Below are 72,089 nucleotides of genomic sequence, written 5' to 3'. Positions count from 1 at the left end.
TCAAGTCGGCCCAGGAAGCACACTAGTGCCCTTGTCCCTGAATTCTTTCTCCTCCCCTGTCTCACTCTTGCCATGTCAGTAACGGCGCTCATAGCCCCAGTTTCTTGCGGCGCCTAGACGAAATAAAAACAGAAATAAATTGAATACGCAACTTCCGCACCATGTTTGATACAAATATGTGTTTATACAGGGTGTTTCAAAAAACGTGTCATTCGGACTTTATAAAAAAACGGGGCGACGGAAAAATACGGGGTAAACGGCATTTGTGTGGCTACTGAATTTGCTATCTTGCAAAAATATTTTAATTTGATTTTAATTAAAATAAATTGAATTTATTTAATTGAACTCCAAAATTTCCCAAGTCAACCTCACGTTTTTTTTACAGAATTAGAGAGCCCGTAGCGACCTTAGTCAGAACCACCAAGAAATTCGCTCGATATTGCAAAGAGAACTGCCCAAAAAAAGTCCCGAAGTTGAGGCTTCAGAATTTCGGGTATTCAACAGCGGCGCACCAGATCAGTCGCAAAGATGCGCTGAGGGCAGGACATGCTCCTGCCCCCATGAAGCTAGAACAGTTTATCGCCGGACCGGCATGCAGCACATGGCGCGCCGATAAAAGGGCGGGTGACATTCCACCATACGTTGATAAGCGGCATAAAAATGATTCTGCCTCTTTTTTCCCCGCCCTCTTTTTTTCGGCCTTCTATCTTTCATGGAAGCAGGAGTATGTCCTTCTCTCCACGAATCTTTCCGTCTGATTTGATGCGCCGTTGAATAACCGAAACTTTGGAGCCTCAATTTCGGGACTTTTTTGGGGGGCAGTTCCATTTGCAATATCAAGCGGATTTCTTGGTGGATCTGGCTAAGTTCGCTACGGGCTCTCTAATTCTGTAAAAAAAAAAATGTTAGGTTGACTTGGGAAATTTTGGAGTTCATTTAAAGAAATTCAATATATTGTAATTAAAATGAAATGAAAATATTTTTGCAAGATGGCAAATTCAGTTGCCACACAAGTGCCGTTTGCCCCGTATTTTCCGTCGCCCCGTTTTTTTTATAAAGTCCGAATGACACGTTTTTTGAAACACCCTGTATGCAAGATGGTGCTTTCCGGCTGTGTGCCGCAATTGAAAACCTTAATCGACGAAGCCCAAATTATACGTGTTGTTAGTAGTATAAAATAGAGGCTAACAACCAAGAGTTTTCTCTAATCCAAGGGAAGCCTGTTCTAATTCTAATCCTATTCTAAGCCAAAATCCAGTTCTAATCCAACACAATGCAGTTTTAATGCAACACAATGCAGTTCTAATTCAACACAATCTAGTTCTATTCCAACACAAGCCAATTCTAAGCCAATTCATTGGCCGCCATTAGCTTTGCAAACTTCACGTTGATTGGCACATGCTAAGCCTACTGATCGTTGACTGATTGACCTGAGCTCCGCCCCTTTATGCTAATCACTTGGTTCCACCCACTTCACGCTGATTGGTGCATGCGGATCACTGAGCACAGCGCCGTCCCTTTATGCTAATGAGGCTTGTGCAGTGACATCACGTTTAGTCATGTGACTAAATGTAGTCATGTGACTAAATGTGACACCGAATACATATTGCCGCACCAGAGTTACAGTAATAGGGCATGTCGTGAGTTGTTGAGGGATGCGGTATATTGGAAGAACACATGCTGTTACCTCATTCGACCCGCAGTAGGACGCATGTGACGCATCGACATGTTTTCCCAAGTCACGTGGCTCAAAGGCGCTCAAAGGCTGCGCGAGACGTCATGTGCACGAGCCTCATTGACCGGCTCCGCTGATTGGTCCATACTGAGCTTACTGATCACTCTCCACACTTTCCTGACTTTTGAAGCCCACTCATTGGCTGTCCCCAATCTAAGCCTACTGATTGGCCCATTCTAAGCCTACTGAAAATAGCCTTCGTTAGTGACCACCAGATGGCGCACTCAGAAGTGACCCCGCTGTAGCTTTATCTCAGACAGACAAAAAAGATACATTTCAACGTTTATTGAGTACATGTTTGAGAAAAAGCATTCCAGACTTGGCCAGATTAATTCCTTTTATGCTGGGCGTGGTTCCACGGAAGTGATGGATCATGTAGATGTCTCAGGAAATTTCATTCTCCGTGAGTTGGCACTTTCGTGTACACTGGGTATCTTCGTAGCTGTCGCGCACGTCCAGCGAGTGAAGTGACGTGCGCAGAGACCCAGTAGCATTCCTGTCCAGGTTAGTGGCGATCTGCATAGGTACCATGTGCCACTCTCTGATGGCCAAGAAGTCGCCCGGGCATTCGTGCGCATACGTGTGCTTATCCTTCTCCAGCTTGATGCTCACCGGACAGTTGCCGGCGTCCAGCGCCAGCGCGCATGAGACGAGCGAGACGAGAACGAGGTACCACATCGTTCCAGTGCCGCTGTCCAACTAACGCTACTCCTTCTCATCCTCTGCATTATTTATTTTATTTATTTATTTATTTAATAATACTGTTGGCCCACGTCAGGCCCTGTTGGCCTATGTCATTATCTGAGGGGGGAAAGAACGCCAGGTGAAATCCCACTATCTACGTCATCCCCTCGAGCTTACCATATTCGCAGCTTCCGTACGGGAAGGAATCCACGTAATTGTAGAGACATCGTTTGTCGTCGTACGCCGTCAGACTTCTTTTCACATTTCTGGTGGTGTACATACACTCTTTCTTTCCCACTATTCACCTATTCGTGCAATACACTGTGTGCTTGAGTAGGGTGTCGTGGTACGTATCATGGAGGAGGTGATTGCCCACAATGTTCTTTTTGACGCCTTCCGGTCTTGCTATCTGTTTTCCCCCGGCTAATTTGATGAAATACATTTTGGCTTTCAAACATATTACTTCCTCTATGGGGATGCTACCCGTTTCACTTTTGAACGTGCCAAGCCTACCGCGATTCCTCTCGCTGTACAGTGGATGATCCCGATCGAAGGAATTAAAGTCTAAATGAGCGTCGGCGATTGCTCGTAACTGATCTTCGTAATCCTTGCAGAATAGGCCAAGGATCAGAGAATCTGTGTCAAAGTAGCAGGTAATCACCGAACAAGTGAGCTTACTCAGCAGGGTTTCATAGTAGAACGAGTACATGGTTAGCTTACTCAGTTCTAAAATCGTGAAGCCAATCTGCAGGGGGAAATCGCATCACACTTTTTCTTTTGCGCATTTCGTGCATGACACAACTGGGGGACAAAATTTCCGTTCTCACGCATTCCACCCGACTCCCGAGGTGAATCCCCATCTCCTCATCGAAGGCTACTCGAATGTCCCGCATATTAAATTAATTTAGCAGCATTCTTCCACAGACTGCGTTATTTGAGATTTTATATAAATTTTTCTCGAACGTCATGCCCGAGGCGACGCGTCTGGCAACTTTGTCCTCGATGTAGGGATGGCTGAATGGTGCCTCACGAAATTTTAGAATTCGGTGAATTTTCGTCACCCTCATGCACAATCTACAGTAGAGCGCGAGCAGCGCCCTAATGTACTCGACCTTGCCCTTGCACGTGAGCAGCAGCTTTTTGCTGTTTACATCAGCCCTTCGAGGAGCCCCCGCTGGAGAGCCATTCCTTCGGGACTACCGCTTCTCGAGAGCCAGGGGGAAGTACCGCGTCAGCGCGTGGATAGATTTTGGATACTCCAACTCGCACACGTACACGTACCCCACGTCCGAATCCATGGGGTGATACGTAAAATCTATACGAAATACGTTTGTCGTTCTAAGCTATTCCAATAAATCAAAGATGAGTATCTTTCACCCAAAACATTCTCCTAGCCAGTCACCATGCCGAATGGTACTATCTTCACTGCTGAGGGTAAGCCGTTGTTATGACATTTTGTGTTTTTTCTAGTGAGGCGACACTGGACAATCTGCAACTATATATTAGTTCTATAAATAAGTTAGAAACGTTCATCCGAAATGGTAATAAAGTTAGTTTGGTAGTCAGGTACTCGTTATTTGCCACAAAAAGTGGGAAGTTCAAAATGAAACCGAAACTTCTGTATGTACCCGCTCCTACCTCCTGTACCATTCTACCATTCATGATGTTCCCGGTAGTCTCGTGTGGGTCACCGGATATTTTCCCCGTGCACGAGCTTTGTAAGTCCTACCACGTGGCCGACCAGTCAGCTGCTTCTTCAATTTCGTTCTAAAATATTCACCATCGGTACAGGCAAAACTTACAGAGGAGGAATACCAATGAAGTGAAGCTCACTGTTGCTGGACTGATGTTCCGTGGAGGAGCGCCTAATCACTTATAGGGAAATATGAGGGATGTGACATCCGAACCCGAGAATCCTCGAGTCCCAGGCAGGGATTCGAGATTCGTGAGTCCGAATCTCATTGCCCAAAACAGCGAATCGAATCTTTCGAATCTACCAACCACGTTCGTTTGTTTCTTTTTAAACTCGGCGCCCCGCCAAGCCTGCCTGGCCGGCGGTCCCCGGGGCGCGCCAAAACCACCACATACAGCTCCGATATTAGAAGTTTAAATGTAACGCAGCTTTGCTTTAATAAACAATCAAAGGACAGCCGCGTTATATTTAAACTTCTAATATCTTAGTTTTATGAAGGGGATTCAGACTCCTGCGTTGATGTATTCCCTGTAGTCGATGAACAACATGTCAAGTAAGTTACGCTTAGGAAGAACTATATGGAGGTATATCTTGGCCCTAAATTTGTTTTCACTAAAACAAATATATCAAATTCTGCTCCAAAACACTTTTCAGTAGGAGAGTTTTTTTCCATGACTTTTTAGACTCTTTTCGAGGTAAGTATTCGAGAGATTCGAGATTCGTATGATTCGTGAATTCGCAGAATCCTTCTTGGATTCGGATTTCGGTTCGAGAAAATACATTGGTCCCATCTCTAGAAAATATTCCTTTCGAATTATCTGTGCCACTTTAGGGTGAGAAATGTTTTCCCATTGAAATATCGTACGGTACGGACTGATGTCGCAATGTTGCCTCAAGACGTTATCGGTGCGGAGTCTCCCTTTAATGATTGCCAGGTGTGAGGCTAGTCTCGTCATTTCCGAATTATTTACCCCATCATATGCTGGGGAGGGGTCCTCTGTCCTGGACCAATTTCAAGGAGCCGACGCTCCCCTTCCACCCGAACGTCAGAGGTAACATGAGGTGGTAACATGTAAAGGCGTATACGCCCCTGTCTCCAGGGAAGGGTAACGGACGTGTTTTCGTTACAGTTTCCACTTTCGTTACTGCTATATTTTCGTTTCCGTTATCCGTTTTTGATACCAGCCTTTCAATTTCGTTTCCGTTACGTTTCCGTTACGGTTTCCGGTAATGGAAAGACTGTCACAGAGCGCTGCGGGAGGCCAGCCAGTCCGGCTCTGTCATCGCCCTATTTTGCCCAAGTGCTGCTTCGGTGTCATGTTTACACACTACACAAGTAATTTTACGTCGTTGGGATGCGCAAATCTTGTAAGATTTTTTTTTTATGTATGATGTATGTATGTGAACTCTGATGTTGTAGAATAAGCAAAACACTTATACACTTGCGTTAAAAATGCTGGAATCTCTATTTGACCAGTCGTTGCAGGACAGTTCTACTTGGAAGTCTTTTCAGGATAATCGCAGTTCTTGTTGACTTCAATAACGTCAGTTGCTGTTTTGCCCTGCTTTTCAAGTTCCACTGCGAAGCATTGTTCGGAGCACTGACGACCCTGGCTTCCCTCTGTGGCGCCGCTGAACTTAAAGAGTTCGAGATCTGCGAAATATTGATGTGATATCACGGGACTCGTAAAACCATGATGACATCTGGTCAATTAATAACGCACCATCAATAGGGCAAATAAAGGGCCACGGTAAGCTTTGGAATTGACCGAAACATAAATCGTTGCCCCAGTTTTAGTACAGTTCGCGTTAAAATAGCTCGCTTTCAGTACTTTGCGTTCCGTAGCAAATTTGCTGTTGGTTAAGTTTGGTTAAGTTGCATGTTCGCACACAGGTATGGCATTAGGTGACATAACTGGGGTTGTAGGTTTTGACAGTTAACTGAAGCAGACACCTGTCGTTTTTGTGACGGATAGATCTACAACACGAAACGTAAATACGTAAAAGTCTGTTATAATTTTTGTTAATGGCATGTTAACGACTATGGCACTGTGATTGCACCGCAGCGAAATAAGTGCAGAGCATTTCAATCGTTATAGAAAAATACACGCCACATGTCATGATATAGCGCAACATTTTAGATAATTCAGTTGGACTTATTTATTATTTATTTATTTATTCATACTACTGGCTTACAAGTAAGCCTAAGTAGGGTGGGATACATAACACTTAAGGTAAACACACAAGGTCAATAAAAAGTGATAACAGAAGACATTAATTCAGAACTGTCGCTATCAGTTTACAGAAATTCTCAACCGTAGGACTATTCATTATCGCCTGTGGTAGCTCATTCCATTCCAGGACAGTCCGCGGGAAGAAAGAAAATTTAAAACAATCACTTTTCGCACTGAAAGGTTTAAAACGTAAACTGCGTGACTGCCTAGTTTCTCGGCCAGAGAAAGGCTGCAGGTAAAGTGTACTGTCGATTTTAAACTTGTTGTGAATCATTTGGTAAAGGAACCTGAGCCGCTGCATTTTCCAGCGGGAACTAAGCAACTCAAGCCCTGCCCTATCGTAAAGCTTAGAGACTGAATCCAGCTTTCTGTATTTGTTAAAAACGAAGCGCAAGGCTTTCCTTTGCACTCCTTCTAATTTATCAATATTGGATGCGGTAAAAGGGTCCCAAATAATGCTCGCATAATCCAGCCAAGATAGTACATATGTCTTGTATGCCTTCAATTTTGTGGCGGTGGATGCTTGATGAAGATGACGACGCAAATAGTATAATTTACACATTGCCTTTCTCACGATAGCATCAATATGCTGATTCCATCTCAAATCATTGCACAACGTCACTCCGAGATATCTACAGGAATCAACACATGATAGAACACACCCATCTATACAATACTGAAAGGACAATGGTATTCTTTTCCTCGTGACATGCATGTATGTGCATTTTTGAAAATTGAGAGTCATTTGCCATGTTAAGCACCAATCATTAATCCTACGAAGACATTCATTAAGCTGAATCTGATCTAAGACAGAATTTACCTCGGTAAAAATTATGCAATCGTCAGCAAAAAGGCGTACTTTTACGGGAATATTCTCAGTGATATCGTTTAAATAAATTAAAAATAACAGAGGCCCTAGAACCGAGCCCTGAGGCACGCCGGATTCCACATCAGCCAAGTTAGAGCTGCTCTCACCGATCTGTACCAACTGCTGTCTGTCAGCAAGGTAGTCCTGAAGCCACGCGGTCAGATTTGAGTTACCCATTATAGCTTGTAGTTTTAACAATAGCTTATCATGAGGTACCTTGTCGAACGCCTTCGACAAATCCAAGAAAATTATTTCAGACTGTCCCCGTGAATTAATTGTTGCCGCAAGATTGTGAACTGTTTCTAATAACTGGGTTGTAGTAGAAACACCTTGGCGGAAACCATGTTGTGCTGGTGTGAAAAAATTGTTTTCTTCAAGAGATGTCACCAGGTGTTTATGGATACAGTGTTCTAAAATTTTACCACACGTAGGTAACAGTGACACCGGACGATAATTAGATGCTTTGAGCATATCTCCAGACTTTGGGACAGGCACAATTTTTGCTTGCTTCCACTGTCTCGGAACCTTCGCTGTCTCAATTGACTTCCTAAAAATGATGTCAAAATAGAAACTACACCACTCTGCGTAGCGCAAGAGAAATTGATTTGGGATGCCATCTAGTCCACACGCCTTTTTGCCATTTATGCTAAGCAAGGAGTTGAAAATCCCTTCTCGTGATAAAACAATGTCAGGAACGTAACAAAGGTCATGTGCCGGAAAAGTTGGCCGACCACCGTCATCACGTGTGAATACGGAGCAAAAATACTCATTCATATGGTTGCACATTTTGACTTTATCAGTGACAATACAATCACCTATCAACAACTTACTGATGGTGTTGTGCGTAGGAGAGAGGAACCTCCAAAATTTTTTTGAATTGGTCAAGAGTCACACTAAAATATGTAAACCTCGCTTGTCGAATCTTTTCCCTCATTGTCTTCTTTACCTGCTGTAACAGTTGACCATTAACACCCCGTCTACGCATCCTTTCAGCTTTTCGTTTCAAATGTATAATTTCCCTAGTGAACCACGGGCTAAATTTACGTTCCCTTTTCCTTCGCACAGGTACAAAAGTTTGTATAGCGTGGTTCACAGTGTTTACAAAAAAAGACCATAAATCATCAACATTTGCCGCTTCACACTCATTCAGAGCCTTCAATGCAAATAGCTTCAATTCTAGAAAGTCGAGAATTCCAGCATCATCCGCTTTAACGAAGTCGAGATAATGCTTTATAGGTTGAGTATTAATGACATGAAAAAGAGAAAGATCGACAACAACCAATTTGTGGTCTGATATGCCGTCTAAGACCTTACAATCATACTCGCTTGATAAGATACTGTCGGACACAAAAACAAGATCAAGGATAGAGGAAACATTTCCTTGACACCTCGTGAATTCTTTTACTATCTGAGTTAAATTGCCGTTAAAAGACATATCGGTAATCAACATACTATGTTGATCACTTCCAGATACCGGAACAAGGTTATGCCAGTCAACATCGGGAACATTAAAATCGCCGGCAACGATTACTCGATACCTCGAAGCAAGCGATGCAATATGTGAACATATAGTTTCCGTGTATGGTAAAGAGCTATTGGGTGGCCTGTATACAGCACCTACTATCACCGACGGGGAACAAGAGGTTATCTTCACCCAAACTGATTCGGTGTGAGGAAGGTCAGGGAGTCTGTCATAGTTTATATTGTTACGTAGCACAACTGCAACTCCACCTCCTTTCCCCTCTCTGTCACGTCGCAGTATTGTGTAACCTTGCGGAATTATTTCATGATTTCCAATATCTGCCCTTAACCAGGTTTCAGTGATAACCAACACATGCGGGTCAAATACAAGAAGTGTGTTTTCAATTTCAGTCACCTTATTTACCATACTTCTGGCGTTGAGATTAACGATTCGAAACTTTTCCGGCATTTGTTGCGATTGTCATACACTTGAGCGTTGTCCCAAATTAGCTAGGGAATGATGCAGCGTGACCTGGTACCGTTTATTGTTAGACACATCCCAGGCGTAAACCTCGCCATTTATTCTTAACTTGTCAAAGATAAGGGAAACACGATCCCCTGCTTCCCGATTTGCACGAGCGCTATCCCACAAACATTTTCGCTTCCGACGTATTTTGCTTGAGTGGTCTTCACTAATGAACAAGTTCGACCCTTTCAGTTTCTTACAGCTTTTTAATATCTGTAGTTTGTTCCGAAAATCAAGAAGTCTCATAATTACTGGGCGGGCTCTGTCCGACTTTCTACCTATACGGTGAATTCTCTCTATGTTCGTGATATTGAGACCAAGCTTATTCTCTAGGAGTTCTGATGTCACTCTTTGAAGCAGCGTTGAACTATCTTCTGCCTGCTCCTCAGAAAAGCCATAAATAACGAGGTTGTTCCGTCTCCCCCTATTCTCGATGTCGTCTACTTTCCGCTCTAGCGTCGACACATACGCCTCTAACTTGGTGACTTGCTGCTTAACATTTTCCAGTAGCATGAGTGACGCCTGGACGTTCTCAAATTTACCCTCAATTGTTGTCAGCCCTTCTGACAGTTCCCCGATATTAGTTTGGAGGTTCTGTTGGGCTTCTTTTAATTCAGCCATGCCAGTTTCCATTGATCTCCTATTCTCAAGTAACTGTGACAATATGCCATCTAAAGTAGGTCCTGGGTTTTGTTCAATATCTCCCGACAGCAGCAATAACAACTCATTGAGGGAATTAGCACAATCCTGTAGCATGGAAAATAGACACTGTGGGCTTGGCGTAGAGATAACAAAATGACTGTACTTCGTACATGGGAGGTAGTCGTAATTACTGACCTGTAAAATCAAGGCAAACAAGTGAGGCATTTCGCCGTCTGTGATGCCAAGCCCACTGTCTTCAGAAGGCGCACAGCCTGCCTTTATAGTCGGTGTAGGTGTCGCTGAGATAGGGTTTATGCCTGTGCCTGGATAGCGCTGGTGATACACGTGTTGTGGTACTGTTGTATCACAGGCGATAGCGTTGAACGATGATAGAGGCCCATCGATCCTAAACGTGCTGCTGCTCCAGCTGGTTGACAGTTCAGTCAACAAAAGGTACTGTAAAATCAAGGCAAACAAGTGAGGCATTTCGCCGTCTGTGATGCCAAGCCCACTTCTTCGAATGATGATGTGCACATTGGGGTGCCTCTTCTCACTCCTGATTCAATTCAAATATAGGACAGAACCGATGCCAAGTGCATTAAATTATTGGAGGTTCCGCGAGATCCGAATAGTTGATATGTTACTTCACACACTAAAACATATCACACCTTTTTGAGTGTAAAGTTGAAGTTTGATGACTCACACCAAATTCGGTGTAAAGTCAGTAGGGTGTAAGAACCTACACCCTTTAGAAGGGTGTAAATTGAAATATTTCTTACATCCCTTGTGGCGTAAAGTTGGTGTTTGATAACTTACGCCAGTCCTGGTGTAAAAGCAGTGGGGTGTAAGAAATTACACCCTTTAGATGCATAGGCCGATGGTGATCTGTGCTTCAACTGCAAGGATGGGTACAATCAAGAGCTATCAGAGGAAGCTGTGTTGCATAGCAGGCTACCATTATGCGTGCATCCACCAGTGGACCCACAGCCATGCGTGTGGTGGAAGTAAAATGCTGGCATGCATTTTGAATATATTTATTTATTCGTGACTATTCAGGCATAGACACAAAGTTTGAACATACTTTCTGACTAGACATCACACTGAATATCTGACTAGACACAGCTTGTACAGGAACCATGGGTCATTTTCTCATCAAAAATCACTTTGCATGAGATAAAATTTAAACGCAGCAGTCAGCTGGGATATGATAAAGAAATCCACTTGATAAAAAGGAAAACAGCAAGTGCAGTTACGCATACGCTAAACACAGTTCGGTTGATATGCCGCATTGCAGGTTGCATATACAGCCTTATCGCAAGTGATAACAGCCACTAGCCTCCCTCTGATCAAGTGGACGTCCCTGTTTCGCAGGATGTCGCTCCGTAGAGGGTTGACGTCGCTCGTGCGTTTCCAAAACTTTTGTGTCAGCCGGTACACCATTTTTACACCAATATAGATGTTGCTATTTTGACTGTGGGGTGTAAACTGTACAGTACACCATCTTTGCACCTGGATAGGTGTTCTGCTTTTGGCTGTAGAGTGTAAATTCCAAAATAGACCCCTTCAACACCTAAATGGGCGTAAATATTCTTAGTGTGCACTAACTGGTGTAACTCCACGAAGTTTGAATGGAGTATCGCTCCGTTGGAATTTTAATCGCGAATAGAGTTTTCACGCTGGATCAATGTGGCATTGCAAGTGAAGGTCACTATAGCCCCAAGAATAAACCTTCGACGAGCAACTTTTTTGGAGTTATTAGGCCTCTCCGTACTTTTCACCTTTAAAATGTTCGTCAATATTGGGACCCACCGGCAGGCCCTTATCCATTCTTCCCCTCTCTAAAGACATAGGACTGGTTCAGAGTAGCGTTCTTGCGATACGAGAAACTCTGGAATAGCTGTTATTTTCCTGTGTTCAGGGTGTGGGACATAAAAGTCGCTCAGGTGAAGGCCCTTGAACCATGAAGTACTCTTAAAGAACCTTAATATTTTGTGCGCTGGGTAAGTTGCCTTAGAAGTCGATCAAGATTGAGATTAAATGTTTCATTGAGACTTCTCTATTCTTAACCTTTTTTTTTTGTGACGTCGACGTGGTTTACTTTGGGGAATAAGTCCCTCCACAATCAAGGACCATATTACAGAACTGTAGAAAATGCGAAAAGGCTAAGACGCAGGAAACCTACCACTCAGCGTTGTTTCTCGGTTAACCCTTTACGCACAATATTGTCGCGGAAGCTGTTACGTAATTGTCGCCAGTATTTAGTACGAGCCAAGGAACAGGGCAGTAGTACCGTGGCTTGTTGCGACGATAACATATTCCGCTCCAGTAAGAGATTTTTTTGTTGTCATTGGTTTCAATGCTTGTTTGGTCGAAAGTTAATTTGGTCTCAATCGAGTATAACGTGAGACAACAAGATAATTACTTACATTGCCCCCCCCCCCTAACACTTCCTCCATGGAAAAGTCCAACAACGCAGTTCTGGTAGTCCGAGTAAAGCAGTGTGGTATTAGTTTCGCCAAAACCTGTTAACAGAAAAACAAGACATACAGGGTTCGCAAAGATAAACTTCGAGGTTTGTAACGAAGATAAAACAAATAAGAACAGTGTCGGATAGTTAAAGTAGACGTTAGAGGACGTATTATGTCCCCAAATTTTATGTCCATAATGCCGCCTAGTCTGTTACTCTGCGGATAAATCGTGAAAATTAAAAAAAAAACGCCGTTGCCTTATCGGCTATACCTGTGTTTCAGCTACTTTCCTCAGATAGCGACACGGTCGAAAGCGGCGTCGCAGAGAGAGAGAGAGTCTGCATTCAGTTCCACATGTTCGATATCGTCTGCAACACCGCGCTCGACTGCCTCGCCATCTGACGGTAAGGAGCTGAAACGAAACACAAACTGTGGTTCAGCTCTGTATGCGGTTCAAATGCAGAATGCTGGCTGCTTTTTATGCCTATCCCGTTATAGCTATTCGACCTCTCACTTGCCTGTGTGTTGTAACTGGCCCATCAGTTTACTCTCAGCCCTAATTAGCTCTCGAAAGTCTGAATTACTATTTGTGTCTGTGTGTGTGTGTGTTGCTATATGTATTTCCACATTACGTTTTACGGTTTTCATGAGACGGACGTTGAGTGACATGCGAAAGGATTTTTCGCTCTTGCTGCAGCTGCTGAAGGTGGACACGGTGAAGGTGAACACGGTGTTGCGGTATCCCTAGATTTCGCGATTCATTAGCATGTTTTCTATAAATTGAAATCCGAAGGTTTCTATGCTTTTTTATTGAGTCCTTGAGTCTGCTAAAAGCAGGAAAGCAGTCAGGCTTTATTTACACAGTGGACATTGTGAAAATTCGTTCCATAGATGGTCCACAAAAATGCGTGAAGGAACACCATTTGATCTTTATTTTTTTCATTGCGCATTTTGGGAGACACATCTTTCCTTCACCCCCAATGTGAGAGGGAGGTAGAGTACGCTCAATCCGAAACAATATCCATAATACTCTCATCGTCATATGCGACCGAGTGCCATCGGCATCAATTCAGAATGAGCTTTGAACCTGGTAACGTCCGTTGTAGCTGGTTGGCGTCTATGATTGAAGACACAGCCTCGTAAATTAGAGGGTTCTTCCTGCCTTTCGACTCCTGCGAGCGTATAAAAATTTGAACGTCTTCGCATTTGGTTAGTGAGGTGCACTGTTATGCATTTTGTTCTTGAGCCCGTGCACCAGCCCTATTAGGATGCAGGTATGCGATCTGTGTAGGACGATTGATCCTCAATTGAGTCCCAAATCTGAACCAAGAGGTGTAGTAGTGACTCGATATGTATCTATACTTATCTGAACTGCCTTCATAATCCGCCATCATCCGACAAAATAAATGGCAAAGTGCTACTGATAAGTGACTTTTGTGATTTCGCATATGCCTGTATATTAGATTTGCATCAAATTGTGTGATTTCTCAGTGATTGTCTTCTAATAGTGTTGTCATTGTTGCTGCATGTACAATGAATGTTTGTAGCATATTTGTTATCATACATTTTATGAGGTTTTAGCGTCGATAAGAAAATTTGATGCAGAGGGACGTTTTCATTGGTTCGGCTACCTTCTTCATACAACTTCCTCTCTAGCTGTTAAACGAGTTTGCACAGACAGTGTCTTCGTTTGCAGCAATTGAATCCCCTCATCCCATGATTATTCATCTAGTTGTTGCAGCCTCACCTCAATTTATCGACCATCGTCACTTGGTAATTTTCTAGCATATTTCTTTTTTTTTCTGCTTCCTCGTGCGACAGTTTATACTGAATCAGTCGCTTCAACGTTGTCTGATGAACGTTTTCAGCAAGGATGCCCTACATACATGGAAAAATGTAAAAAATCAACGAAGCTTTCTATTCTAGCATTTAAGCATGCTGTCGCCGAGACAAGTGTAAGCACAAAGAAAAGAAAAATATCAAATTGCCCAGCGTTCGCTTCTCCTAAGTGAAGTATATAACGTCGTTAGACAAAATATACGAGCTCACAGCCCCATTAAGGTATTCAAATTTCATACTGGTGCCAACCGAGCTTCCCCCGTGGGGCTACGAGGAAACATTAAGAAAAAGTGTAAAACGCAAAAATAAGGGTACATATACGCACGCAAAAAAAACGTGACGGTCACAGATAAGGTAAAGATTAAAAGGGAATCATGGGCGGACAGATTAGGTCAGATCAGAATTTTTGTACATCTTTTTATCGCCATACAATGTCAGAAAAAAATTAGAAATTGATACTAAGAAGTAGAGAGCATTCGATTTTGCAAAACGGGAACCTCAGGCGAACACACTATTTGCAGTGTTGCCTTTTCCGTTTTTAAGGCAGAAGACACCAGGAAATGTCCTTCAGTCTCTTTAGCCGTGAAAGCACACCATTGTTTTATAGATATTTGAAACGACGGTTTCTATGACGTAAGACAAGGACAAGATGGCACATTTGCCAAAAGAACCCGCTTGAGGGTAGTTACAACGATGTCGGGTTTGTGTCACCCCTTCGACAGGCACGTGCAAAGTGATGTTGACAACACTTTGATTGGCCCTGAAACGAGATTTCGAAACCGAAACCGCTGGTGTTCCCGAGGGTGGGTATCGTGATGCCATATGGCTTCACTCGGCGCTCGAGAGTTTAACCTTTCAGTTTCCTGCCTGTTGTAATTAACCTTTCAGGTCCTTCTATGTTGTAACTAGCCTTCAAGGTTCCCGTATGTTGTTATTAACCTTTCAGGCTCCTGTATGTTGTAATTAACATTTCAGTTTCCTATCTGTTGTAATTAACCTATCAGTGTCCAACCTGTTGTAATCAACATTTAGGTTTCTCGTCTCGTGTAATTAACCTTTCAGCTTCCTACCTGCGGAAATTAACATTTCAGGTAACATTTCAGTTTCCCGTCTCGTGTAATTAACCTTTCGTCTTCCTACCTGTTGTAATTAACATTTCACTTTCTGGTCTCATGCAATTAACCTTTTACTTTTCTGTCTGTGTAGCTGAAGGGGCTGTTAAAGTTACTTTGGAGTTACTAAACTTAAACTAAAGTTAACTAAAGTTACTTAAACGCGACGGGCCTTCGGGTCGTGTCATTCTTCTTAGTGTTCCCTCAACCTCGAAGTTTTGCGATGCTATGAATTACAACTGCAAATGCCCACTGAGAGAAAATACACCTCCGGCGAAACAAAATTTATAGGCTATGTCGAGGCAATTCCGCAAAATTGAAACCGAAATTCCTGAACAGTTTTCACGATCAGCGCTGTTAAAGCTCAAAAGCTAAAAGTCAGTTCACATTCATATTCTATTGAGTTTATCTTTACTCTTCACCATGTGGAGATGCTTACTACCAAGGTAAACTGTTAAGACAGTGCACTCAAGCTTATTGCTGGTGCATCCAGGAGCCCGTCGTGATCTGAAGTCCATAGTGTCCATCAGGATCTGCCGCTTTGGACGTTGCGATACGGCTCAATAAGGCGACCCAATAACATGAAACGGAAGCCATCGAACCCAATAACGGATACTACGCAGCGTCCACGCCCATAGCCTCCGCCTCTGTTTGAGAGGTCTCAGGACAGCAGAGACGTACTCCGTCCTTGCAGATGCGCCAGAGCAGGTAGTTCACATTCGGCGAGATGGTAAGCATATTTGCACGCTGACTTTCATGGTATCCATTCCAATCTATTCGTCGCAATGACGACAACTTCCCAGCGTCTGCTTATTGAAATGGAGCATTCCTTGCCCAGCGTCTGTGCCGTGTGATGCGTATAGAGATGCAAAATTTCCGGAAATTTTGAATTGCTCGACAAAAACCGGTTTCTTTCGGAGTTTGTTTTTAACGAAAAATTGGAAAAAATGGAAACAAATGCGGTTACTGCTGAGTCGAAACATTGCCGGCCAAACCACAGCATACAATGAGCTAGTAGCATTAGTAGTGTTCATCCTCTCTAGGCATAAATGCGGAGCGTGAGACTGCTGTCTACTAAGCGATAGGTAATTAGAACAACCCGACCACTACGACCAGAACTCCGACATTATGTGATTGCGATGGCGATCGCTTGGAGCGACAAGACGGAGCACTGGGTTGGTGGTTGTTTATGGATTAGAGGCACCTAAGGCGCTGTTGGCGGGTTGGAACGCACAAAAGGCCCGAAAATTAACATTTTAGAATTTTGTCGCCCGGAAATTTTGGGCTATTTTTCCGGAGACGAAGAAAAAAAAATGAAAAAAGCTGTTTCTTTTTCAAAATTCCCGTTGTTTTTTTTTCGGGGCTTCGCATCTCTAGTGATGCGCCACCGATATGGATACGCGGGAAGCGTCTATCACAGCGTCTATCACAGCGTCTATCATACGTGGTGTTCTACAAGAGAACCACGACTCTATAGTCGTGGCCCATTCAGTTTCAGTGAAGCATCATCAGCCCACCGGAAAATCGCGAAATATACACCGACAGCGCAGTGCAGCCTGGCAGATCGGGCGCAGACTTCTCTGTTCGGGATGAAGACCTGGAGCAAGTTTTCAAACTCCTCCAGTAGTAACTTGGAGCGTAGCTTAAGTGACATTGGCAAAACTACCTGAAAAAGAAACGAGTTCCTCTGAAAGTTACTACTGCGCAAAAGTAGCGAGTTAAGTTATAAGTTACCAAAAAATGGATCTTAGTTACAGTAGTGAGTTGCCTCGAACTCTGGTTGAAAGTGGGCATTTGTATGAAAATCTTGCCTCTATGAATGATGTTCCCTAGTTAAGAGTTTCAAGCGATGGTTGATGATTGGAATCAGTACTGCATGAAGGGCACCTTAAAGCTGCAACTAGTCAAATAGTATATGAAAACACTCCTGAATTACGCATTCATATGCAGCTAAAAGCCACTCGATATTGGATAAGACAACACTAAGATGGGCAAAAGCACATAAAGAAAAACGTATTGCATGAAAGTTTTGCCTAACGTACAAACTTGTATTAGTGGGACATACAAACACAGCAGCCACATGTCTCTTTCGTGCGTTCCAGCATGTTTACTTTACTTAGAGACAATAAATAATTTTTCAACCTCGAATGTTTACTCTTTATTCTCCCTGCTTAAGTTTGCGACAACATATGTTCGAATGCAGCCCAAATGAAAACAATGTGATCCGTCTGATCAAACAAGTTTCCCAGCCACCAGAAGTACCACCTTGACAAGGAATATACAGAGAAGGTGACAGCCAGGCCTCATTTGCGAACGAAATTGTCAAGGTTGATCATATTCAACAACCAGTAATACACTCTGCCCACCACTTAACTGCTTGACTGCTTCAAACTTGCCTTTGCAACTGGAATTGTTTAGGTGTTGGAGCTTTCACCACAAGACCTCTAGTCATTTTGAATTGTATTTGCTGTCGTTTACCTTCCTAGTGCGCATTTTTCTAGTCGATATGCTTTTACCGTCAGATAGCCTTTGCATCACATACTTAATCTCATCCTAGTCCTTTGGAAGTGCTTTACTGTCACACCAAGTCATATCTGAACTTCCTGTGCAAAGCATAATGTTTATGGCCAAGTATTTATAGGCATATTAAGGTAGTTTCATAAACAAACGTGCCAAACATTGCTGAATGCCACGACTCAATTCTGAGAGTACTGCTCCCTTGCATTCTGGATCCTCAAGCAGAAAGCAAATGGGAGAAACACGAGAAGTAACACGCGCACACGATGACAGACCACAAAGGAAACGTAACACAACAAATACAACACCACACAAAACCAGCAAATCACATAATACAAGTTCAAAGTACAAAATAGACAGGAAAAATGACATGTACGTGACAGAATTTCACACACAAAAAAAAAAACCGTAAGGAACCCAATCACGAGGGATTTCTGCAGCGATCCGTGGCACAATTTTAGCGAAGCAGCAAGGGAAGCGCTCACAAACAGCAAAACATGTCGCAGCTTACATGCATTCCTATGGGCTGTAATCGCTCTTTTGAGCACCGCAATATGACGGCCGGTTGGCGTACCCTTTCCCGCGATACCCTCACGCATCCGCTATCCAGCCTTCTAAATAGAGATCAGTGGTACAGCTCGAAGCAGAGTTAACTGGAACGCCGCTTCGACCGGCGGAGCAAGAGGGAAGCCACCCTGGCGGCCTTTAGCAGAAATAAAGGGAGAGGGCATTTCGACAGTTCCATTCCAGTCGGAGGGGTGTTCGCTGTGGTGTGCCAAATAGTGCCCAATCAAGCTGGCGTTATCAACGCTGCGCCTGTTTGTGTTTTGGGCGGGCGATTGTGTCTGAGATAATGCGGAGAATCGATGTCATGGCACTCGCCTTGAAACAGGTTGGCGCATGGGCACGCGTCATCCGAAACGCTCATTGTGTAATCGAATGAAATGAATAAAACTCCTCTCCTTAACGATTAACGATGGTAATCGCGAAACTATCGTAATGAGTTTTTAAATAATAATAAAACAATGCTTTCATGGTGTAGCATCTCGCGTTTCTCCAGAGCTTCTCGGAAGAACACCCAATTAATACACACAAATATTTGTGTGCATGCTGGCACACAGTGCAGGGAGTCACCGTGAAGGTTTTCTATTTTAGTGTAGTGAGTGATGATCAGAGCTAAACAAATTCACCATGACCTCTGTCCTCACTTCAATTTCCGTCAGCAGAGGTTCGTCCCTACATCGACTGCATGCAGGTTCCCCAAATTTGCTTCCCCCACCTTTGGTAAATCGCACTTTGATTTTTTTTTGTCACACATCAATCTTTTTTCTGAAAATTTTCCTCATCTGGATCACTTCACCTTAATTTTAATTTTTGAAGTTTAGGAGAGGTGAGAGACGACTTGTTCGCACGTGCTAACCCGCCGCGCGCCATCGGGATATCATCGATTCTTCGCAATCCCTCAGACAGGGTCGCCCAAAACAAACGAGCCCAGCGTTGATAACGCCAACCTGGTTGCGCACTCTTCGGCACGCCACAGCGAACACCCCTCCGACGAGAGTGGAAATGTCAAAACCTCCTCACCCTTTATTTCTACTAGACGCCGCCAGGGTGGCTCCCCCCTTGCTCCGCTGGTCGAAGCGGCGTTCCAGTTAACTCCGCTTCGAGCTGTACGTAAATGCCAGAAAAGTGACGGAAAACGCCGATTTCACGAAAATAAATAAAAACCAAAAAACATATCCGCCCTAAAATAAAAACCCAAAGCTGGGGAACCGTAGACGTGCCCTTATTGTATCTGCGGCAATTGTTACATTTATAGCATTTAGAAAAAAAATGTGAAACGCTTTACGATTTTGCGTGTCATACTTGCGCAGGGGCCATGCTAATCTTCTCTGTATTGTTCCAATTTTAGTGTATGTACTTTGGAAGTACATAACGAATGCTCCCAGAACAGGTATTTATACTGGGATGGGGCTCGTGATTCCTTCGCGGCGGTGTCGTAAGATTAGATTGATAAGTATCTGCTTCAATTTGAAAATAAACTAGCAAGTTATCCACAGTTTGGAGTTACTTCGATGTAGTCTTCGTGTTTTTTATTCAAGCATTGCACATTATTATTTATTTTCAGATTCAGTGTAAGAAAAGCTGGTTTCCCGAACTGAGAGCGCAAGAAACACGGACAAAGAACGGAGAAACAGGCAGGACGTTGCATCCGTCCTGTCTGTTTTTTGTCCGTGTTTCTTGCGCTCTCAGTTCGGATGTCTCAATACCAACTAGCCCAATGCTCAACCCTACCCTGATTTCCAGGCTCTAATTAACACTAGAGTGCCGTAAAGCGGACTTTCTCCCAAGGCAGCTTCGTAATGCGGAGAAGATGCCTTGCGCTGTCTCGTGCAGTCGACATTCACTTCGTATAGTATTATACGTTGGACATTCGTACATGCAACATATTGTGACTTCGGAGGTGAACGAGATTGAAAGGATTATCATTTATCAGCTGTTGATAGCAGCTCAGTGTCACATATAGTTTCTGTCAGCAGTATACAGTGGGTTTGTTGTGCGTTATACTATTTGTCATATATATATATATATATGTATGTATGTATGTATGTATGTATGTATATATATATATATATATATATATAAGTGAAATAATAAGACTTGGACTACAGATTACAGGAACGTTAACAAAAACTAATTTATTTAGTGCGCAATTTAACACATAGATTAAAAAAAGAATGGTCGACGTTTCGACAGTGGCACTGTCTTCGTCAGGACAAAAAAGGTCAGGACAAAAACGGTCAAAAAAGGGCCGTCAGGACTTTTTTGTCCTGACGAAGACAGTGCCACTGTCGAAACGTCGACCATTCTTTTTTTAATCTATGTGTTAAATTGCGCACTAAATAAATTAGTTTTTGTTTACGTTCCTGTAATCTGTAGTCCAAGTCTTATTATTTCACTTTTATTCAACTTCGTAGCCGTCTGATATATTAACCTATTTGTTCTATATATATATATATATATATATATATATAAAGAGGGGGAAAAAGCCATTAAAGAAATAAGTAAATGACGCTAGACGTGTTTGAAATTTGAAAGACGTCTAGCGTCATTTACTTATTTCTTTAATGGCTTTTTTCCCTCTTTATAATTCACTGGCTTGCACTGTGGCATTGAGGAGTGCTCAGTCACCCTCCCAGGTGTATATCGCCCGCTGAGTGACCCCTGGTTTGCCAATCCCGAACGACGCACCTGGGAGGGTGACTGAGCACTCCTCAATGCCACAGTGGAAGCCAGTGAATTATAAAGAGGGGAAAAAATAATCTGTAAATTTGAATTTCAAACACGTCTAGCATCATTTATTTGTTTCTTTAATGGCTTTTTCCCCTGCATTATAATTCACTGGCTTGCACTGTGGCATTGAGGAGTGCTCAGTCCCATAGTCCCATATTCAGTCCCATATGCTACCCCTGGGCCTGATGAGCGAATTTGTGAGCTTTGCCAACGTAGAATTCAACTACATCGCTGCAGACATCGTGGACCTTCTCGCTCGTATCATCGCTCATATTAAGTACACCCTGCTGAAGCAGCGACATTTGCAAGCGGTCTACATCGCGAACTTTGTCATTGATTTATTGAAGTACCGTTTGGTTATCGAAATGTAACTCATTAAACAGTCCAAATAGCTTTGACGAGGCTCTGTGTTTTCTTTCACTGAAACATCTTTATTGGATACATACAAATGAGTTGATCGATAAGTGCCTGCTCTTGTTCCACGGTCACTGAATTCACAAGAATGCTTATGGTCTCTCTTGCCCGATGCTGTACAAGGAGGGGTCGTACTGCTATACAGGCTGGTAGTTGGGCTATCGGGGAGGTTGCTGGACGGCTGTTCCTGTGTTTCATGATATGCGACGACAGCGGCTGTCGCTTCCTGAAAAACAATGGCATACAAAGAATACACTCACACGACAGAGCTGGACTACTTACATTTTGCTTCACGAAACGGCTCACGTGGTGGATGGATGCCCCTCATGGGCTTTCGATCCATCGTCATAGAACCAGAGCGCCTCCTCCTCACATTGCGCTGGTGGCGTCTGTACTTTGGACCCCGTGCCATGTTTTACTTGATGCCGTTGTGATATCGCATATAACGTCGACGATGTCAACCATTATTTAATTTAACCCCAATTTGAAATAATTCTCCCTTTAAGAACTGGTTGATTTTGCACAATCAACATGCACTCTAATGAAATTCGTGTTATGCATGAATTCTTCCCACCCCCCGTTTTGGAATAATCTAACGAAAAATGAAAGAACGAGTTCAATTTTGAATAAAGCCAGAATAAAATGTACCCCCCAAATCTTCCCCATTAAGCCTAATCAGAATTCATATTTGCCATAAACTCTCTTACGCCTTCCCAATTTTGACTGGTGTGGGGGATGCACCACAATTGCCCATTAAGCCTAATCAGAATTTATGTTGAACATACATTCGCGTTCCCCCCAATTTTGAATAGAGCAGGTGATGCTCCCCCGAATTTTGAAGTTCGCGAAGCCTAATCGAACCTCATGTTAGGCATGAAGTTCCTCCCCACAATTTTAAATAATTCTCCCGAGTGCACCTACGAAATAGAGGAAAAGAGGCATTACTCAAACAACGATCTAAACATAAAAATGCACTTACCTCCTATGCAAGCAGAGGCGACATTTCGGTGGCATTGTCGACAGCATCTTTAACTGCAGATTATCCCACGCTCGCTTTCATATGCAGGATCTGTGATTTCCTATACTTCTATTGTATTGGGGCAGAGAGAGAAAGAGAGAGAGAGAGTCACGTGGTGCAAAAGACGATACGCATTTATTGCCTGTCGCGTTAACATGGGACATTCGTGGTCTTCCATAAGACTTCTATAACATCCATAACACTCACGGCATTTGACTAGCCATCCAGCGTTCAGCGAGTTCTCTCTAACCCGCTGCACTCGCTCTGTTCCACTGGTGCACCAGGGAGTAGAGAAGGTGCGCCGCTGCTCCGAAGCTGCTGCGTTGCCTTCTAGCGGTAAAGTCTACCCCTCTAAGCTTTGGGGCACTCTGAAAAAGAGCTCTCCCTCTAGTCCCCGCTGCACAGGGATTTCTCGCCACTCCGTGGTGTAGCACGCCATGATCACTTCTGTCGTAGCTGTCTCTATGTCCTCTTCGCCTACGATGGCGAACATTTGCAAAAATTACTCCATATCCAAGCGGGGTGCATCTCCCCTCACATTGATGATCACCTGGAAGAATAGCTGTACAGTGTGTGTTACAGTGAAACCTACAGAGGAACGTTAGGTATTAGAAAGGAACTATTTCTAAACAAGAAGAGATAGAGAAACACTTACCAAATGGTGGCCGAATGTGGACCAGAAGGTCCAAAATTGTCTGGAACGTGTGCGGCATTGTCTCGACGGTCTTGATCCGGAGATAGTGGATGAGGGGGTACAGGAGGATGACCATCTTATAGTACAGGGTTCTCACGCTCGCACTAACCCCATTTACGTCATGTACATCGATTACGTAAATCTGCCAATTTGCCTCTGTGACAAGACGCCGCCTTTGTTCCTCCATTATCGTGCGACAAGGAGGGGGAGACACAGGGGTGTTCGAGACCAGACACGTTCAAGGACTAAAGAGAGAGAGAGAGAGAGAGAGGAACCGCTGGCACATGCTGTGTAACCGTCCCAGACGAGAAGACCCAGAGTGAGATTCGAACCTCCTACACTGGAGGCGATACACTAACCACTATACTCTACTGTATGACGTTTTCATATTGCGGGGTTCATGGCTACACACGTTCAAACATGTTCAAACACATCAAAACATGTTCAAACACGTTTAAGGACGTCATAGACAGTGAGAGAGAGGAACTAGTGTGACCACGGACGACTTCGACGATTCGCCCGTGTCTGAACACTTCCAAACATGTTCAAACACTTCTTAACATGTCCAAATACGTTGACGTCACAGAGAGTGGGAGGAAAAGCTTTACTATAAATGTCGAAGCGAACGTTTGATCGTCATTCTCGTGCCATCATGCTCACCTTGGTAGATCCTCGTAAGTAATACCCATGTTGTCATCATCGTCGAAATGTTTGAAGAGTTTCGGTTCCAGTTTACAACAGTTTTGCTGCGTGTGAAGTCGGTTTTTTCCCGCCTCACATATTTCGGGACATTGGCAGCACCCGCTCCTTCTGCACCAACTGCGGTGGATTGTGGTCCAAAGGTACGTCTTCTCGTTATTTTTAATAGAGTCTTCGTCCGTATTTGGGCTGTCTTCCCGGCTACGAAACCAAAGCTGGAGCCTAATTCATGTATAACCTCTCACGATAAATAAAAAATGTTGTGTATATACTCTCATTCCGTCTGAGTCATGACGACCGAGCAGAGGTTTGCAACCTTTGTGCAAACGCGATTGTATCGGGGCTTGCTGCGATTACGCGGTTATATTCAAGGCGATGCCTGCGAGGGTGACTTTCGCTCGATTCTCAAGACGATACCCTTACGTCTGTTCACTGTCAGTGGGAAGACTGCAAAGAAAATGAAGCGTTTCGTAGATTACAAGCTCGAGCTGTTGGAAAAGTATAGACGAGGAGATACAGTCGACCCGTGTCTCATCAACGTGGGTTTCAACCAACCTATCGTCCGTCGCTACTGGCTTCTCCACACATCCCTCGACATCACGGTGACCGGCCACGAGCGTCGGGTCAGCACGTTGGAAGATCGTCTCGCAAGCGTCTTGTGTATGTCGTGAAAGAATAAATAGACTATTTTACTTTATAAAACGAGTTCGCTCACGAGGAGACATTTTATTGTTTCGTTATTCTCGTCGAGGGTACAGGAAAACATGGATACACAATTTTTCAAGCTGTAGCGTTTCGACATGCTTGTGGCTACGTAGATACAAAAAAGTCCGCAGTAAGGTGAAAAAGGCGATTGCATACAGTGGTCGTTATACTCGTCCACTAATAAAGTCCTTCGAAGGTTTGCTTTGATGGGGGGAAGTCTCTAGCTGTCGAATAACACGGCAGACCCGTCGTAGACACTCGGAAATCAAAGAGGACGGTGACCGCATGTGGAAGGGCTTTAGCGCAGCGTAATTGCGGGCGAACGTTTCCTTTTTGCCACTCGTTCAAATGCGAAGGAGAAGAACACTTGTCCATGTCCAAGTTGAAGTAGAGAAGGAACCCGTTTTTTTTTAATCTGTCGTAGCTGTACTTGAAATTTTTTTCACCCAGTTCTTGCAAGAAGCTAAAGTAGGGAATTTTGACGAGGTCGTTCTTAAAGTCGTACTCGGCTCGCACTTGCTGACCGTCCACGGAGAGCATCGAATGCGACATATCTTAATGTCGGAATGTGTAGGGGATCGACTGGATGTCGCCGAGAACGTCGGATGTGGCGAGCAGGATGACACGTAATTGGGAAGGCACCCTTTCGGGGTAAACGTTTTCAAAGTGAACGTCCAAGCTCTGCGTCTTCAATCCGCGTAACACGTAGATGGCTGGTGTGGTCTGAAGCCGCTGCTCGTATTCCAAAAACAGGGAAGGTGTCAGAGTCACCTTTTTCAAGTGTAACGTCATTTCTTTAATGTCCACCTCGTAATTGTACGTTTTCTTGTCGTTGGGAGTCGATATGAGTTTAAATTCGTTGTTGTTTAACAGGAAAACGACGCAAATTTCGATCGCAGGACCATCAGGCACGGCTGTTGAAACAGGTCGGTATTGATCTCACCAACCAGGTTAAAGTATTTTCCACCCTTCGCCGCTTCGTAACGTTGTTTCGGACCGCGAGCCGAGACGTCGTAATCGTTCTTGAAATGTTCGTTGTCCCGGACAAAGAGTCCAGCCGCATGTACTGTTTCTTGAGTCAGGGGCGTGGAATGAAGCACGACGTCCAAAATACTCCTGTAGGCGTACAACTCGTTGGAACTGAGGAGCTTGTTGTTCGCATAAACTATGACTGTCTTAAACATGCCACCCAACAGCTGGTTTGGCAAAATGACATCTTTCTCGTCCATTTCTCCCCAGTCGTCGCGAACAATGCGCGCGGTCAAAGACACGAAGCTTCCGTAGAGATCCAAGTGTTCCCGTTGAAAATTTTGAATAAAAGATTACCCTGTATTACACTGTATTATTTACCCCGTTGACCAAATAAAAAGAGTTGGCACGAAGTATCTTCCATGCCATATTGAATGGAAGGGGGTTCAAATATCATCACATCACTCGTCACACAGAGCGGCGGCCGTCTTTTTTTGTTGTCTTTCGTCGACGTCATGATCGGACGGAGCGCACAGCGGATGTGCGACCTTCACGGCGTACCAAAGATATCTGCAGGTGCGTCGTGCGTCGGCGCCTTTTGTTGTCTTTTGTGACGTTTCTTTCCATTGTTTCCAGAGCCCTCCATGGAATCCAGCTGGTCTCTCCCTCCCCGTTGCTATGGCCGTCTTTTTTACTGCGCGCGATATTCCTTCGCCATCAGCCAAATTCCGCGCCAAGAGCTTCAACGTTCTCTTGGCAATCATTTTATTTGTTGCCAGATGGGAACGATAAACTTGGATATGTTGCTCAACACTCCACCCCCTCATTGGAAAAGGAGTCCCATGTAGACAGGAATTGTTTTGGGGGAATTACGGTACGTGTTTGAGATACAATGTTGAATTGGTTCTGCCTTTCGACCGCAACGGCAAACGTCTTCCCGTTGCGTCCGCGAGAACGATCGTCACCGAGGGAATTTCGAATTGAGACAGGTCAAAATGCTGGATGTTATCTAACGTGTAGGTGACGCCGTGCTTGTCTTTCTGGTAACAAAAGGGTAGTATTTTTAATGTAGTTTTTTTCCTGCTCTCCACGCATGTGAGTTCCACGATATCTGTGTAGACCATTACGTTGTGAAACGGGGGTTACAGGATTACCTCGACGGAGCTCGTGGCATCCTCCCCCGTGGACAGGGTATGCGATTCAAAGCCAAAAAGCACGACCAGGTACTCGGAAAGTCTTAAGGAGGTGCTGCCCTCGGAAAGCCGAATTTTACATTTCTGTTCGGTTCCGTCGAAGCTGAAGCGCGCGCGTTTGCCTATGCGCTAGTTAATCGCATCCAGGACTGCTTGCGGCGTTGCATAATAGCTGGGAGGCAGATGTACTTGCCGAGATCGAGGGATTCTCGTCTTGATCGTGAAAGAAAACTAACGCGCTACTGGAAGACAGACGCGTAGCGTTTCTCTGTCTCCCTCGACGGGTGTGAGCAGTAGCAGGTTTAAAAGGGGTTCAGGTACGTGCAGTCCTTTCTGCGTTTTCAGAGAGTAGACGTTATCCGCGAATTCTAGCGAGGCGCCCAGCTTGTGCATCTGGATATACTTGTTGAGTGTGTTACGTAGGGAAGTGGTTTCCGAATTCAAAGTGACGTCGCGGAAAGCAATGGGTGTGGCGTGCTCCAATAAGATGGAGGTGGCTTCCCGTTCGCTCAATTTGGGAGGCTTCACCGCACGACCTTCTTCACGCTATGCTAGCGAGGCGTCGAGCACCTGTGCGAGCCGAGGGTCCAATTCCACGCCCTTCACATCTACGGGTAGGACAAAGTCCTATCGCGATTTATTGTACGTGAAAGGAACCTTAAATTCCGAAAGGGCTTCTCCCAAATCTACCTCGAGATCCGAGGTGACACGAAAAGTTCTCCCGGTTTCGACCGTTTCCTTGAAAGAAACCAGGATTTTTGCATCTTGCCTTTCGTATCCGATATTTAAAAAATCGTTGCTTATGCTGAGATCCATCAGACCGACTTTACAGTGATGCGAGAGCTGAAGCGGACTATCGAAAGCTACCGTGAAGGCGTTGAGTTTATTCGAGGGAAACTTATCCATGCCTGCGTTCGAGAGCAGGTAGACGTAGATGTCTCACGTCATTTCCCAATCTTGACCACATCTCTGCTTGGAACCCAACTGTCGTGTTCTTTGTCATAAGCGAACCAAGGAGAAGCTCAGACCATTCAGTTTCTTTCTCAGATCTTTCATTACTCGCCAAGGCTGATTGGCGTCTCGGGTTACGATGAGTACCTCCTTGGGCTAGAAAATTCCATTCACTTCCTTACCCCGGTAATCTTTCAGGTGCACCATGGGAGGGGAGGTGTCTCTCAGGCCGGAGTCAGTGAAAATCTGAGGTGACCAGCTTCCTTCCGAGCTCTTTTGAAAACCTTTTCTGTGTAGTAGGACCCTCACTTTATCCCCCACTTTGAGCTTCTTTTTCATGGAGGGCACGATGGGCTTCCCATTTATCTTATCGAACAGCTCCAATTCGTTTTCGGGCGTGACTTCGGACGGGCTGATGCCCACTGTAATGTGTTTGGTGTTGTTGTAGTCGCGCATGATCTAGGGAAGTGGTATTTTCCGCTTACTCTAAAATAGAGTTATATTCTGTCTCGTAAGGTGCGTCTCACCCGTTCTGCCTGCGATGATTTGATTACGGGAGAGAGGGTGGAATACATGTGGACCTTCTTTTTCGTGACAGGTAATCCTTGGCGATCTTGTTGTAGAATTCCCCTCCTCTGTCGCAAAAGATGTGTGTAGGTGCGTTACCTCCCCGAAAAAGTCTTATCATAGCCCTTTTCATTTTGGCGGGGCGTTTCGTCTTCGTCTTCGTCTTTAGCGGAAGGGTGCGCAGAAAGCGGGAGAGGGAATCGATCGCCACGAGAACGTAGCAGTAGCCGCCGTTGAATCTCTTGTATTTTGAAAAGTCGACAAGTCCAGCTTTCTGAGAATGGCGAGGGCCTTGTTTTTGCTCATGTGACGCGCTTTTCTATAGCGGTCCACTCCCCCTAAAAGCACCCTCTGGTTTCTCATATCCCTCCATAAGTCGTCCGTGCAATGGAAGCTTGCTGCTGTTGAGGCTCGTGAGATTTGGGCAGAGAAATCAGGTGCAGTAGTTTCGAGACTTTGGAGAACCAGGAAGGTTTGTTTCTCGTCTTACCTTGCAACAAATAATTGACGAGTTCTTAAACGGAGGAGTGCCTGATGAGCTTGCATGACACGGAGACACAACTCTCGTGATCCCAGTAAAGAACCTTGTTAAATTCCTAGACGACCCGTTCCGCTTCCTCTTCGCCTCTGGATAGAAGAGCGAGCAGTCAGTCATTTGTAGCGTCGAACGCCTTGTTTTTATTGTCATAGTGGCCAAATCCGTACTGCTTGAGTATGCGATACAGTGCTTGCAGTATGAGTCTCACTTTGACGTCGTCACTCTCCTTTGAGGAAAGAATGTTCCCTATGGAGGAGCCAGTCACTTTTATTCTCTTGGCCATTGGCGAAGAGGTGCCACACTTCGGAAAGTAGGAGGGGAACCATCGACGAAAGAACACCATGATAGTGCTTCAAACATTGCGGATTCTTGTGAATCATTTTGTAGGCGAGCCCACGTAAGAAGCGTTTGTGCTTGTTCAAACGCGCGAACGTGTCTGGAGCTAGAGCCACCTTTCCGTTCAATACATTGAGGCAAATTTCAGAGAGGTGTTTCATGTTGCACGAGCAAGAGCATCTGAAGATGTCGCGACGGCGCGGTGGGGGATAGTGGAGAGTACTTTGTGTAAAGTGAGGTGAGGCTGAAGGTTTCTTTTTCTGCCAAATCGCTGTTGCCCGAAATGTTCCATCTGGTGCCCGCTGCGCACATTGCGCCACAGGACGACGTAACTATCATTGTAGGATATATTTCTAAAATGGCTACTGTTGAACAAGGTGTTTTTAATGAGTAAGAAGATCGACGCGTTGGCGTGGTGAGAACACCGAATGAAAAGATCGGTCACCTCCTTCAAGGAACCGGCGTCGGTCATGTGATCGTAGATGACGATGAGCGTAGCGCTCGACGTGTCCCACTCTCGCGGTAGCTCCTTGGTAAATTTTACAGAGTCCCCAAACTCGTCCTGCATGCTCGACGAAGCATGTATCTGCACGTAGAATATTTGTGACGGAGGCTTGTCCACCACGTCATTCAGGTTCCTCAGCACATTCGCAACGAAAGTAAATTTGCCGCACATCGAGGGGCCACTTAAAATACAGCGAAAAGGATGACGGAAACGAAAAGGTTCGGGGGAAGACATGTTGTGTGTGTACACGTTGCGCAAAGAAAAAGAAGAGTCTGAGACCCGTAGAGAAATGCATCGCTTTTATTTACACGTCGGCGTCGTCCTCTAGGTCGGAACTACGTTCCCAACACACATTATCCAGGCTAAAGTTGGACTTCTTTCTCGTCAGTCTGTCCGCCGCTAAGATGCGATCGAGCGTCTTCATCTTGTCCTGACACATCTTGACGTACTTCCAACCATTCTAGGCAGTGGACTTGAAAGGCTTCCTCCACAATGCCGTGAACAAATTTGCGAAGTTCTTCATTTCTTTGTCTTGTCCTGGCGAAGACGAGAAATGCAGGAGAATAAACCAGATATGGCGTTTTCCATGTGACGGTCAGAATGATGACGCGAGCACAGTGTGTGCTGCCTTTATACAGATAAATGCGTGCAAAGAAACGAGAACGCAACCGAAACGGAGAAGCCACCTGTTACTGCTAGGAGCGCGCGTGTGCAGTGGAAGGAGCAGAGAGTGAAAGCGAAACCACACGCGGTCGGGTGGGAGGGCGCTAGGAGCGCGCGCACGCATGCGTAGCTGCCACAGCGGGCGTCCCAGTCACTTGCTCGCTGGCTGTCGTGGAGAGCAGACGTGCGCTCGGTTGCTATGCAGTCCCTGCTCCCACTCAGTTTCTGACTGGCTCTCGGATGGAGCAGTCGCACTGTTGCCGCGGTAAAAGAGGTGAGTGATTTGCCATTGTTTGCACGTTGTTTTACCACGCTCCTTTTCTCGCATGTTTGCCGTGCCTCGTACGGGCATGTTTAGACTGTTTTAGCGGTGACTAACGAGTGATTTGCCAATGTTTGCACGTTGTTTGACCGGGTTCATGTTAAGCCTCTTCTCGCATGTTTGCCGTGCCCCGTACGCGCATGTTTAGACTTGTTTAGCAGTGAGCAAGCAGTTTGTTCGTGTTGACGCATGTTTAGCGATGTGTGCCAAGTGGTTCCCGCCTTGTGTTAGCTGCCTAGTTGACGCTGCGGTTAGGCGTAACCGATCGCCCCCCTAAGCCTTTTCCCCGATGTGTACTGTTTTCTCCGTGCTGTTTAGCAGTAGAGGTTAGACCTTTTCTCTCGCATGCCTAGACTTGTTTAGCAGTGTTGCGATTTTTACCTGCCGCTAGCATCTTGTTCTCTCCCTTTCTCGCATAGAGCTATGATTGTGGTGCCATTTGGTGTAATGCCTTGCAGCTAAGTGGCCACCTCTCGTCGATCTCTGCAACTGTCCATCGCCAACTACCAACATGGTGGGCGCTAGTCATTCGGGCGTTCCGGAGCGGTTTCTTCGCCACTGCATCGTTGATTTTCGAATAAATTGTTTGTCTCCACTATTTCTCTCTATTTTTCTTCTTCTTTTCTTTTTTATGGACACACGTTGCCGCCAACTCACAGTTTGGTCTGGACACCAGTTAGATGTTCCCCAATTAGTGAGTGTGGTGACACCCTGGAGGGTGCTCATTAATGTGGGGGGTCACAATTAGCTCTAATTGTTAATTAAATCGTGTTTAAACAAAGTTGTGAGTTGGCGGCAGTCTGTGTCCAGTCATAACTACTTTCGACAACGCAATACAGTCAGCAAAGCTCCTTCTGCGCAAAGGTCTGTCAACGCTCGTGGTGGCGACTATAAAGAATTTCCTGAACGTTCTCTAAAACGGCCACATGTCCGTGTCGCAGGACGGCGGGTATACCTAAAGGAAGGGTACCTAAAGGAAGGGAAACGAAGGGTTCCCCCTTCGTTTTCGATCTCAAATTTCAAAAGTTGCGAAAACTGTTTTTGAAATTTGAGAAAGGCTAGCTTCTACAAGGGAGCGTTTTTGGAGGTACTTCTGCAAGTCCTGCGCTGTTTTCTGGCTCATAGAAGTCGTTTCTTACCATCAGAGTCTGAGTAATCGTATCTCAAATATTTGTCCATGGTGTTGTTTCCGGAATGTAACACGGCAGTTGCGACCCGCGTGGTATACTGCTTGTACGCAGTATACCACGGTATCACACACGGTATAACGTGCACTACAGGTACGTGTCAGTGGCCTTGGGAAGAAGACATTTCTGGGATCTACTCTCCACCTTCCTGTTTCGTATGAATTCCATCCTAATTTGAAGCAGAATTTCACACATGAGGAATAGAGAGTTTTTGGTAAGAAGGCGAGTGCCTCAGGACGAGGGTCGCCAATATTCCAGACAGTGATTGTTGATGCTTTTTGTGTGTGACAGTGTGTGTCCGAAGTATCGGGGGCTCTCGTCCTGAGCAACCTCCCTTCATATTTCCTTACCGATTCGCAGGAATCCTACCCACCAGATTTCATGGCATGTATACAGCGGATATTATGCACCAAGTATTCCGAACTCTCCCTTTAAGCCTCACAACATACTACTGTGTTTGTGAAATACAAATCGAAGCTATTTCATTCAGATCTTCGATTTCTTTCAATTCCTAATTTCAATTTGAAATGCAGAAAACGTTACCTAGAGCTTGCCGAGCCTGTTTGGGTCAGGCAAGATGTGCCTAGCCAAGTGAATTGCTGGCGGAACTTCAGACTGCAACGGCTGTCTTTGCCGGAGCGTTCTAGTGCAGAAATACGTGATTCTTCGATTGTGTTCGATAGAGTGTCGTGATATCTTCATTGAGTCCTTCACTGTGTCTTCATGGTTTCAATGTACTGACTTGTTTCAAGCAAACGCAACACAGGAACAGGACCCTGTGGAGGACGCTTGCAGCCCGACATCTACCACGACCCTCCCTTTTTCTTCCACGCTATTCAACAATCTATGTGGAGCAACAACGTGTTGAGGTGCGTCGATTATGCGGGAATATGCAAGTTCAACGCAGTATACACTAAGTACACACTATACAGATAAGAGGACACGTGCAGGAAGGCTTGTCCACAGGGCCCATGACGACGAAGCATGAGCTTATAGGCACAACTACAAGGACGCGATGTAACAATACAACGCGAGCTGGTATTGTGTAGTTGCTTACATCCTTGTAGTTGTTACAAACAAGTTGTAGTTGGAGCTGTTTCATTGTGCAAACTTTCCCGAACGCAATGTGAAATTCGTAACGCATGCATTGCCTTCACGAACGTTATTTCAACTTTCAACTCGAATTAGGCTTGCAATCGGAGCATGAACTGGTTCCTGAATAGGTCCGACTGATTTTCAGCCCAAAGGCTGGCAAAAGCACAACTGGTCGACGAATTGGAACACCAATTGGGTGTACAATGGTAAGACCAACTGGTTTTGGAACGGGTCCAATTAGTTTGGATTCAATTGGATGTCGAAAACACAACTGGTCGACAAATTGGATCCAATTGAAAATTTTCCGATTGGATCCATTACTTTTTTTTTCGACTGGGACGATTATCCGAACTGTGCTACCAGCATGCTCTGGTAACCCAAATATGATGCACCTCCTTGATTTCGTCACAAAGGATATAGTGTTTTTGAAACCCACCTGTTGCACCATTGACTTGTGGCTTATATATTGAGACTTCTAGTATACACTTTCTTGAAACGTCCTTTTTGTATGCTGAGAGGTGCAGTAATAATACGATGACCAATTTTAGTATGCTAAGCGATTAGTTGTCTGAAATCAAGACACGTACGTTACTCATAACGTATGTGATGCTGCAGAGGTATGGCAGTCGAAAAAGGTATACAACAAGCAACGTTTGTCGTGTATTTTGTGGTCAGTATGGCATGACTGACGTTGATGTGCTAACAGCGTGCCTGTGAATTTGTTGCTGCTGAACCTGTTCTTGCTCCTGAACCAGAGGAACTTGAGGATCGAGTGTTGATGGGCTGGACGAGTCCCCCGACGTTTTGTGAACCCTGTCAAAGTTTGACTACCTAGAACAGGTCTTGTGGATGGACTTAATGGGACTATGAAAATGACATTTTTTTATTTACATCAGAAAGAGAACGACAGTCATGCGAGGAGTAGTCTTGGGAGCGAATTTAAACCAAGCGATGGAGTCAGCACAGCTGGCGCCGTGCAGATGCCTGCTGCTAAGCGGAGACACAGCGAGCAAGTTGACGGAACCACGGCCGGGTCCAAGACACGTCATCGAGGACATGTCCTGGTCCCATCAGGGGCATGCGCCGTAGGGCCCCGCGTATGCGTTCATCGGTAGTGAAAATTTTTATTCATGACCGTTCCCAGGATTTTCTCAAAGAGCGCTCAGGAACGCTATGTTGGTGGGGCACAAATGCAATCCAGCACCCCTTCCCACATCTTTTTCTGAACGTTGCGGACTTTGTGGGTGGTCAGAGGTATCATGACATCTGAGAATAATCATTAAGCGACCTTGAGTTCCAGAAGGGGCCACGTCCCCTCTTGCCTCCCCCCCCTTCCTCTCGGTACGCCCAAGCCTCCGTGATGCCAAGGTCCGCGCAATGGTCGCCGTCTATCGCACTCTCATCCTGTGGTTTTCGCTAACGTGCCGAGACGATGGTGGATGGTTGGTTGTCCTAATTCACAGCAATATTCACGGGACATCCAATGTCATATGCTTCCAAGTGAGGAGACGGACAGCTTTTGATCGCACGAAGCAATCGGACCATCCGGAATGGCAATGCGGTTCGGTGCCATGGACTGCTCGTGTTACTAGTGAATATTTCCATTATTGCTACTACGAATGGGACGCTGAATCTGAATCGCTGAAACAAGGTACAGTGTCATTAAAATACCCGTCCACACCGGTGAAATAACATCCACCTAAACGGCGCAAAAGATTGAATACTTTGCGTTATTGGGGCTAACAAGGATCTCTCAGTCCGTGTGTTCCAAATGTTATCACATATTTCAGGATTGTGCAAATGAGTTAATTCTATTCTGCCTAGCTTGGAACCTTGCGGCCGCTTATGGCTCACAAGAGGGAGAGAGAGAGAGAGAAAAAAAAGACAAAATACTAGTTACAGAAACTAGTCACAAAACTCAGGTGTGCACTTGTTATAAACATACATTTCGCTTACCATGATCTTACGCTGTCCGAAAAAAGGAAGTATGGGAAACCCTATTGAGGTATTCACGGCTCGTCACACATATGACTCTCTTTCTCGTGTTTGGGCTACTCCCGTTGTAGTGATGTTCCACTGACTCCCTTGATAAGGGTGTCCCCTCGACTCTCCCCCCCCCCCCTTGAGGGTGTTCCCGCGACACCTTTCCTGCAGGTGCTTCCTTGAGTGCCCTACCAGGCACATCGCAAAGAACACTAAGCACTCTTTCCTACCCTGTCATTAAGTGGTGTTACTTCATTTGACTTTTTTAGTGCAGCTACTGATCTGCGCTACAACGCGTTACAAAAACAATACTGCCCTCGTCCCAAAACACGAACAACAGGCGCAGTGCCTCAGTCTTCCTCAAGAATTCAGGTATGGTCTCATAGAACTACCGAAGCAGATCACTCCTAAGAAGCATTCACTGAGAGTGCAGTACTAGAGTACAAAGGGGTGAAACCCTTTCGTAACCGTGACTGACATACGCCTCATGTACTCGCACTGATTCTGCAGTAACTTGAAGGCGCTTAGCGTTGCAGAACACATATCCCTTTGTACCGGACGTTCCGTTGTTGACCTGCCGTTTCCTTAGACAGTATTTCCACGGACATTTTCCCTCGTCCGAGTGTCAGTTACAATTTAAACAAAGCAATGCATTGTAGAAGCAAACGTCTTTATGAGCACAAGGAAACAAGATGTAGGCACCAGCTTGCTTGCGAAATTGCAGAACCTGTTCCCCCGTACGTAATATTGGATACTTTCCAAGAATATCTGCCACAAACGGCTTTTCTTGGTGCAGCCAGAGCTTGTGAAATCTAAATGCCCTCTGCAGGGACACAACTACTTTTCCCATGCCAGACACAGGCATGTTTATCTCTGCTATTATTTATAGGCGTGTCTCGGTAAAGTTAACAAATAAATAAAAGTATGAGGCTGTACCGTTGCATAGTCTGGAAGAACCTCGTTATAAACATTGGGGAGTGAGGCTAACTCCCCTCCTTGAAGGGAGTGCACGCAGCACCCCGCATTAAATACGACCGAGAAAAGGTGTCGCTGCAGCGCTTTCATTGTTCGCGACGGTGTCCGAGCATTGTTTGACACCCTTTTGACTCCCCTTATTATGCAATATATTCAATATTCACATTCTCTGCTTTGATGTTTACAGGTAACATGTTTTAGAGGACAGCATGACCAGTGCAATCCACTAATCAAACCAGACAAATTTTGTGCAGACGCCTCTTTGCAGAAGAAGGTAGAGAAGGTAGAGAAGAAGAGAAGAAAGTAGAAGGTAGAAGAAGGTAAGCGAAATGTATCTTTATAAAAAGTGCACACCTGAGTTTTGTGACTAGTTTCTGTAACTAGTATTTTGTCTTTTTTACTCTCTCTCTCTCTCTCCCTCTTGTGTGCCATAAGCGGCCGCAAGGTTCCAAGCTAGGCAGAATAGAATTAACTCATTTGCACAATCCTGAAATATGTGATAACATTTGGAACACACGGACTGAGAGATCCTTGTTAGCCCCAATAACGCAAAGTATTCACTCTTTTGCGCCGTTTAGGTGGATGTTATTTCACCGGTGTGGACGGGTATTTTAATGGCACTGTACCTTGTTTCAGCGATTCAGATTCAGCGTCCCATTCGTAGTAGCAATAATGGAAATATTCATTAGTAACACGAGCAGTCCATGGCACCGAACCGCATTGCCATTCCGGATGGTCCGGTTGCTTCGTGCGATCAAAAGCTGTCCCTCTCCTCACTTGGAAGCATATGACATTGGATGTCCCGTGAATATTGCTGTGAATCAGTGTAATGCAATGTTGTTTCGATGACATATTTGTACATAACGAAAGCGATCATTAGCAACATAAGAACAATATTGCATTGCAATATTGGTGCAAAATCACTGCAGCAATTTGTGCTGACTGGGTGAGCATGTCTTCTTCCGAAATATGTGTTTTATTAAAAAAATATATCAAATTCTGCTCACAGCACTTTTCAGTAGAATAGTTTGTTGCGTGGCCTTCTGAAGTCTTTTGAAAGGAAGGACCGAAAGATTCGAGATTCGTAAGGTTCGTAGAACCTTCCGTGGACTCCAATTCGGATCCGAGAAATTCTAGATTCGTCCCATCCCTTAATATTATCAACGCAAAACTGTGTTGACAATATTGAGATGACGGATGGGGAGTTTCATCGCCATGGTCGATGCTCTACCCCATTACTTGTGATGCGGGGAATGAAAGAATGAGACTCGTCACAATAAGGATAGATGTGTTATAGTATCAAGAAAGGTGAAGAGAGCTTTGAGGGCAGAGTGTTGGTGGGCTGTATGTGGGCAGGGGCCAAGCAATTTTGTGAAAGGAAGGGGAGAGTCCAGCTCATTAAGGGATCCGGAGAGTCCGTTACCAAAACAAATCGCGTTTCTGTAGACTTTTAGCACATTTTTTATATAGCTTTTCACCTTTATGTGGTCTGCTCCTTCCCGCATACTTGGTCTACAGAAATTCTACAGACGCGATGCGGACTCTGACTGGCCTTAAGGCTGCAGAATTTGTGGAGACCGTATACACAGACTGTCTACACATTCGGAGTGTGCTTATGAACGCCATCGGTCCGGTTTCACCAAAGTCGATAAGCATTTGAACCGAAATCAGCGATCCATTAACTTGAATTTAACGCTTAATTGTACTTCACTAAAGCAAGTCATTGTTACTGAAACATTGACGTCACCAACTAATGTTTGTAAAAAAATAATTGAGTGTTAACAAGTTTTAGCAACCCTCGATCTTGGTTTTAAGTTAACCAGCGTTGGTGCGATTGCCACTATGATAGTGGAGCTTAAAGCGTTCTCTAGTGCAACAAGATAGCGATGACCAGATGGTACATCTACAAACAAACATGAGGCTGCTTACCTTCCACATGCAATACAAATGTTGTGTGAAATGCTCATACGATGAAAAGCCACATGACAGTGATAAAGAAACTACAAATTACAAGATACCTCAACTTCTCTTTATTTGACACAATCAGCGTAATATTTGAATGATGTATTACAACTAGAACTACAAGCATGTATGGGTGTTGCTGGCAAAGTATGAAAATCTGGGCATCCCATGAGTGATCAGCAATGTGTGGAACAGAATACAGATATTGTCATTAATGAATATTGTATTTTTGTTGAAATGCTATAATCATTTTGTTCTTTACCAGTGAGTATTGTTGAAATGTTAGAATTATTGAATATACATTTCAGGCATTTTTTTTTAATGCCAAAAATATATATTCTATAATTCAGAAATGATTTTACCAGTGGTTTTACCAGGATTTTGTTAATAAAAGGTTCTAATGAATAACAATAAAATAAATGTATTAAGACCAGAATAAAACATTCAAAACTAGCAAAAACTTGCTAAAAAATGCCCGGATGTTACACCTTGCCGGTAACACTGGCACATAATGTCAAACGTTTACATTGCGGAAGACAGGTAAGAGACAACACAGGAATGCTTTAGATGCAAGCTGCAACAACATGCACTTTTAGCAGTGCACGCTATCAGGTCTGTGACATCATTTGTGTCCACAACTTCACATATGATTGTGCTACACATATTGTCAAGAAAACAGCTCACCACTGCTAGTTTGCAAATGAAACTGAAATGAATTTGAAACTCAACCTGCCTAGTACACGTACAGCGGACATACCCCAACCTACACACTGCCATTATTGCACTGGTCCTTCCAAATGTACCATTAATGTGGACATAATAGTTATGGCGACGCGATTTGTCTATTTCTTTCACGCAGTATGTAAATGACCCAACGCGAGCTTGTTGTAAAACGTTGCTGAGCCCTGAACTTTCCCCTTTCCATACAAATGAACACCACTGGAGAACTCTGCATGCCTCCACAAATTATAACCTTTTCAGAAGAAGCGCATTAATTTTTGTTTTCACTGTTCGCCTTCAAGATGTGCACATTTGTCCCAAAGCCTGGGGATACTTGCCACCCAAATAGTCTGCAGACTTTACTGCAGGTGGATGTATACCAAACGCTCTCAGAGAAGTGACATAAGTGACAGGAAATCTGCTGAGTCTCTTCAGGCTTTCTGTGGCAGAGGCCACTCAAAGTCTGCATACTTTCTGTGACAAAGAGGCAATATTTTTTGTAAGGGGTACGGTTTGGGAAGGTGCGGCAATGGAGGCGAATATGTTCTAGATCCCCTACAGCACCGCTGCGGTAGCACTGGTGAGAGTCAACTTATCTCGTGTTGTAAAACCCACATCGAGGCGCGTTCGATGAACTAATTCGGCATCTTGAGGAGAGGTATGCGGAGCGCTGGATCAACTCTCCTCTGCATAGCTGGGGGAAAAATGTCAGCGGTTCATTGGCAGGAAGCCAGGGGAGTTACGAGGTGTCCAACGAACGATGGAACGACGATCTCCCCTCGGCACCGAAATACGCTTGCGTCTCGGAGACGAGAGAGGTGCTCCTGTGGCGCTGTCCTCCTGTTCATTCCCTTTGACACCGCAATGGGCTGGTAGTATAAACCTAAAACAAACAAACAACTTTATTGTGAGAGCACAGGAACATAGTGGGAAGAATGATGAGGGAAAACTGTTGTGTATAGGACGCGCTTGCTAGCGGACCATGTAAGAACGACGACGATGAATAAAGGTTGTTGGCTGGCAGCGTTCTAGAATATTCGGCTCCGGCACTATGGACAGAGATCTAGGCTCCAGGACACCACATTTTGGCGACGAGCTGAACCGGACCCTTATTCTACTGGAGGTATTCGAGAGTCAGCAACTTTCTAGCAATGAGCCTTAGTGGACTTGCGCCACCTCCGCCTTTTCTACCGGTACCGGGCAAACCAGTGGTTCCATGGCCGCAATGGAAGCCACTCTTCACAAATTTCCTGATGGTGTCTGGAGGAGATCAAATGTCTTCGGTTCGACGGAAAGCTATTTTGCTTCATGCACTTGGGGTAGAAGGCCAGCGTGTGTTCTACACATTACCTTCGCTTCCGGGAACAGTCGCTCAGCACGCTCCTGCTAGCAGTTCGTCGGATGGTACAGGAACGTCTACCGCACCCGACAGTGAGCCGGACGTCTACGAGATCGCAACGAGGCAACTCGATCTGCATTACAAGCTGAAGGTGAACATAGCTGTGGAGAGACATCGTTTTCGCCGTAGGACGCAGCAGCCCGGAGAAGATGTCAATGAGTACATATCCGCCCTTCGAAGCCTGGCTGCAACATGTGAATTTCAAGACATTGAGAACACCATTTGTGACCAGCTTGTGGAAGGCACAACACAGCATCTTCGTGAGCGTCTTTTGTACGAGTGCACTACTGGTGTATCATTGACGCTAGACCGAGCCATTAGCATCTGTCAGCATCTAGAAGGGACAGGGGATGCGGTACGTGAGTTCTCCAGCACGTCTCCTGTACAACATGTTACAACGAGAGAGGGAAAACGCAAATATGCGAAAGACAAATCTAATACTGGAAAGGTTACGTGCTATCGCTGTGGACGTCAAGGTCATCTCGCAAATGCAATTTCCTGCAAAGCACGAAATGCAAGCAATGCACGAAATGCACGTAATGCGGCAAGAAAGGACACTTCCAAACTGTATGCCGAAGCAAAGCAAGAGGCAATGATGACCACAAGATGACCACAAGAAACATCGAACGAAGTCAGCACCCTTATGGTTCACGACAATCGTGAAAAAGGAATTCATATGAATGTGCAGGTAGCAGGTCACCCAGTTACGTTTCTCGTCGACACAGGATCGTCCGTCTCGCTAGTGGCACAGGATGTCTTCACCAAGAATTTCAAGAACAAATTCACGCTGTCTCCCACGAAGGCGACATTGCTAAATTACTCGGGGACGCACATTGACGTCCAAGCATGTTTTTCTGCACCCGTATCTTACAAGGATACAACTACGTCAGCACTGTTCCACGTTGTCACACGTGGCACAACTCTTCTCGGACTAGATATCATTGCGCAGCTTGAACTGCAAATTGAAGGAGCTACCTTGCGCTGTCTGCAGCTGACTGAGAAAACGTCTCTCGCACTCCCACCTGGCTTGCAAGATCAATTTTTCCCATCTTTTCTCCAATGAGCTTGGACTGGCTAAAGTCAACACTACCGAAATCACTGTTCTTGGTCACCATGTTAGCGGACAAGGAATTAAGCCCCTGCAGTCCAAAGTACAGGCTATTACAGAAGCTCCTGAACCAACAGATGCAGGGACCCTGAAGTCATTCTTGGGACTCTTGGGGTACTATGCCCGATTCATTCCACACGTCGCGGAAGTTGTGGAGCCGATGCGAAGACTTCTACGTAAAGTTGAAGAGTTTCACTGGGATTCAGCAGCAGGTGCTAGCTTCAAGCAAGTTAAAGCAATTCTTGCGTCAGGATCTGTACTGCAGCCTTTTCACCCGACCTTGGATGTTATAGTTACTACCGATGCATCATTAAGGGTTTGGGAGCAGTGTTACAACAAGAATGCTGTGGTCCCTTGTGAAAAATTGTTTGGTCAACCAATAGACAAGCCATGGACAAAACGTCCATTGAAGCTATAGACTGTCCATTAGATTCCCATAGACGACCTTTGGAACACCCCCTTTTTCCTTCCTATAGACAGTCAATGGGAGATTGGCAGCAACTGTCTATAGACACAATGCCATGGCCAGGAAATTCAGCTGGTCCATAGACTGTTTATGGACAGGCCATTTCCACTTTGTCCATGGACAGGCCATTTTCACCTAGTCTGTGGTCGGGCCATTTCCACTTTTTCCGCTGTTATCCGCGCATAGCAATTGTGTCAGGACTGCACACAGCATGCACATGCAAATACTTAGTCCCTGCAGTCCATGTGAAGTTCAAAGTCACATTTTATTCAGTGTTTTCAACATTGCTTTTCTTCATTTTGGCCAGCATCGTAGCCAAGCTGCCCTTCACAACTTGCATTTCGGGGTTAAACTTCTTGCCGACGTAACCTGGAACATACAGAAAGATATGTAAAATACAAGAAATACAGGTCTCATTAAAATGAAAGAACACAGGAGTAATGCAGAACACACATATAATCAATCTATCGTCGATAATTTGGTGTCTTGCAAACAGTTTCCAAAGTGACAAGCTGCTTAGCAGAGAATGACGTCAGGTTTCGTAGCGCATGGCTTACAATGGCTGCTATAAATTGTATGCGAACTTGCCCATGCCCTGTTTCATTCATCACTGGCGAATGCAAAGGCAGGCAGATGAGAAACAAAATAGTTGTTTGCCGTACAAGTATCTTCCCCACAAAATACTGTCCGAAACAGTGAAAGGCTATGAGCTATTAACTTTTAACGCATATGCCCACAACCCAGACTATGCCACCACTACAGTGTAATTTCACTGCAGGGCATGACATTGTTTGTTCACTGTTTGCTATTGGTGCATGCAGGGCAAAATGTTATGTTGAGAGGAGATCTCAAGCCCTTAGAAGGTTGGCAAGCTACCAAACGACATTCCCTGCAGCTTGCCAGCAAGTGAGAATAACATGGATTGGTTAATACTGTATATCCGCGCAATACCTCATCTGATGGATAAAAATTCATTGGTCGGGAATCCGCGCAGAAAGGTGCCTAACGAAACATGCTCGAAAAGATCTGCTTCCACATCTCGCAGTGAAGCAAACCCAGCTTTAGGCCTCCTTTCATGATGGTACCCTTCCAGCACATGTTTATTTTCACCGAAGACACGATGTTCATTTGCGCGGATGCACCTAGTAACCGTGCGGGTCTGGATAAGCTACTGCTTTCGTGGAGAAAGACGTCTAAAGTGACGCGGATGCGATCGTGAACGCTATATCCCCCACGCTGCACGCCTCTGCCTACCATGTCATCCATTAACTGGTGCAATGCACTTGGTTCATTAAAAAGACATTGCACTTACATGAAAATATGTATAGTGCTAATTATGAAAGCAAATACATTTCACTATTATGTCCCAGCTGTGCCAGTTCCCTAAGTGTTGTTCCAGGTAAATAAACAACCTGCATTTGCCCATGGAGGTGCCACATCCAACATGTTTCTTTGTACAGCAGAGCAGCCGCTGTATCATGATGTAAAGCCGTACACTATTAATGGCTGAGCAACATGATGACCTTTCAAAATGATACCAAATGCTCTGTTGCACTTCTGGGCAATGGGAATAAAGTATGCTACCTGGTTGCGGCTTGTATGCACCACGGTCACAAGGAAGGCAAACAAGGCACATCACAAAGCGATTTCTTTGTACGTGTCCTCCTCTGTGGGACATTTTTCAGGTTGCAAGTACAATTTCTGGGAGGTATCAGGAACCTATCGCTTTGACACCCCTTTGATAACGAAGGCACAATAAGCTTGCAATTGGCTATGTGAGGTGCACACCTAGCATGAACACACGGTGGAGCAATTCCAAAATGACAGACTTGATATCTATTGGATCGTGAGGACTTCAGCATGAGATGTCCTCAGCAAGTTGCTACTTGCAGAAGGTGGCAACCATATTTCAACTACTACTTTTGAGAAGCAACCCTAAGTAAGTCACAGTTTACAGTAGATGTGTGACATACCAAGCACCGCTGACACCCTTGTCTGGTCCAGAGCAGGTCTCCGAGAAAGCTCACGCTTTGCGTTGCAGCTGTTCCCAGTCAAGGTACCGCCGCACAATTCTTCTGTTGTGAAGACTGCACGCATGAGCCCCCGCGCATACCTGGGGAATAAACGCGTTACACATTACAAGAATGTTGAAACAAGTAGTAGCAACGAATACTGACAATAAACACATACCTCTTTGGACAGTTGCCAGACATTGATCCTATGCGATGCAAAATTACTTCATCAACTAGAACACCAAGGCCTATGTCAACCTGGAAAGAGGGCATGAACTAAAATGTGCATGTGACAAGGAATGGTTAAAAAGATTGAGTGGCTACGTGGGTGTAGATATACTGGGTGCTTTTTAGGTGCCACAGATTTTTCAGTGAAAATCTAAAACTGACAAGGTAACTCTGTTTTTGCACATGACGCAGCAGGATGTTAATGGTCAACTTTATGTACCTGCCATGCAATTCAGTAACTAAAATTTGATAATTTAGCTGTTTAAATATCAGCTTCTACGAAAAATTGCAACAGCATATTTGTAACCCTTTTTTGATGTGCGAAAACAGAATTAGCTTGTCATTTTTGGATTTTTCATGAAAAATCTGGGGTGCCTAAAAAAGACAGCATGCATATTCCAAACATCCATCAGAGGTTATTATTGCTGTGACTTTCCCTAACAGTAATGATCGCAATGCTGGATAAACATGTGTATAAGTCTTCCCCTCTTTATTGCAAGGGTATCTCTCCCTACGGTAAGCAGTCATTGAACTGCAGTTGCAACTGCGGAATTGAGAAGAAATGTTAAGGGGTCGACAAGTTTTCAATTTTGGCGGCTTACCGAGGAGGAATTACATAACGTGGCGGCTTCCATGTGAAGTATCAGTGCATAATACTTCTTGTGACGGCAGCATGACACACAAACACTATGTTGTGTCCCTTTATCTGAATTACAAATTAGAAATTTTATCTTGGACAACCCTGTATATCTGAAACTCCGTATAAATGATAGGAGAAACGTTAATTCTACAATAAAGCCAGATCTCCCCGAATTTAGTCGGATGAAAATCTTTCCACCTGAATTTGCGCGAATTTTCGACTTAAAGCTACAGACCCAATTTTTGCCCCCAAATATGGCAACAATAAAAACCAAAAACTTCAGGATCTATTGATCGGCAACTACCGGCCACCTCGATGCACTTGACTTTCAGTACATTTTGCTGCTTGAGCTAACACTGTACGTACTGACCTGATGAGACAAGGGAAAAGACCCTAAGCTAATGTGGTAAAGATGCGAAGAGGTAGCTTATGCTGTTGTGTGTGCAAAAGCGTGTCATGCATAGAGCCCGCTACTGGTTCGCGTTCATTACGTAGTGCATACAGCATCATTCTTAAGATAATTCTTGTAAAGCTATCGATACAATGCAGTACCTTTGGTGACGACACAATAGCACTGGCTCGTTCCTGGGTAGCAGCTTCCACCACTTGGGACATCTGGGTGACCATGTTCTGCATATCTAAGTAAAAGGTAGTGAAAAATATTTCATGTTACTAAAAGTGGACCTGTGCAAATTAATTTTTGCATAACATACCACATTTCTTTTTCGCTTTACTGAGTTTACGCTGTAGCCTCTCATTTTCCCTTTCAAGGTCTTCAACTCTCCGTTTGTAGCTGTCGCAAGATCCACACGCTGCAGCCTAAAACAGTGACAACATGAGAACAAAGGCCATGGCAGCGACACGTGCTCGCGTCATTTCGCAAGCGTGCAAAATAATGGCATTGAAGCATGCCCGACAAAAGATCTACTAGCTTAACTTCATGCAATGATGCAAAATCAAAGTGAAAAACTCACAGCACTGTCAAACAATCCTTCAACCAGCCTCATTGCTTTCAGGACACGAGAACGTTTCTTCTCCATCAAATCAGCAGACCCTGCAAAGACAGGTGAAAATATTTTGATCAATAATGATTCCAAGCTTCCAGTGATCAATCCAATTTTACTTTTAACTTCCTCGAAATATTTTAAGCCGTCAAAAGTAAAATAGCGGTGCAATCTGATTAATACATCGTATTCCCAGCCTAGGTGAGAAAGTCAACACATAACTTGCCAACTGCTAACACGTGGTAGATGCGAACTGTTAACACGTGCAGGCGCCATGTAACTTATAATACGAAAGAAAGCGTTACTTACCGACGTCCACAACAATCGCTTCCGCAGGCTCTGCATTCTTGTCCCACGTAAATAGGAAGTTTTTGTGTCTGACTTCGTCGAGGTAACCGCGATCATTGATCAGCTGCAAACCTACATCAACGTCTACCATTCTGTCCACTGGATACACGTCCAGTTGACAGGACCCGGGCCACTTCACTAAAACATGCAGGATGTCACACATTTTGGTGCAAGCTGTCCCACGTGTAACGCAACAGTGACACAAACAAGCATTGAAAACACGGAAGACTCCATAGCTTCGTTCATAAACTTTGCAACTAGAGCGCCACCTCCGGTAGATTCCGTTTCAATGTTTCTTAAATGCATAATTTACAGATGACCATCAGTATAACTAAACATGAAGATGACAAAATTGCATTTTATTAAATATTTCCTTGTTATTATCATTGATCAACGTGATAATTATTATGTTAACATAATATATCTTGATAACATGCTTCCATGATCATGCTCCTGTGCTGCCGCCCCGCCATTGCCACTTTTACCTGTTACATGACATGGCTGACATGGCGCGCGGTTTTGCGGTGTAGCCATGTAGCGTGGCAACAAGTCTTGTGGGCGAAGGAAATACATACACAATGACGCCCCGGAAAAGATATTTTCAACATATCTGCGACCCCAACACAGCAGTTCCTGAAAGATCGAAGTACAGGTTGTTGGCCTCAGAGAGACTCGCTGTGAATCCCCGACATAGCGACAATGAATATTCTGTAACACCTTGTCCTGAAAACAGCGTTAACACTGTTAGAAGACACGCTTCAGTAGACTTTCACGCTGACGTGGCTCTCGACTTGCAACACTGCTGCGCAAATGTCGACAGTGATACCGACAGCGACGACGACAGTGATACCGAAGGTATCGAAGAACGCGCTTCGGATCACGACACCGGGGCATCGTCCGACGACGACATTACAACAGACGAGTCGCACTCTGATTCGGATACACCGTCGGATAACGAAGATGACAGAAGTGCAGAGGCTTTACCTGAACGCGCTTCAATATTCGACAGACAGGAATATGTAAGTGCTGGCTTTGTTGTGGTCAGAAAGTGTTCTATGTGAAACGCTTGTCTACAATTTGGGGCTCGTTCCTTTACGCTTCCTCGAAAGAATGGGCCCGGGAATGGAGTAATAAACAGACACATCAGAGCCTGGTTAAACTGTTACTACATCATTCCTGTGCCCGTTCCTTCCAGGAACCAACATGAACACCAATTTAGTCTTGTGTGATCCATGCTGTAACTGTGCGGGTTGGAAAACTCAGAAATTTGTGATCCCCTAATTAGTATGGTGATTGTTTTTCTTCTCGGATATGCTTATTTCATTACATGACTTTTGCTGTTTCCCTCCAGGAAGAACATGTTTTCGAGGGATCCCGCCTGACTCTTGCAGATAGCCTCCTCCTCATCATGGCTCATAACCTGAAGTACCACAATTCCAAAGAGGCAACCGATAGCCTTCTGAAGGTCATTGAGGCACACCTGCCGGAAGCCAACAACTTTCCAACCACAAAGCACCTGTTCTACAAGCATTTTAGTAATGGAGGTAGCAACCAAACATCCCACTTCTACTGCCCTAACTGTACAGAGTACCTCCAAGCATCCTGCGATGATTCATCTGAAAGTGAACTGCATTGTGCAAGTTGTAGGAGCAAATATGCAAAGCACTTTCTCTTGGACAACGGCCACTTTTTTGTCAGCGTGGATATTGTTCCCCAGTTAAAGCGTTTGCTTGAAAAGCATGAAGCGATTTTGAAAAAATGCTCAGCACCATCCTTTGACGTTGGGGACATCACAGAGAGCCCAGCATATCGGAAGCTCCCTTTAGGCAACTGGGACATCTCATTCACCTGGAACACTGATGGTGTCCCTGTATTTGAGTCTTCTCAGTGCAGTATATGGCCGTTGTTGCTCCAGGTGAATGAGCTGCCGCAACGCTTAAGAGGGCAAGAGATTGTACTTGCAGGGCTGTGGTTTGGCTCGGGAAAGCCAAACATGAACAGCTTTTTGAAGCCGTTCGTAGATACGGTTAACTCATTGTCATCAGTGGGATTTTCGTGGGTATCGCATTCTGGTGAAGCCAGGCGTACCAAGGTGTTTGCTGGGCCGTGCAGCCTCGACAGTGTGGCACGATGCCAGGTCCTTAACATGGCACAATTTAATGGTAGGCATGGGTGCACATGGTGTGAGCAAGAGGGTGAAGTTGTGGAAGCAGGACATGGACATGCAAGGGTGTACCCAGTGAACGATGAACCTCCTACACTCCGCAATGATGCCAGCATCAGGGAACACGCAGAACGTGCAGCTGCTTCTCATTCTCCCAGTTGTGGGGTTAAAGGCAGCACAGTTCTGTTCCTGCTTTCATTTTTTAACATTAACTAACATAATTTTAACTTTTGTGGTGGTAGACTACATGCATGCTGTTTGCTTGGGGTTTGTACGAACAACAGCGTGCATGTGGTTTACCCACAAGGGAAAATGTCCATACCACATTGGCAACAAAATTTCCGAAATAGACAGCCGGCTTCGAGGTCTGAAGTCCATCTGGGAGATATCTCGTCTCGCTCGCTCAGTAACCCAGTGGAAGTACTGGAAGGCTTCAGAATGGCGAAACTTCCTTTTGTTCTTTTCACCTTTTGTACTGAAGGGAATCCTGCCTCGGAAATATTTTAAAAACTGGATGAAATTTGTACAGCTCATGCATGTTCTCCTTGGGGAAACTGTGCCAATCCATAAGCTCTCTGTTGTGCGAGCAGAAATGATCGAATTCCTGAAAGAATATCAGTCTCTGTATGGAAAAAGAAAAATGACGTACAATGCCCACCTACTCATCCACATGGTCGATAATGTCAAGGATTGGGGACCGCTTTGGAATTTCTCTGCATTCGGATTTGAAAGTATGAATGGGAGGTTGCTTAAGTATGTGCAAGGTACCAGGTATGTTGGACAACAAATATTGGAAAAATACTTTACATATCAGGTTTTGCGTCACTTCGCAGCACGAACACCAGTGTCTAGTGTTTTTCAGGATGTCTTGAATGATTTGACAAAAGGATACAAAGCCCACAAATTTGTGCACACATGTGGCAGCATTATGCTTTATGGAAAGCAGTCATTGGCAGGAAATAGTGCTGCCTTCAAGAAAATGTCATGTGGTTCTTTCAAGTTATGTGTTGACCTGCTTGACAAGTCGCGTCGCATCAACTCTTACGTGAAAGAAGGGGGCATCCTGGGTCGGATTACAAAGATAGCAGCAGCATGCAAAGATTTAACGCATTCACATGGTTGCCAGTGTAAGCAAGCTGTGAGTTTGCATGTGAAACCCTTCAAGGTTGTTCGTCATATATTGTCCACGCTCAGTAAAGAGATTTCTGTTGACACGTTAGTTGAGGTAGAACCTGTTGAAGGCAATGTAGAAATTTCAGGACATGGATTGTAGAAGTGTATGTTTTTTGAGATTGAAAGCAAGTTTTACATGTGTTTATTACATGAGGGCCTTGCTGCTGAAGCTGTATGAAGTGGATGCCTGAAAGCCTGTGATAAATGTTTCTAATGTCTAATGAAATTTTAGTTTCAAGTGCACCACCCTTTACAATATGTAAATATAGAATGCTGGATTGTCTAATTTTCATCATGTTTGGAAATGTAAATGTACAAGTGAACCACTGCATGCGCAGCATGTAAGATGTACTGACATTTGCTTTTTAGTATTTATGCACTGTATTGACTGTGCTCCATATGTTACTGTAATGTATGACTGTAAATAGTGCAATATTTTTCTGTTTTCAGTACAATATTTGTCGTCATTAGTGCAATATTTGTCCATATGGCGTGTTGTGTCTGACTGACACATTATTGCCACCAATTGTTTCTCTCAGAATGGTTGGAACATTGTGCAAGCATGAAATTGTGTGTGTGAAATTGTGAAATTGTTGAGACAGCCGTGTCACAACCAGTGCACGAAGTTACATGTATAAAATGACCATTTTGAGCTAGAAATAATAGTTTCTTTTAACAGGGTTTTCGCCTGTCTTGGTTTTTGTAGTGGACAAACACACACGATGGCACTTACACACTGCGGGTTACACACGATCACAATTTATGAACCCAGAATGCATTCAAAAAGTGTGGGGACAGTTTGGATTGGATCACATTTCTGAGACGTGATTTGTATTTGGATCAAATTGTATTTCCAAATGGTAGTGACCAGATGAAGCTCCAACTTGGGACAAGGCTATTAGTGGTCGGATTCTCATGCAAACCCAGACACTTTCCTTCCCATGGATTAGCCTCTACACCAGTGGTTCTCAACTGGTGAGGAATTCTGCCCTGGGGAGGAATTTTGCAATCCGAAGTGGGGAATGAGGGATGACCTGAGGTCTATATCTTTACATGGGACATGTCAGAACTGTTTTACTTGTCACCAAGGTCATTGAAAAAAGTCCTGGCCTTCAGGCAAAGTGCTTATTATCACTCCCTCTCTGTGTCACTAAATCAACAGGGCCGTGAAGCGGGCGGAAGCAGCACCTTGCCAGCCGCAAAAGGGGTCCGGGGGGCGAAAAAGATTGGGAATCATGATATAAACATTTGCGTGCTGTCTCAGACAAGCTGGCTGGGGTGGCTTGTCACTGTCTATAAATTTGTATTTCGGGGTGGCCGAAACTTTCAACTGTGTTTTTTGCACTGTGTCTGTTATCCATGTTCAGTTCAAATGAGCGACAACCAGATGAAGTCCCAACATAAAGCACGATCAATTGTGGTCGGGTTCTCATGCAAAGACATGTTTTTTCTTGACATGATTGAACGTATTTCAGCATTGTACATATTTTCAGGGATTGAAACACATTTATATGTGCATCTTCAACCAGTTTTTTGTGCATATAAATCTGATGTCTACTGACACCAGTCACACAGGTGGATAAAGAGTGAACCAAAAGCATTAGGCTCGGCGAATGAATGCACCTCCATAATACTTCCATATTAGCATTCGCTTCACTGTGCAGCCAAACAAAGCCAAAAAATTGTCCATGCTTGTGGCACGGATATTTTTCCAAACATGGTCCATAGACCACATTTGGAGGAAAATGCCATGGACAGGAAAGCAATAGGGAGGAAAAATAATGGCTATAGACCATATGTGGTATTTTGTCCAAACAAAGGAAATGTCCAAAGACAGGCCATACAGGAAATACAATGTCCAAAGGGGGTCTATGGTCTGGCCAAACCTATTTTTGTAAGGGCGTGAACTCCGTACTGTTGCATTTGCGTCACGGACATTGACCTCAACTGAACGGAAATACTCAGTCGGTGAACGTGAGGCACTTTCTTCTTTATGGGCTTGCGAACATTGGCACATCTATCTGTGGGGACGTCGGTTTCGCCTGTTTACTGACCATCAGACATTGGTTACGCTGTTGTCTTCCGCTACGTCCGCTACGTATCGCAAGGTGGACTGAACGATTACTCCGTTACAATTTTGATGTCAGCTACAAGAAGGGCACAGAAAATGTCGTCGCTGACGCTTTATCCCGTCTGCCGATGCAAGTACTGCAGGAGAATGACGAGAATGACGAGAAGGAGAAGGAGTTGAATCAGAAGTCGTTTCTTTTGTGTCAACCTGCCTGCTTCGGGAAGACTTCGAGAAAGCCGTAGGCGAGGACTCGACGCTTCAAGAAGTTATTCGTTACGTCACGTCAGGATGGCCTAGCAAGAAGAATTTATCCTCTACTACAATTCCTTACTTCGTGGTCAAGGATGAGCTGTCTGTCGTACACGGTCTTCTGTATCGTACTCAGAGGCTCGTCGTTCCTCTGGTGCTTACGAAAATGCTCGTAACATCAGCACATGATGCTCACCAAGGCATAGTCAGGACGAAACAGACTACGTGAGCTGTACTGGTGGCCAGGACTACAAGCACAAGTTGACCATGCTATACGGAGTTGCATTATTTGTCAGGCTTCCGACAAGACTGCGAAACCTGCCGTGGCCCCCTTGAAGCCTGTTCCACTGCCGGATTACGCGTGGGACAAAGTTGCGATGGACATCGTCGGGCCATTCGACACAGCTCCTCATGAGTGCCGCTATGCAATCACACTCATCGACTACTACAGTCGTTGGCCGGAAATTGCGTTTGTGCCATCAACTACCTCGCAATCAGTTATCAACTTTTTGTTGCAAGTATTCAGCAGGGAGGGTTATCCTACTATTCTCGTAACGGATAATGGCCCTCAATTTCGATCCCAGATGTTTGAAAGCTTCCTGCAAGATCGTGGAATTCGCCACACTTATTCTTCTGTGTATTACTCCCAAGCAAATGGACTTGTAGAGAGGTTCAATAGGGTATTCGAGGACTACGTCCAACTGTCATCACTGGAACAGCGACCTCTACGTCCACCTGTGCTCGAGTATCTGGCAATCTGCAGAGCGACCCCTCACGCAACCACAGGTGTGTCTCCGGCTGTATTGCTCCATGGCCGTCCTTTGCGCACGCGCCTCAACATTGTCGGAATGCCGTTGAATCTGGACAACGCATTTCAAGCAATTCAAGACCTTCGTAGCAAGGTTCACCTACACCAGGAGAAAATGAAAACATACGCAGACCTCCGCCGGTGTGCAAAGGAACCTGCATTTCAAGTTGGCCAGTTCGTGCGGGTGAAGGTGAAACCCACCAGTAAGGCACAACCATCGTATTCGAAAACCTTGAAGATAATCAAGAAATGCGACAAGTATTCCTATCTGTTGGCAGACAAAAATATATGGAATGCGTCCAAAATGGTACTCGTTCCAGCGGAAGCTCTGCGAGAGCACGAAACGAATCGGCGTCCGACCATTCAGCCTTGGTGGACAACGGGGGCATTGGCTCACAGTAACGGAAGGGATCACTTGCCTCCGCAGACGTTTGCATCCACGTCCACACCAGAATCTGAACAGTGGCCTACGCCGACGGGGCACGTGGTCCCAGAGAATCAAATCAAGGTGCCTCTGGTGCCACAACGAAAATATACAAGGAAGAGGAAGCCTCCTGAACGTTTTGGTTTTCAGTGGTGTGTTATGCATTTTGCTTTTCAGGGAGGAGTGATGGATTTATCTACAGGGGGAGAAATGTTGTGTATAGACCGCGCTTGCTAGCGCACAATGTAAGAACGACGACGGTGAATAAAGGTTGTTGGCTGGCAGCGAACGTGTACGGATGTTCTAGAATATTCGGCCCCTGTGGACAGAGATCTAGGACGTCACAAAAACCTTGAGCCAACGATAAAAAAAGGTGACAAGAGGCACAAAATTTATTTTGAGTGTCTCATATACGAAGTAGAAAAATCGTTGTTCGCTGTGACTTGTTCAAGCGTGTTGTCGCACTTCTCTGTGTATCCGGGTACATGAGCTGCTCTAATTATTGTCTTTGCGTTTTGGCGCGCATGTGTGGTCGGGAAGGTGATGCAGGGTCGCAGCATTCAGGTGATTAAGAAATATTGTCCATCTACAAGTATCTATGACATGCTTGTCAGTGCGGTGGCGTGAGCAGCGGAGTCGTAGGCACTCCGTATTATCAGTATGTCAGTATCATCTGTAATTCACGTTACAGAATGGCAGAAACACAAAATATTTTCAAGTGTACATCTATGTATTATACGAATGCCATAATGGCCGGTGCAGGGAGAGGGTTGGATGACTGCGATGCAAAAAGAAAAAAAAAATGAGGGCTGCGCCCCAAGCGGCACAGTCCGCCAAAGGAGTTCACAATATACTGAGCTATCGGAAGATAGCCTTGTGCGTTTTGCTTTCATGTCAAGTGACTTACCACAGAGCGCATACAGTTGTGTGTATGTATATACAGGACGTCTTTTTTTATACATTTTTCATTTAAAAAATATTTGTGGTATAGACATGTTGTTTTCACTATTAGCTCTACGAAGCTGTCCCAAAGAGAACATCTGCTCCTTACGGTGACCTGATATCGTAGCCGTTTGGATTTAAAAAAATTCGTTCCGTAGACCGTCCATAAAAAATCTGTCGAGGACACCTTTTTCCTTTTTTTCCTCTTTATTCTGTTAATAGACCGAATGCAAAACCAACCGGCATTCCGCCATGCCTGAGGCGTCCTCCCCGGCCCGAGCAATGCACCACGACTGTCGTACTACAGTTCTCACGTGTCATGCTTCTCACATATGCTGGTTGACTATCTTATTTGTGTGATGAGACGCGGGTTTCAAATGGTAATGTAAACCAGGTAAAAGAGCCTCAGATGGCTGTATTCCTTATTGCAGTGAAAGTATTGAGCGCTGTGACATAGGTTGGGCAAGAAACCTACGTTAACATAGTGCAACGATGCTTTGTTGTGCCACCCCAGGAGAAATTTATACAGTTTAGTAAATCTCATTTGTGAAGTCGTTAGTGCACTTTATACAGCAGAAACATTTGGCACAAAATAAAAGCTGAGTACGATTGTAGTTGTTCCTATGAAACCCGCTGTTATGCTCACCGTTACGCACCGGTGTAAAATGTGGTCTTTCTCAGCTCGGTGAATCCGCTCGAGTTTTCGTTATTTGAGCATCTCCCACATAATTGTCACGTTTGGTTGCACTGCATTTCACGTGGCTGTTTACGAGACAGATCGTCCTCCTTAGATGGGATGGTGCATTCTGACTGTTTCAATCATTTACTGGGAGGACACCTCACGCTCGCCTTATACAGTCACCTTCAACAGCTTCCCTGAGACACATATCACTGCTAGCCACCAAGAGAAAAGATGGAAGTTCAATGCTGACAAAGCAAAGGTGTGTTCATGGCACTTCAAAGCGACTGATTTTGACGTAAACATGCCAGATGGAAGACTGGGCATCTATAAACTTGCTGTGCCATCAGACTTCACATTCAAGAAGAAGAAGCCAGGCAGAAAACTACCTCGAGCACAAGTAGTGATGCAAAACTATCGGTCAGTCACCGATAGTGTCCAGAAACATACATAGTTCTAGGATAATTGACCATCGATTCTTGCCGCAATCGTATTACCCTTTTATTTTATACCAAATGTTTATGCCGTATGCAGTGCACGAAATAATTCTTAAATAGACTGCACTGAACTGTCTCAATATGTCACGGGATGGCATTAAAGAGCAGGTTTGCACCAGGATAACGTATCTCTCCTAAAATCGAAATGACAGCGCTCCAATGCAACAACAACAACAAAAAAAAAAATCTAAAAACACTCTTACCTTTCTTGCATTCCCTTCTGAACCCCTCGTCTCACCATGTCAATGACATAGTGAAACAGCACATGCGTGAGGCAAGAAGCACGATAGAACAGCTGGACGTGGGTCGTGCGTATGACTCGGGTCGGGGGAGAGCCTCAGACATGGCGGAATTCCGGAGGTTTCCGAGCGCGCTACGAGAGGGCGCTGCGTTTTGCATGTCGTCTATTGCTCATCTTCCTGTCCTCGTTGAGTCTCGTCTATCCTCCACCACCAATATGAGAGCGCAGTGCCGGCTCATGCGTCGAAGATGAGCTTGAACTTGCAGAAACAAAACGAAACCACGTGTAATGGTGGCACGCTATCCGAACTGCCCTGATCTTGGGTTGTATTTTCTGTTTTCTTTTAATCTTTTTTCGGGACGCAATAGGCGACAGTGCGCTCCTTCTTCCTCTCGCATTGTGCGTGAAGATATTGACGGGTCTCCCAAGACGCGCAATGAACAAAATAAAGAAAAAAACACGATGTTCTTTCACGATTTTTTGCGGGCGATCTACCAAACGGATGAAGTCTGTCTCGGTAGTTCGGAGAGAGTAAGAACTAGATTTGAACTAGTCCAAGCAAAAATCTAAAGTGGGACCAGTTCAAAGTGGCTTTTGAGACAGGCCTCATGCTGGTCCCCATTCCCAAGTGGTCCCACAGGGAACCACTCTGGAATGCTTGGGACTGCTTGGGATCTGGAACCAGCCAGGAAGTGGGACCACTTGACGGATGGGATTTCAGTGGGACCAGTGTAGGCCCACTCGCAAGTGGATTGTAGAGCTAAAATAAGCTTCCAGCTGAGTCGTAATAAGCTTCGAAATCAATTCAACACGAACATGTTTGATGTCATTCCATCTCCAGAGCCACTCTGAAGCAGAAGCTGCAGCTTTGACTACTAACCCCACTACAATCTCAGTGAAAGAACAAAATGTAGAGAGTATGAACATCTCACTTTACTAGAACCCCCAAAAACGGGTACATATATTCGAGCATATTCCAAATACAGTACATATTGCTACAGGACAATGCAGTGCAGTAGGTGGTGGTGGTCCTTTGATGGTGTCTTGTCAGTCTGAGAACATTCTAGAAGTAACTCATAGTTCAAGAACTGGATTACTGGAATGGCTATTATCGACACATTGCATTGAACATACTTTTTTGGCATCTCAGAAAAAACGTCTGTTCATCCTGTCCATCTCATAGTTGCAACACAGAACACAAACGACGAGTGAATAGGACAGTTGCCGTTACACTTGTAACGGCAACTATGTTGTACCTTTGGGATGAATAGACAACGCCAATTACCCCACATTGCTACTTTATAGCATCTACAATCCTGTTTTGTGCAAAAGGTACACTTCACAACATTATATCACCCTGATAGCCAGTAAACATTGCTGCTCCATACTTCACTGTGAATGAACTGGGAACTCTGTTTCATTGAGAAAACCTGTAGAAAAAAGGCCGCAAAAGTATACGTAGTGCCACGCATAAAATGGTAAATGTTTTCCTGCAACAATCACGCAACATACCTCGCTTCAATCGCTGGCCCTTATTCTGCACGATTCATAAGTATCTTGCAAATATCCTCCATTTGCATGACAAGCCAGCTAAAAGATAAGACGCATAACAAAGTCAGTTACAAGCCTCAGCAGGAGTTCCAGTTCCTAGAGTTCACCCACCAGCTAGCCTGTACTTACGCTACTTTAAATAGCAGTGGTAACAGGGACTAGATCTACACATTCAGATAAAGGTTCATATATATCAATCACTATTCACCAGCGTAATTGAACTTTACTCAATGGAATGCATCGCTCGTATGTGTGCGTCGTGGAATCCTATGTGCGTCGCTCGTAGTTTCTCGCGATTTAGCTGGTGCAGAAGTTGCAAGAAAAACAAACTATATACATAATACAGCGCTTGACCATGGAGATTAAAACATTTATGTTTCCTTGCCTATTTTGAAGAGCTGAAAAACGGGAACTACCGACACCAACTACCGACAAGTGAACATTACGCAAAGTTTGATTTCGGTACGCTGCGCGCGAATGTTTCTGGTATATTGACCGACAAAAAAATAACTTGGGCGAATTGCGGTAGCACCCTAAACGATTGATGTATTATGAAATGTAAATTAAAATTATCATTTGTCTTGCAAAAACACCCAGTTAACATATCTGCGCATACTATTTGAGCAGCTGTATGCACCTGCAAGGAACACCGAGCGTCTTCAATTCATCCCGGTGAAGATTCGCGTAGTTCTAGGGCAGGTGTCAAAATTACAGTGACTGAGTGGTACTGGCTTTAAGGCTTCAAAGTGGTTTCCAATGTCAAGTGGGACTGTGCAACACTGGAGCCAAACCCCCCCAAAGGAACCTGGCCTCAAGTGGGTTGGTAAGTTGTGCTCCCAGGATGGACACACAGTACACCAGGCATCCCACTCTGAATACCACAATGGGACCTGACTTCAAGTGGGATGGCTGGACGGGGCCCAGCGTGGAGGCACACTGGAACCACCCATGCTACCCAAGCATCCACAATGGGACCTGTCTTCAAGTGGGATGGCAAGCTGGGGCCCAGCCTGGCGGCACACTTGAACCACTCATGCTACCCAAGGATCCACAATGAGACCTGAGTATGCCACTCTGGAACTGGTTGGGACCGTCCTGAACCCAACTGGAACAACTGTGGTGCCAGTCTGGGACCATCCTAGATTTTTGCCTGGGAAAGACTATAACAGAACTAGATGAACGCGCGTCAACACACCGGTGGACGCGTCATCACAACATCATGCGCGCGGGAAGAATTCGAAAATATTTTAGAAGGAAGAAAAATGCACATATATATTTCGCTGCGCTGAGCATTCCGGGATTGCCGTTTTCAAGTCATTTTCTCCAGCAAGGTGATCTAAATATACGTGAAAGTATTGTACGCGTGCAGCAGTTGGATATTGCCACATGTGCGCCACGAAGTCTCTGAGGCAGTGAATAAACTCACATGACCATATGACTCTCGTTTTTCAGGATAGCGAAGACGGGTGGATGTGATGCCGGCCACCTTGATCCGTGCTACCAAGATCTCATCCCTAGATATAAGTAAGGGTCATCTTTCAGAATGGCTTCTGTCGGCGGATCAGTCGTTAGCGTGTCCGCCCGCCGATCCAAAGATCGCGAATTCAAAGCACGATGGTGACGCTGGTAACTTTATTGGAAGGGTACAAATCTCTGAGGCACTCAGTCTTTCGCGACTGACATTAAATGTGCTGTGTCATGTGCCGAGACTTCTGCATCTAATGGATATCACAAACGTCCAGTATTTACGTCCCTTAGACGTGCTTAGTTAGAGGTGTGGACGTGTCTTACATGTTGATAGTACGTCCATGGAACATCCAGTGGATTAAAATGCATATGTATCAGACGTGCACAATATCTAGGACTACGCGTCTTATGGATGTTCATAAGATGTTTCTGATTATCTGGGAGGATTCAAAGATTCAAACCAGGCTGATGACGATGGTAAGCTTTTCCTTTTTTGTTTTTTGAAGGGCACAAGTTGCTGAAGAACTTCCGTGGGTGACATTAAATCTGGTGTGTCATCATGTGCTGAGATTTCGGTGCACGTTAAAAAAATAACATATGGGCGACGTTAATCCACAGACGCGACCGTTTTGGCGTCGCTCGCGATCGCACATGTCTGGCGATAAAAAAATTCCGAACTATGATTATGATTATTATTACTTACCTTCACAATGGGACAGTTGGCCTCAGTGAAACGGGAAGGTGCTTACATTAACATATAAACTACGTGTTTTCTACACTGCACGTAAGCAATGTCGTTGTAAGGTAGACAATGTTTTCCTTCTACAGGTGGTCGTGAAAGAAGACGTTGGTGGATGGTTAATTGTACGGATACCGATAGACTCCGTGGTAAAACAGATAGGCAGCCCGTTATACGGGGAAGCAAGTAGGTCGTCATAGGAGGTGGTGATCTCATTAGTGCACTGTGCATTGATGAATATAAATGATGGCGTGTAATCTTGCGTCGGAGTGCCAACATGAAAGGAAGGCTGCTGAATAGTCGCATGGTTTTCATAAAAACTCAGGGCAAAAGATGTTTGCCGCAGGATGCCCTCTGTCCCAGTCGCAGAGCCCACTGTTACCCTTGCATGATGCCCCTGAACGGAGAGCAGAGCATAGACGGTTAGGACGAAGACGCAAACACGGCTCGCAGTTACAACAACTAAGAAGTCAGAACAATATCTCTGGATAATGACTAGCTCCGAGAGTGTTGAAGATGGCCATCTTAGTTGCTGTTTTGGGACAGCTCTTTTCCCATAGCTTAGCTACTGTGCCTGTACCGAAATTTCTGGAAGGTAATTTGTTTATTTACAGGGACGACTTGAATAAAAGCCTATGCCACACAACGGCAGACACGCAAACGGCGCCTATATTTTCAGGAGCAGTGGGATTCGACGTAGATAAATTCTGTGAGGCGAAGGCTGCCCTGCAAGGAAAAAAAGCTGTAAGTACCACGGCGGGAAAAATGATGTATTTCGCATTTTCGTATTGTTTAAGTTATGGAAATGTAGACTAGGTCGTAGTGCTGCGAAGTAATACGGCATTGTTTTTTTTTTTCGATTGTTCGAATTATTCTTCTTTTTTCTGTGAAAATACTTTGTTTTGAATTTTGAACGTATTTTGCCAACGTCAACTATAAGATGCTTCTTCGTAGACATAGTAGCAGATTTCCCCTCAGTTTTAGACAATCGCATCGGTGTGTAAACATCGCAAAATGTGTAATAATGCGGGGTCGTCATCGCATCTTCTAAAGTGGTCAATAGTAGGAGACCTCATATAGAAAACTGAGCGTTTAGTGCGAGATTACCGGATGAATGTTGAGAGATGAGATGATCACATGCATTTGATTTCAGGCTTGATCCGGAGCACGCAACTGGTGTGAGGCGCTGCGTGAAGTCCTGGCGCTAGCGTGAAGTAAACTAAAAATAAAACGCTATAGATCAGTCCAAACCATGGGCCCGGTGAAAATTCATCAAATGCTGTTGTTTCTGAAACTTTATTGCAAATGCACATGGGTGCCATTTTTATGTTGTATGGGTAACAATAGTATCATGAGTGATGAATACACGTCTCGTCTGTCACCGTTCTAGGGCAGAGGCTCCACAGTGACCGAATCGTGCACCACGTCGTGTGGGTTTCCGGACTACGCGTATCAAATCCTCTTCCTTGGTTCATGCAAGGCGCCGCAGACAGTGAGTACACAGTGCAGAATCAACACTAATTAGTTGGATAAAGCCTGCTCACACGTGGACGTGGCGTAACAACTAATAGTCAGCCAATCATAGTAGTGTTTTCCACGGCAGTAGCCAATCCCGGTCGAAGATCTACGTCCACTGTTCTTTGCTAATTGGAATATGGATGTGCTGTGTACGGTTCAGCACGGCCATCAACACTTAAAATTCTGGATCCAGTACACCTTCAAGGACAACATTTAGTTCTTGGATCTTTTAGAACTTCGCCAATACAAGGTCTATACATAGAACCAAATCAGTGGTCTTTAGAGCAAGGCAGGTTTTACCTGACTGCTTCATATGCAATCAGGGTTTACCCTCAGAACCCAACATATCAATGTGTGAAAGCTACACAATTCAAACAGAATTTCTTGAACAGGCATTCAGCTGTGCCTTCTTGTAGCGTTCGAATGTCATAAGCAGTTGATCACTATGGCTTTCCAGAGTACAACTTCAACTTCGAGTTCAATAGAAACTTCATGTCACTGCACTCGGCGCTTTAGCTCGGCAATGAAAGATGTTTTTGTAGAGATAACAGTTTTTAATGGATCTGCGATTTTAATTACTAACCCAGCACTTAGCACTGTTTTAGTAAGCATAAAACTTTTACCTAGGTAAAGCTTACAGTAGTATTTGGCGCATTATGGGCTTAGTAACTAATGCGCCAGAAAAAAACCGAATCAAATCAAACCTTTCAGCTGTCATAGCCACGGAGATGAACCAGTGCCGTCTGCGAGCAGTACAGGCGTACTACACCGGAAAACTTTAAAATAAAGCTCAAAACTGTCCCATATGTTTCTCGTGACTAATTTTGTGGAATGTGTGCTACTTTTTATCGACGGATTCGTGTCTACAGGCCCCAAGCTAGTTGCAATCATTTCAGAGTTCGTAACAGGGCGCACCGCAATCAGACGAAGTCAGGTTATGTGTCCACGTAGAGAAGGAGGGAGAGAAGGTAATAAGCATACCTTCTGTATCGAGGTGGCGTTGGCAGAGGCCGCAATAATGTGAAAATGTTGGAAGAGCGCGATACAGCGTAACCGACGCGGATTGTTTCCCCGTGCCAGTGTTATATGGCGTCTAGTTCCGCTGCACCGTTGTCGTTATTAGCGATGCGACGCCTTTGCACCATGGGCGGAACACGAGGATTACATATGATCAGTGTTGTCCTGATGGGGCATAACAGCCGTGCCGTTCGTACGAACACGCTGCTGTCTTTTGGCTGTTGCCCTGTCAAAATTTCAGAAGGCTTTTAGAAAAACAAGTCACAAAACAAAGTTATTTTATGTGCCGTTAAACACACCAGAGAATGACGTTGGGACGGATTGCACACTTGCAATACAGGGCGATATTAGCGACACTCCCCCGTTAACGGCTCAAGCTTGGCAATATGGGGCCCCTATTGCCAAGTTTAATCCAATACGGGGAAACTCCTGGCAAAACCTGGTGATGTGCTGAGAACCGTTCTAGGCCATGTCGAACAGTGTCAGAACGCTTTTTCAGTACAGTCCGGTACACACAATACATCGACGCTGTGCCAGAATATTTTCGAGGAATAACTACATAGCCCAATTTAAGGAGGGTACATTTGCTCCTATGTGAACCCAATACGAAGTTTTACATTAAACGGGATGGTAGGGTGTAAATATGTAGCACGAATACGGAAGCTTACTGTGTGAGATATCACGGCCATGGCCACGGCAGACACCTCCGTCAGTGAGACTTCTACGGATGACGTGTCGTCATGCAGCGTAGGGTGACGTAGCGTCCTAAAGAGAACAAATGCGATGGTCGATTCCCTATCTCTTCTCACATCAGGGGTTGGTGCCGAACTTTGTATGATTATGTATCCATCAAACTATGGGGCACAGAAAATGTTATTCTGTAAAACAGAAAACATTTTCCTTGGTATCCTTGAGTGTGCTATGAACTGATCCAAATGGACGAGAGCGTCATAAAACTGATTAACATTTCGTTGCCTTTCAGTCCGCATGCTTCGACGACGACTATGAGGTACGTGCACTTTTATTTTCTAATTGGACAACCAACTTTATTAGGTACGCCATGACCAGATGGATGGACAGAAAGCACCACAATCTTTCGTGAAAACTGGCTGCACCATTCGGCATTTCGTCAAACACTCTTCAATGCTGTATGGTGGCACTATAGGACATTGATGCCACAATATTAAATGAAGTGCCAAAGACAACCCAAATGACGCACGCTTAGACACAGACAGACACTACGCTGACACCTAGCTTCTTGATGTCCAGAGAGAAGTGCTTGTTTCATCTCCGGTGACGCAGCTTGCAGCTCGTGCACGCGTTTCAAGCGTCTGAAAAACGTCATCCCTTCCAGAGCTCGCTCTGTCCTTCAATTTCATTCGACTAGTATACCTTCAAAACATATCTACATATAGAGGTGATGAATATGTAACACAACCCTCAGGATAGCCTAAAATGTCTTGCACTCGTGCGCTACCACGCTCCTGGCTCTGTTATAAGTGGTTGTGCTACGATAAATGGCAAGTACTCGTATAATTCGAGCCCTGACTTCCACCTGTTTTGGATCAAACCTCCAGGACGACAGGGCACTTCAACATCAAGAGAGTCACCACGTCGATAGTCACCACGTAGTTGATACTGAGACTGAGTTACTGAGTTGACTGAGACCAAGCTGATAGGATGATCTCACAATCACAACTCAGCAAGCAGACGATTCATGGACAGAACGCCGTTCTTTCCATCACCCCATCCAAGATACCTGGCACCTGTGAAACTAAACAGTAAATACATGAAACAAGTACATTGATGGACAATTTGTATGCGTGCGTGCGACCGCTGGCAGTTTCTAAAACAAGTGAACTACGTATGCACTATTTACACACGAAATTTCTGCTACGAAATTCTGCTATCTCAGGGAACGGGTTCACTGCAAAAATCGAAGTACGAATAATTAATGCATAATTAATGCGGCCGAATGCGCGTATTCTCTTTTGTGTGTTTTTTTTTCGTTTATAGCGGACACACCGTCCACCCACTACCACTACGCAGCGCTATCCACGTCTACCCAGACCTATCCGCCCCTAAGAATCACTATCAGTAAGTCCAAAGCCACAAAAAAGGCGGCAGCCTTCTCTCCCCCCCCCCCCCCGCTCTCGGCCGCGCTAGCGTAGAGAGGTATTCCATCTACCATTGTGCTTGCACGGCATGCGGGTATTGCATAAGGAAGGTAGCGTAAAGGTTTTTCTCCGGCCCTTCACACATCAATCAGACTGTGTCACGGTTTCCGAACTCGGGAATTGTAATGCTAAAGCATAAAAGATATTCTACTTTGTGTGATGTTGACAGACAGAATAAATTAATTAGCATAGTAAGTGCGAATTTAGGGGTAGTTCCTTCGTAAGTCCTTCTTGATTCGCACTCAGTATTTCAATTTGTCTATTCTAACCTTGTTATTTTATCACTCTGTTTATAAGTTATATATATCCGAATCTCTAACTTTGCTAATCCCTTTTTAGTACTCGAAATCAGTCCCAAACTTTCGACCACCTTAGCAACAGCAAAGTCGTAGGACATCCACGGTTCTCGGTTCTACGTTTGTGGCTGTAAGCAGGTCTGTCTCCAATCCACGTAGCACCTATGTCGTGTTACTTTCCGTTGGGGAGCCGAGTGGCGCGAGGAAATTTATCGCATTAAGTTGTCAGTTGCAACGCATTCGCAAAATCAACAAGCACAATTACCTGAAGCTCTCCTAGGACATACTAAACACTGACAAAGAGGACGAAGTGGGGAAGAAAACTAACAAAACAAAAAAAAAGAAAAGAAAACAATCTAGCTCTGACTGCTTAGGATTGCTACGGTTGCGAGCCTTGCAGGAAACAACGATATTCCACGCTCCACTTTTCGCGGTACCCTTGCATTAAAGATTCACTGCTGGTTTGAGTCACCTGTTGTCTTCGTATTCTTTGTTGTTCAAATTCAACGAAATGTACATCTTTCATTAACATCCCTGGAACATCTCTACCTGGTCACGAACGTCCTGAATATCCGGATATCCTTTTGATCCCACACTGTTGAAAGAAAGGTATACTTGCCGCATATATCACTCCCTTTTGGATAGTACAATTACTCTCAATAAGGGAGTCTCCTCACAACCTGTAGGAAGTGGGGATACGGTCTAACCCCTTATTGGAGAGTAATTTACTCTCCGGCAGGCAGTAAGGGAGTAACTCCTTTGTTGGGAGTAATTGTGCTCTCCAAAAGGCAAGAAAGAGGAATTAAAGTACCCAATTTTTTGCAGTAAACAACACATGCCTCAGGTACGCCTCCAGAATATGCATGCTTGCATTCCGATGTATAAGGCGCACTTCATATATCCTGGGGAAGTTCCTGGACTGTCCAAGAGGCCAGGATATAATCACTGATTGAACGTCGCTCGAATGTCACCGGGATGTTGTTATTTTTACTGAGTAGTATTTCGATGGCGCTGGGAGCAAGCAAAAATACCTTACCCAAATATCAGAAGACCCAGGTTCGATTTCTGGCGTCAGCGCCTTTTACCTAGTCTGAGCTTCCGATATAGCGTGAATAAATAGTATTCGCGTGTTGCTCGCTTTGCAAATAATTTACGTAGCATTCGTAAAGGTCAGCTACGCAGATTTCGCGATGTGTTGAAACGGTTGTGATATTCAGAACGAGCACATCCAACTGCCCCCGAAACGCACCTTCGTTTCTCAATTTTGTCTTCCTATTACGAAAATTAATTCATGAAAGAAACCAAAACAAGCCATGGGCGCAGCCATTTTTCTGACTTAGATGGGATAAACCTGCTCCATCTACGTAGATAAAGAATCGTTCTTCTGATTGGATGAAAGCTGAGGCTTCATCTGACTTCCCTGGCGTCTTCTCCCGTTTGCGAAGAAATCCAGTTATGGCCGCCGGCTACGATGAGCGTTTCGTTCGGGGTAATCCCTAGAAGTATTGAACGATGGAAACAACAACCACGAACTCACCTTAACAACATTTTTGGCGTGAAATTGCGATTGTGAGCTCGAGAACTTCGCAGTTCAACCGTTCAGCTGTCATTCACGTCAACCCGTCTGCTGCTTTTACTAAAAGCGCAGGAATGGGAGCGATTGAGCAACAACGTGAGACTTGATCGTTTGAGCATATACCTGCAGAGGACTGGTCTTCAAAGAAAGACGACCGTATTATTGCCCATGCACATCGCGCCATTGCCAGGCTTCTTACACGAGATACATATATTGTGCAGCATCATAACGTGACTGCAATGAACGTATGAACGTATCGTGACCCTCGAACTGCATTCGTTGAACCATTCGTTGGTTATATGAAAGTGCTCATTAGAGTTGCCCCCCACAAAAAGTGTTGGATGTAGTTTTGTAGTGTGCTTATCTCGTAGAGCCCATCGCGGCATGTATATCGAGAGCCCTTATACGTATTTTTTGCATGTTTACTTGAGTGTGCGCATTGTTCTTTACCACACAGGCCATATTTCGTTCATAATAGTTTCGCAAATAAACACGTACGGGTCGATCTCATATTGCTTTTGAGTTAGGCATAGTGCATTCAGATCAGGGTATGTGTATCCTGTTTGCTGGGCCCAACAGATGTTATTAAGGGTAGTGCAACATTTCCCACTTCTTGAACCATGCTAACATTGCCAGAATAAGGAACATTACACTGTGCTGTGCATTCCACACTCAGTTGTCTCGCGACGTAAACCACCAATTATTATATTGGGTACTACACATGTTCAACGAGGCAGCACTTCCCATATACTGTTTTTTTTAAACATGTGATTAAATTGCACAACTGCCACTCAAGTAACTTTGCCACCAAATTAGTCAGTGACAAAAGGTATATGTACTTTATCACAATTGTAATAACCTTGGTGGAAATGGTTGGTGGTGTCCTCTGCCTTGTACGGTGCACTTCATAGCAAAATACACAAGGGTCCAAATGTTCTCCTTGTCCACAAATGCCCTGTCAAAGCTGGAAGACCCTTATCAAAATGGGGAAGCGGGCTGGCTTGTCCAGAGAAACAAATATGAAACTGCAGCGCTCAACGTAAAGAACTGAATGCTCAGCAACTAAGGCTGGTGATGCTGAAGACCTAATATTTCTTGGTTAAAAGGAACAAAGGAGAAAAGACCACTGCAGCGTATTAATGCTGTTTCAAAAGTATAATGCCACAAAATTTGTGAGCGTCAGTTGGTGTATTTAGTTATGTTGATCACCTCCTGCGTCAATTTTTAAGATTCAAAGGCGTTGCTACCAACCAAGACCTAAGCCTGACCTATGATCTAATAATAATAATAGGAAGGGAGTTGCCTCAGGACAGAAGCCGCCGATATTTCGAACAGAGACTGTTCTTCTTCTGGGCACCGTCCTCATCATTGGCATGGTATTTAAAGGGTTAGGTGTGACGTGTTTAAAGGTTCATGCGAATTGTGGGTCAACAGCCCGGAGGGAAGAAAGGGTCCGTACGGGCTTTTACGGCGGGAGTGAATGGCTGCTTTGTTAGAGTGTGGAGGGGATTATGTGAACGTAGTGATCTAGGCTACAGACCGGTTACAGAAAAATGGAAGGTTCACAAACACGTGGACGAAACGGGACAACAGGCTAGAATTCGCAACGTTCGCTACGTTCGCTACTGACGATCCGATGGCCTCAGGAGGTAAGCAACCCGTCCTCTCTTTCTCACACGTCGCACTCCTAGGGGATAGCTGTTACAAGTACATACACGAACACATCCCGCACGGAGAACACGGACCTCACATACACTTCTCAAGCGGCGCAAGAATACGAGACATCATGACACATGTAACCTCCGCCCCACCGAACATCACGCACTTCATACTCCACGTAGGGACCAACGACATCGCACGCTCGACAGCACAACATGTCATCCAGGAATTCGAAACACTAGTTTCCTTCATCACAAACAACAGACCAGGCGCTGAAATAGTACTGACAACGATACTTCCCCGAAGACAGAACAAACACCGAACATACATATACCAGGACACATGGCTACACGAGTTCGACAGGAAGGCGCGCGCTGTCAACAACCACCTCATCCACATGCGTCAGGTACACACCAACGTTATGGTTATCACACACGCAGCTTTCGAATACCACGCTGAAGCACACCTCGCTCGGGACGGCATCCACCCAAACCACGCAGGCGTACGAGCTATGGCTCACAACATCAAACACCTAATGGTCCATAGATGCCGTCCTGCACTGACAAACGCTCAAACACAACATCCTCAACCAGCTTACATTTCAAGTGCCAGCACCGCAAACACGCCACAACACACGATGGCATCAAAGGGGACCACAACGACCACTGCATCCACGCATACACACGCGGCAAACGACAACACTCCAAACACAACCCGCACACACACAAAGTTCACGCAAACTGTGACACGGAAAACCACAAGCACGCAAACACAGACAGATGACATTGAGGAACACAGCGAGTCTCCACAGCCACTGACCCCACAGCCACCGACCCCACAGACACGACGCACGCGCACATCACGCAGAAAACACCGTTGACTATCTAATCACCAGCCTACCATGCAGTCAACGAACTTTCTACGAATGCGAAAACTCATGGAGAAACGTAGCCGATACCTACATCATCTACGGATCTACACCCACCACCTGGCTCACAACACAGTACCTAAAGGCCTCACCCCTAAAACAGTTCCTGCATTAGGAAAACTGACACCTGAACTAGAGCTAGAGTGGGCATCAGCCCTTAACAACACAGCCCGTACGTTTCTTGAAATATTAAAGAAACAGTGCCACGCGCAACTCGCTACGATCCAGACCCATATGAACAATATCAGTCTCACCGACGCGGAGGCAAACACTGTCGAACTACACATTCAACAACTCAACCGCGAGCTAGCTAACAAGGAACACTCAAAACTCGGAAAACCTAATTCCAACAACGACACGGATACCGGACCCACTAACACAACACACGCAGCAGCCGAACAAATCATTTCCAGCAGCACAACCACAACTCTCCGCAACATCGCTGAGCCACCCCGAGAAAACGCTGACGCAAGCACCGTAATAGATATATCACGCTCACTAACCAGCGACGAACTACAAGTCCTCTCTAGGGGCCCTACACTCAATTCTGTTAACGAATACGAAATCCACAAAGACATATCAGACTTTGCGAGACGGCTACGCCTTAGAGAATTCTTCGCTCATACAACACAAGAAAACAACAACGACCTCCGACTACCATCAACCTGGACACCGAATCACGGCCGAGAACCCGCACTAGACCTGTACATTAAACAAGTAAGCAACGACATCCTTCGCGGTACTTCCCAAAGCTCGCGTGGTCACAACCTCACTAAAACACAGCGTGACATCATCAAAGCGCTAGCTGACAGAGATATCATTATCAAGCCCGCAGATAAGGGTGGGAGTATCGTCATCTGGCCCACAGATAAATGTATCTCTGAAGCTCATAGGCAACTCAACAATACGCAACACTACCTCAAACTGGACCATGACCCAACAAAGGAGTACACGGCGCTAATAACCCATACCATACAGGACCTCCAGGAACGAAAGCTCATCACACGTGATGACCTCAGATATCTCACCCCATCAAACACAGGCGCAGGTCGTTTCTATTTACTGCCCAAAATCCACAAGGTACACGCCAACGAGCTCTATACGGCTGACATCCCCGGCAGGCCAATTGTATCTAATAACAACAGACCAACAGAAAGACTCTCGAAATTCCTGGACCACTATTTAAACCATATTCCGACAACACTGCCATCGCATGTACAAGACACACCCCACCTCCCCAGAATAATCAGAGATATAAACAACACTCGTGCATTTGGTAGGGATACAATACTAGCCACGCTGGATGTGACATCACTGTATACTAACATCCCACACAACGACGGAATCACAGCCCTCTCCAATACCCTTTCTACAACAAACACCAGAAAAGACACGGAAACCATACTCGCTCTAATGGACTTGGTCCTTAAACTGGACTACTTCGAGTTCAATGGCGAATACTGCCTACAAGTACACGGTACAAGTATGGGCACACCTGTTGCACCCACATACGCAAATATCTTCATGGGGTTCTTAGAAAACAAAGTTCTCAGCGCCCTCTCATTAAAACCCACGGTGTACCTTCGATACATCGATGATATACTGATAATATGGGAACACGGGGAACATGAATTTCAAAAGTTCGTAGATCTACTGAACACCGCGCATAGCAACATACAGTTCACATCACAACAGTCAACTCACTTAATTAACTTCCTCGACACCACGATATCACTGGACAACGGCAACCTCATCACAACCCTGTACAAAAAGCCAACTGACAAACAACAATACCTTCACTTCAAGAGTCACCACCCACGTCACTGTAAGGTTGGAATTCCTAATGGGCAGAGTGTAAGACTACGCAGAATTTGTTCAAACGACACAGATTACGCTGAGAAGCTTGACGAACTCTGCAGTACACTTGCCCAAAGGGACTATCCAGACTCCCTCCTAACCGAATTCCGTCGCAAGGCACTAACACTCGATCGAAACGAGGTTCTGGAAAACCGAAAAAATCCCGACGTGTGCCAAATAAGCTTTATCACAAGATATTCCAACGCACTTCCAAACATCAAAGCCATTCTACAGAAACACGAGCCCCTCCTCCAAAGCAGTGACCGACTTAGCAACATATTCACAAATCACATACAGGTGATATACCGACGCGCAAGAAACCTGGCAGACTCCTTGGTCAATGCCAAAATCAGCAAAACAAGCACCCCGTACACGGGAACACGACCCTGCAACCTCCCGCGCTGCAAAACATGCAAGCACGTTCAACACGCTAACTCCATCAAAAGCACTGCGAGCAATTACACCCACCCCGTTAACCACGCATTCACATGCACAAGCTCCAATGTCATATACTGCATTGAATGCGGCGACTGCTCTATGCAATACATTGGTGAAACCGGCCAACAAATGAACAACCGCCTTACCGGACACAGAACCGACACGTCCAACAAACTCCCCAAAGCAGTCGCCGAACACTTTAACGTTCCTGGTCACAATTTTGACAACATTAAACTATATATTCTAGAAACCGGGTTTAGATCCACACGTGACAGACGTGATAGGGAGTCTTATCTCATATACAAGTTCAACGCTCTTCACCCGTCCGGTATCAACAAATCACAAGGCACCCTAGAAACACTTCACAAATAAAATATGCTTTTCCCTTCTACCTCCATTATCATCTGTTATGTTCTGCATGGCCACTGCTTTCTGCTCTCTTTATTGCATGCCACAACTTTGTATTACAAATATATACTGCTTGCTTGCCTTTGCTCGTTCTGGAATTTTCCCCACGTAACCACTAACCTCCTTATCTTTCGCTATGCTTGCGAATTCTTGCCTGTTGTCCCGTTTCGTCCACGTGTTTGCGAACTTTCCATTTTTCTGTAACCGGTCTGTAGCCTAGATCACTACGTTCACATAATCCCCTCCACACTCTAACAAAGCAGCCATTCACTCCCGCCGTAAAAGCCCGTACGGACCCTTTCTTCCCTCCCTTTTAAACCTTTAAACACGTCACACCTAACCCTTTAAATACCATGCCAATGATGAGGACGGTGCCCAGAAGAAGAACAGTCTCTGTTCGAAATATCGGCGGCTTCTGTCCTGAGGCAACTCCCTTCCTACATCTCTACCGGTTCGCTGGATTTCTACCCAATAATAATAATAGTATCTATCTATGACCTATATGGACCTTCAACACTAGTTTGGTCTAGGTTTCACACGTGGCTTCTAGTGAAATTCGAAGCTGCTCTGTAGAGCTGACAGGATACTTTTTTTAGGAAACTTTACAGATTTTTTTTATTTATATATTCCAAAGAACATGTAAAAAACAATGTGCTGTGCCAACTGTATTCAATGAAATACAAATATACTTTGTTCTAGCTATGTGCATGTTAGCAGATTACAGGTGACCGATGACACGCAATGGGCGTCAAGGGTGAGAACACAAGAATACTATCACTGCAGGCAATGTCCTGAAATTCTAAGTTACAATTTGTCAGAAAGCAATGACCACGCACAGTCTAAGGATCATATTGAGCTCCTTCCATTATTCTTTTTATTGACAGCATGTTGGCTGCCATCCAGTTCATGAAAGTGACCTTTATCGTTGAAAGAACGGTTCAACAGCAAGCGAGCTGGTGATAGTGTTCATGATGGCGAGACCTGAAGAGGAGATACAAGAAGGGACATACACACACTATGTTGAGACATTGTGTATGTCTCTTCCTATTCCTCGCTCAGGGTTTTTCGCGATGGACCTTCATGATGTTTCCTTCGGCAAACTTTACATATTTTTATGTAGAATTGTGAAGGTACAGCCGGGCACTGTTAGCAAATCACACAGTACTTTTCTTGAATCAAGAATCCATAGAAGGTGAACAGTCATCTTCAGCATTGCACACATCTGTGTGACATGTCAATCACTTTGGAATGTCACAGACATGTCATGGAGGCCACATGATTAGTGGTGTTGAACAGACAACTATTTGTCATATTTTAGGCATAAAAAGCCGTTTTGGCACCTGCATGTTGAGACAGATGTATCTCTACATACTTTGCCATGACACAAATATATGAAGCAACAAATGTACCGTCTACTTTATTATGGTTATTAGTCA

The 72,089-nt window shown here is 44.8% G+C and overlaps 1 protein-coding gene, 2 long non-coding RNA genes and 1 other non-coding gene across 6 annotated transcripts in view; 1 reads left to right on the top strand and 3 right to left on the bottom strand.

The window, feature by feature from the left end:
- Positions 1-12,745, bottom strand: part of LOC135374000 (uncharacterized) — a 19,210-nt gene extending 6,465 nt beyond the window's left edge. Inside the window, exons 1-4 of one of the 2 annotated variants that reach the window (XR_010416707.1) lie at positions 12,583-12,745; positions 12,270-12,365; positions 10,039-10,299; positions 1-113 (exon numbers count right to left, since the gene is read on the bottom strand). The exon at positions 1-113 is cut by the window's left edge and continues 4 nt beyond it. This is a non-coding gene — a long non-coding RNA (uncharacterized LOC135374000). Of the gene's footprint in view, positions 114-5,559; positions 5,767-10,038; positions 10,300-12,269; positions 12,366-12,582 lie in introns of those variants that run through there. The other variant, XR_010416708.1, reaches the window with a different exon arrangement.
- A 6,863-nt stretch (positions 12,746-19,608) lies between these two features.
- On the bottom strand, positions 19,609-19,711 carry LOC135374003 (U6 spliceosomal RNA). Its single transcript, XR_010416710.1, has one exon. It is a non-coding gene; the product is annotated as a U6 spliceosomal RNA (small nuclear RNA).
- Positions 19,712-36,088: 16,377 nt separating this feature from the next.
- LOC135373999 (uncharacterized) lies at positions 36,089-62,323 on the top strand. Of its 2 annotated transcripts, XR_010416706.1 has the most exons (5): positions 36,089-36,207; positions 58,026-58,097; positions 59,394-59,523; positions 60,170-60,271; positions 62,297-62,323. It is a non-coding gene; the product is annotated as an uncharacterized LOC135373999 (long non-coding RNA). The 2 variants fall into 2 exon arrangements; XR_010416705.1 differs by lacking the exon at positions 36,089-36,207 and having other exon boundaries at positions 57,265-58,097.
- LOC135373996 (uncharacterized) lies at positions 41,789-45,937 on the bottom strand. Its single transcript, XM_064607018.1, has 7 exons — positions 45,736-45,937; positions 45,397-45,476; positions 45,136-45,241; positions 44,975-45,060; positions 43,733-43,812; positions 43,516-43,655; positions 41,789-41,911 (listed from the first exon to the last, which is right to left on the bottom strand). The coding sequence occupies exons 1-7, from the start codon at positions 45,935-45,937 to the stop codon at positions 41,808-41,810; spliced, it is 798 nt and encodes a 265-aa protein (XP_064463088.1). The 3' UTR covers positions 41,789-41,807.
- Positions 62,324-72,089: the final 9,766 nt, after the last annotated feature.

Source organism: Ornithodoros turicata, unplaced genomic scaffold (assembly GCF_037126465.1).
Source record: "Ornithodoros turicata isolate Travis unplaced genomic scaffold, ASM3712646v1 Chromosome37, whole genome shotgun sequence".
Taxonomy (NCBI): domain Eukaryota; kingdom Metazoa; phylum Arthropoda; class Arachnida; order Ixodida; family Argasidae; genus Ornithodoros; species Ornithodoros turicata.
Note: the sequence above shows the minus strand (reverse complement) of the source record. Positions and strands in the feature narration are given on the sequence as shown.

Excerpts from the sequence above, each read along its gene's own strand:
- LOC135373996 (XM_064607018.1), bottom strand. The coding sequence starts at position 45,937 with ATGTGTGACATCCTGCATGTTTTAGTGAAGTGGCCCGGGTCCTGTCAA. Across the intron at positions 45,242-45,396 it reads AAGGATTGTTTGACAGTGCT|GCTGCAGCGTGTGGATCTTG; the intron begins GTGAGTTTTTCA and ends TCACTGTTTTAG. Across the intron at positions 43,813-44,974 it reads CTATTGTGTCGTCACCAAAG|GTTGACATAGGCCTTGGTGT; the intron begins GTACTGCATTGT and ends CCCTCTTTCCAG.